The sequence below is a fragment of the Harpegnathos saltator genome, unplaced genomic scaffold (genome assembly GCF_003227715.2).
Source record: "Harpegnathos saltator strain DR-91 unplaced genomic scaffold, Hsal_v8.6 scaffold657, whole genome shotgun sequence".
Classification (NCBI taxonomy): Eukaryota; Metazoa; Arthropoda; class Insecta; order Hymenoptera; family Formicidae; genus Harpegnathos; species Harpegnathos saltator.
Window position 1 is genome coordinate 371,810 of NW_020230490.1, and position 50,813 is coordinate 422,622.

The window sequence follows — 50,813 nt, forward strand, 5'->3', positions numbered from 1 at the left end:
AATGCGATACAGATTACATGTGCGACGCGTTCGCCGCTACGGCGACGGCGACGGCGACGGCGACGATGAAATTACAGACGACGAATTAGACGGCCGAGGTCACCGCGACGGCGACGGAGGACGACCGCGAGGTGAAGGAACGTGCGAAAAGGAGGTGCGCCTCCTTTCGACATCGCCCCTCGCGGAATAAAATCGGAGATTTTCGATAGAATGCATTTTAATGCGATGACATTTGCATAATCGCCGGAATTCGCGCGCGCGCGCGCGAGCGCGTGCACGCGAATCGCACGTGATGCAGCTGAGTAAAGAAGAGAAGCCCTCCGAAAGCCTCCCTCCGGAACGCGCTCCCTCTTTCTCCCTCGCTCTCTATCTCTCTCGCTTCTGCTCCCGTTATTCTTTCATTTGTTGGAAAAATAGAGAAAATTCGCGGAGGAAATTGTAAAATCTCGCTGCAGATGTTGTTGGGATTCATCAGAGACAAATTGAAGTAAGTAAGTAAATAAGTAAGTAAGTAACGAAGTGTCACCAATACCAGAATAAAACTCCCCCGAAGCTACGCAATATACATCTTCCGCCTGCAGACTCGTAGATGAACCTCCTGTGATTTCTCTCTTTGAACGCAAAGAGCAAAATCATACAGTCGCTACTTTATGCGGGAATTTCGTGCGAAAGATATCCCGCACGTATCGGGTGAGACCGTTAATGATTAGGCAGTTCCCCATTCGAAATCCTCTATGCGATAATCCGCTTCGTCATACGGAAATATCGGCTAATCCGAAGCGCGACGGTTGTTTTTCCCGGTGCAGCTCGATGAGATTTGAAAATTGCAATAACAGTGCCTCGATTTAGCGTGTCATTGCCGCAGACGCCACGTTGAACTTTAATTTGTCGTCAGCTCAAAAATAGTTTCAACTCGGCGAGATAACGATTGAAATCATGATGAATAATGCAACAATCGTGATCCGATCATAAAGAATGAACTTCGCGATCGCCGAACAGAACCCAGTTCTGTTTATCCGACGGTTCACGGCTGCTCCTAAAATAAGCCCACGGTTTTTCCAACACGATTTATTTCGGACGCGCTTGACATTAAGTCGCGAGGTGAAGTAGCGGAGTTTTTTTATTTTTCACAATTTTGCAATATTTTCATAACCACTACCATGTATGAATACATTTTTTCACTTATAAATACTTAAATACAAATTAAAGTAGGATTGTTGCAATCCTCAAAAGTGATATACCCTCCGGTATTTTGTTGCTTTTGCCGACGAAAACGACAAATATCCCGACTCTCCCTTGTTATTCTTGCCGGCTGCTGTTGTCTCTTGACATTTATTCGCGCTTCGCGATTAGCGGTGTTCCCGAAAAGTTCCCTGTCCGGCATTGGGAACTTTCTCGAGTTGTGTGAAAGATTGCCGGCCGATTTTGTCGACTTAACTTGCTTCTCCCGGCTCTCGCGATTCTTGAAATTTGTTTACGGTGGAAAATCGCTGACAACTGTCTACGCTACGCTAGGAGCGCACAAAGTTCGCTTTTAGCACGACAGTTTAGAGACAGTTTTGATCTTTGTTTTCCTCTTTTTATTTATCTTTTCTTTTTTTTTCAAACGAAACGATGAATTTCCCGAGAAAAATTTCCAGAGTATATTATGGCAAATTATAGTAAAATTATTATTAGAGTACTACGAAACGACACAGGCAAATCCTTCTTATATTACTACTTCATAGAACTATTGTTTGCGCGAGGAGAAATGAAGGTATTTTTTCGGATAAATTAATATCGTGCGCACAGATAAAATTTTTTTCTCTTTGTTTCTTTTCTCCAGCAGTCTTTTCACCGAGTCACCATCGTCAATTTCGCGAGACTGCATCTTTTTCTCGACGAAAATATCCAAGTACGTACGGACGAAAGAATCGATAAGTACCGCGCGTCTTTATGAGGAGGAGGCAGTGAGCTTTCTTCCAAGAGACCGTCCATTCGATTCGTCTTGCAGACGACGGCAAGAAGAAAGTCGAGAGGATTTGCGAAAGGGACGAAGAGATCGCATTGAGAGCTGACATATGAACTGAAGAACTCTGCGCGCCGGAACAAACGCATATATCCTCGATTTTCCGACTCTACGATTTTTGTCCGCGTCTTTCGCACGCATGCGGCTATAATATAATGATTATTTCCGTGGTTAGACGCTGATAAAGTGCATTTTTTCGCTTGTTCTTCGTATACGTTCGTCCACTCGAGAAGAAAAAAGTTCTGATAAATATTCGAAGAAATAGAATGATGGCACAGGTAAAACAAATGGATCCATGAATTCTCGTTTCTTTTTTTTTTGCTGATATATTTTGTACAAAAATAGAATACGCTGCACAAAGTTATACCAAGTGTGTTTCAAATATATCTACCATGTTTACTTTTTCTATTCTTTGCTATAAAATATCATATCAAAAATGCTAAATTTTATTATCACCTATTTTTACTTAGACTCTGTTATTTTTATAATAATAACAAGAAAACTGTAATCCTATTTTCTAATATACCATTATTATCTGTCATTAGAATGACATTGTATATGAGGAGCGAATATTCATTTTTGCATAACATGTGAACACGGTATATATTATTTTTCTTGATAAATCACAGGATAAAGTCATCTGCCCTCAGTTTCTTCGCGGGGATCGGAATTAATACCTAAATAAAAAGAAGAGAAACAAGATGTACAGATATTGCACAAAACATACCAAATCACATATTGCTCTTACAAACCTTCGTGAATCTTTTGCCACACGGTGCGTCTTTGCGCAAGATCTTGTCCGTAAATTCAGCACTCAAATATTTATCGTACCAATCTGTACCCTAAATAAATAAGAAGAAAATAACAGTTATCGGTTTCCATGTCGCAAAAAGTAAATCGTCATAATATTGACATTATAAGAATTGAATTAATCACTCACTATTTTTCGTCGCTCCACCTCTCTCTTCTCGTCTTTTTCTTCTATTTTCAATTCTTTCATTTCCTGTGATGCATTTCATTAAATATAAAATATAGTAAGCATTATTATAGGTTACGAAATTATATATATATATATATATATATATATATATATATATTGATCACTCACCATTTTCCGCGATTTCTCTTTTCCTCGTTTATTTTCCTTCTCTATGTCAATTACTTCTACTTTCTCGTCATCGTACTTATCTCGCTGTTTCAACTGGGAGTCGAAAGACTCTTCAATTTCGAAACAATCTTTTCCCAATGATTTGTTCGCCATTCGGTCCGTTCGTATATTGCTTTTATCGCTATTATTGATCTTTTCTATCGATACGATACGCGGTCCCTTTGAGCTCTTCCAGCTTTCGCTCTCATCCTCGTCGTTTTGACCAGCCCAATTATCATTTTTGAGAGGACAACTCTTTTTAAACATCAAGTTCTTCCTTTTGAGTGTCAAGTTATCTTTATTAAATGTCGTGTCTTCAAGTAACAAATCATCTTCCTCGAACATTACATTACGTTTTTCTAGAGTCGAACCATGTTTTTTCTCCAAGATAACTTTTTCCTCTTGTGGAAATCCAATGTCTTCTGGCGATATATCTTTCGAGCATTGCTCATCTTGTATGCTGGGACTGCTGACACTGTTTTTGTCGCAAGATTCGGGAATAATTCGAGGCTTTTTTATGTCACTCCTAGAGAAATTATCACTTGCGATACTTTTGTCCAAGGAATCGCAAGTTTCCGGAATGATTTGGGGTTGTTTGTCGTTCTTGTTGGAAAAAACATCACTTTCACGTTTGCTGTTTTCGAGAATATCTTCTTGCTCATTTTTATCGCAGATACGTACTTTTTTCGAAGTACCACTATCACACTGCGAATCAAGGGTTTCGGGGATGATTCGCGGCTGCTCTGTACCTTCGATTTTTCTCTTATTGCTTGTCGACGACGCGTCCTGTGTATCTTCGACAATTACGAGATCAGAAGGGGAGAACATTTGAGTGCTGGATTTAAGAATTGTGCCAAAGTTAAACTTAGGATTACAATATTTCTCGGTAGAGCAGTGAAGAATGGCAAGTGGGATTTCTGAGTCGCAGATCATTCTGCGTTTAAGCGCACTTAGTTTTTGATCTACAAGATGAAAATATCGCATATTACGATGTATGTTAATAATTTTCGTGTTATGGTAACTGACATATGATTATTTTACTATCATTTCCGCCACTCACGAATAATCGGATAATCTGTTGCGATGACTTGAATTGTGAACTGAGAGGAATCATTAGTAGGCTGCTGTATGACAATAGCATTCTTGGCAGTCAGATCCCGAGGAGTTAAAGGTTTCTTCGTAGGATATACACAGGATTTTCCGCCTGAAACAAAATTCTATTGTAACTTATTAAAGAAAAGAAGAATTTGGGCTATAACACGAATGCAAATGTATTTCACGCCAGTTGTGCTTATCCCTTGTTTATTTCCCCTATTTTATCCCCTATTTTACAAATAAAAATCTGCATTGGAAATAATCACCTGCTGCAGTAATTATCGGAGCATATGCACTGTATTGTTTCGCGCAAAAGTGCACAAAAGATAAGCCACGAAATAGTGTCCTGCGCTCCTCCTTAGGCAGCAGTTGTGTATCAACACGTATCCATTCCTCCTTTGTTACAGTAGGTAAAAAATCTTCAATTTTAGGCAATTCTTTGTTTTCTCCAATAGCTTTCATTATTGCTTCCCAATATCCAGTGGTGACAATCATCTTGGAAGATGCTAGTGCACAAGCCAACTGTATAAAGTGTACATAAATACAGATCAATAAGAAAACATCTTTTATTAATTTTTTGAAATATATCGAACGCAGTACCATATATATATATATATATATATATATATATATATATATAATATGTTATATGATAAATATTTTATATATATATTACCATATAAGTATATACTACTATATATTAATATATACATTAATATATTAATATATATTATCATATAAGTATTAATACATTAATAAAATGGTATTATATACTATTATAGAATTAATTTTTTATTATCTCATAATTGCTCTTATTTTTCTATTTTCTTCGCTCATATATGAAATCTTACCTTTATAGTAAACAGGAATTCATTAGGCACTGTTAAGTACGTGCAAGAATTGTGCCAGTTATCGGATAGTACACCTCCAATATCCTTTACAATACTTCTCAGTTTCTCCATTTCTTCCTTGCACAAACTCGATGCCACAACCAGAAATGAGTGACGTAATACACTGCAATGATGTATTACACAGCAATGATTTTGTAGAAAAATAACAAAAAGTTAAATTATTTTAAGCTTACATAAAAATGCTGTGTTTCAGGCCAAACTGTACTTTGTCACCTGCTTTTAGAATAAATTTTTCATCTGTGAACAACTTCCTTTTCTCTCCATCTCGCAAAACATATGTTCCATACTTGGACCGGTCTTGGATGACACATTTATATTGCAACTGAAAAAAATTTAACATTTTAAGAAATATATGCAAAATAATATAAAATTATAATTGATAAAATTAGGTTTACTTCTTGCTCTTCGTAAGGTTCTGAAGAAACAATCGCATGAAGCCTGCTTACTGTGGCATCTCCCTCTATTTTGATATTGCTCAGAGATTTTCCAAAAGATACTTTATGTCCTGGCAGGATATAAATGCAACGACCTAGAATAAAACAACACAATTATATGAAATATACAACAATCAGACTCTATATAATGATGTTTTAGATTATTCACATTTGCTATTTGACATTTAATGCTCAGTAATACCTTCTTGTTCTTTGAAGCACCACATGTTGAATAATCAATTATAAATTAATAATAATTGTATCCAGTATGTTGTAATTTTAAAGAGCCGTTCCTGCTAAAACATTACATTTTCGTCTAACCTAAATGAATATAAATACATTCTCCATCATGTTATTATGCACACATTTCTATTTGTTAAATTATAAATAAACAATATAATGATGAATTGATGAATTAATTTAACTTTTTTCTAAATAATCAATTAGAAAAATATTTACTCAACTTTTGCTTGATAAAAATATTAATAATAATCAAGACTAATGTTCATAGAATTTTGAATTAAAAGATTAGATAAGATTCTTGACACATCATGCACCAGTATTTCACGCAAATAAGTTCCTGAAATAACTGTTTGGGCTTACAATTTGAAGATGAAAAGACCTTCTGGAGTTTCCTGTTCAACTATAAAAGTTGACAATAAAAGGGCGTTTCACTAATCATTAATCTTTACTATTTAAAATAAGAAGAGACTTTTCAAAATGTGTTTTGTAAAAACATAAAATACGAAAATATATGTTTGATTTGTCGTTAAGTTATACTACGAATCGATTCTTCGGTAAAGTGGCGACGCGGAGCGGAGACTTCTGAACTAATATTGAACGCCACACGTAGAATAACGGGTCTACGAATATGAACGGTTGTACGGTTTAGAATTCTCATAAATCATAGACACTGACTGATAAGTTAGACAGGATTAAACATAATCTTTTATTATTAATTAATACAATTCACGTACAAGGCAAGTAATTTTGTATTTTTCATTGGATTGATGCATAGAATCTAAGAATAATCTAGATTTTTTGAATCTAGAATTTTTAGTTATAAACATAAATTCCTATACTTATATACTTTCTGGTTACAAACAGTTAAGGCCTATCCAGACAAACTTGCATAAGCGCGTAACGCATATGCATAAAGAAATTGACCAATTATGATCCGTGTAGTAAAAAAATATTTTTTGTATTAAACATACAATTAGTTAATTTCTTTATGCATATGCGTTACGCGCTTATGCAAGTTTGTCTGGCCTTAAGGGCCAGAACACAGACTTCTGCATAACGCATAATACACAACGCATAAGAGAATCAACCAATCAGAGTTCTTCATTTCTGTCCTGAGGAGGGAAATGAAGAAAACTAATTGGTTTATTCTCTTACGCGTTATGTATTATGTGTTATGCAAAAGCCTGTGCTCTGGCCCTAATGTTCTCGTAGCAATTTACTAGGGCTGCGTTCCGATATTCACTGCCAGTATTGAAAATATATACTTTATGTCACATATATTATAGATTTTCAGTACTGGCAGTGAATATCGGAATGCAGCCTAGATAAGATGTTTCACGTACAATTCAGCTCGAGAAAAAGTGCGTTGTGTCTTATGAATTGCACTATTACGTATACTCAGTTTTTCTCGGATGAGCCTCCTTACATCTCGATTGACGTGAGACTAAACTTCTCTCTAACTGACTCAGCTATCATCACGACCACACAACTAAAGCACTCGTTTCACTTTGACTATAGATTCCGCCGCAATCAATCTGATCACCTCTGAATCAATAAGGTTCGTTGAAACATGAAATGAAATTCATACTGCGACCTTCAAGATTAGCCGTCCCGGGTTTGCGCTGTTATCAACGAAACTTCTCGGCACAAAAGGACGACGATAAACTGAAAGACGGAGAAGATGACGCGAAGGAAATTCCAGTTGACGATCTCGCAGAACCGACGAACTGCTGTATGTCAGGATGCGCGAACTGCGTATGGATTCAATACGCGGAGCGACTGAGCAGCAAGATCGACAACACGTCGGACGTGAACTTGCAAGCCGCTATCTTGGAACGAGTGCAAGACCCTAATATGAAGGCTTTCCTCAAGATGGAACTGCGTTGCCGGAAGTTGATAAAGTAGCGCTCCGAAATATTTCGTAATAACCAAGAGAGTGTACAACAGGAATATATAGAAATTAATTTTATACACATACTTGGTCTGTACTTTTTAGCTGCACCATTCAGCTGGTGCAATAAGTTCAAGTGAGAAAAAATATAGTCGTCTCATTCTAACTTATTGCACTAGTTCCGCAGTGTGCAGCTAAAAAGAACAGACCACATCGTCTCATTGGGAAATTTAGCAACGTGCTCGAAACAAACAGTTGCGTTAATATTTACTGCGCAGCGTAGCCGACGAAAATGAGCACTGATATTAAAATCCGCAAGACAAGATATACGACGATAATAAACTATGATATCGGCGCTGTAAAAATAAAATGATAGCAAAAAAGTTTTTAATTACGATATAGATTAGAATACGGAATATAAATAAAATTTAGTATGCGTACTAATACGTAGAATCTTGTACACATATGTACATAAAATGTAAATATACGTAATATAATATATAGTGTGTTAAATAATGCTGCATATCGTATATATGCGTGTGTTTTGTACGCGGACACCAACGTTGCGCACGTTTTGAATACCATCCAAACGAGAACGAAATAGATTCTCACAAGAATAGTCTCGCTCTCTCTCTCTCTCTCTCTCTCTCTCTCTCTTTCTCTCTCTCTCTCTCTCTCTGCTTCTCTCTTTGCATCGCTTCTTTCTCCGCCTCTCTCTCTCTCTCTTCTTCGCAGTTTAAATTTAATCCTTTGATTTTTTCACCCTCGCGCGATTGATCTGTGATCCGTAATACAGGAGCCTCGGGGTGTATTAAAATGGTTCAGAGAAAGCGAAGAGAACATATTTTTGTATTGAGAGAACTTTATGCAGAATACACGGAGAAAGAGAGAAACTGATACCGACTCGCAAGAGAAGAAGGATAGACACGGTAAGAATGAACGGATTACATTGTAGACGCTACATAGGCTCGATCAGCTGAATTTGAAATACAGATCGAAGTGATTGCGATTGCGATTCCGCGATGCTCGATCCATTGCCTTCAACACCACGAGAGATCGCGCGATTGTTCCCGCCGCGCCTCGACAACTCGAACCGTCCGTCGCTTCCAATTTGCAACTTTCGTCCGTTAATTGGCAGCTGCCTCTCTTAATATCCAGATATCCAAGTTTATCCAAGTCTCCGAACGTCCATCCGACGTGCATGGCAATCCTCTCTCGCAAGTGCATTCGTCGATCTGCTGACGAAATCGAGCGCAAATGAGGCCGCCGATAAAACGGAGCGGCAATCTTATCCGTGCCGCGCGCGCGTCACGTCCTTCCTTCGCGGCAACTTGCACGCATATGCTTGAACGCTTTCGCATTCGCCCACACTCACAATTTATTTCTCGCTCGTCGCGCGATATACACACTCGTGGCGCGTGTCGCCGCAATCTCGGCGGAGCATCGTGGCCGAACGCGTGAAATGCCGCCGTCGTTGCTGCCTGAGGATCGATAGATCCTCGCGGGATTTGATTCGTGCCGGTCGCGGAAGGGACGCGCGCGTACGTGGTGATTGAGATCTCTCGAGTGTAATTATCATCGCCGTTCGGTTCTTTCCTCCGCATATTCACCAGTCTCTTTCTCTCTCTCGCTCTCTCTCTCTCTCTCTCTCTCTCTGTCTCTCTCTCTCGCTCTCTCTCTCGCTCTCGCTCTCTCTCGCTCTTTCTCTTATCTGCATCGACTCGAGTGTCGAGTGAGTGACGAAAGAGCGACCTCGAAACCGCAATAACAGAAGATTGATAAGGTGACGTTTTGCTGCGAAGCGGAAGAGGAATTTTCAGTTGATGCAGTGTCGCGCACGATGCACAAAGTACGAAAATGTGAAGTAAATTAAGACTCGGTAATAACGAAGCTTCAATCGACCCGTGAGAAATTGGCCTATCTTTCGCGCGTATCATTATAACATATGTTATCTTGTCATTATTTAATACCATATCATTAATCCGTACTCGCATAACGTTCAAGTCACGCCTGTATTACCGCACGTGTTTATGTAAAACGCATAGATAAAAAATATAGCAAAGGAGACTATAGGCTTAATTAATATCAACTGTCGAGGCTGTTATTAAATTATCGGAGCTCTTATTAAATGAATCGGAGCGTACAAAGTCATGTCGTGGCAGAATGTTGTTACTCGATATTTCGAAAAGTCGATTGTCAAAAAATTTTTAACATTCGATTTATAATTGAATGATATTAATTTGCAAGAATACGTACCGTCTTCGGTAGGCGTAAAAATTGCCGGAAACCTCGGAGAAAAGAGAAGCGAAATGGAAAAATGCACCGAGTGGCCGCGTGTAAACACACACACACACACACACACACACACACGTTAAAAGCAACAGGTGTCCCGTGCGTGCGTATGTGCATGCGTGCAAAATTGCAGACGCGATTCGCAAAAACATTCTACAAATGGCACACGCTACGCTATAAATCTGCGGAGAGTTGTTTGTGTAATTCACCGCGTGAGTTCGGACGAACTCGCCGTTAATCTCACAGCTAGTCAAATAAATCGCGCCGCGAGAAGAGACGTCGCGTGTTCACTGGCGCGCTTCGTGCGCCCGCGCGCGCGCGCGCCTCGTGTTCACCTTCTGCTAAATCATCGACTCGTCTCCCAATGAATCACCTTTCATCGAATTGTAACCATTCTGTCGCGAGACTCCACAGTCGTCACGCGCGATTCTCGGTTGATCTCGTCGACGATAAATCATTGAACAACCTTGAAAAGAGCCAAGAAAGGAGAGAGAAAAACTTTTCAATTGTCTTAACAGCGACGACTGCCAGATTAATTATCATCGCCGTTAAACTGAAGCAAGACGAGAAAATGAGGATGACAGGACGAAACAGGACGGTGATCCACGAGGACATAGTGGGCGATCACTCGGCCACCGCGAATACATCTCTCGGTGAGTTATTGGTGCACTCGTCGATGCCAGCTGCTGCGGTCGCCGTGAAATTTTGCGGTGAAGATTCCGCGGAAGAAACCGGCGAGACTGTAAGTCGGAAGAGACGCGACATCTTCAGCACGTTCAAGAGAAGAGCCTTCAGCAGAATCAGCTTCAAGGGTGAATCTGGCCCGCTGCTGAGTAGGTGAGGATGAGCGAAATTGGAGTTACGATAGGAAAATTAAAATGTGAAAATTATACCCTACCTTCGGGGACACTCGTCAGGTCTGGAGGAAGAAACAATTAAAGTTTGTGGTCACCAAATCGTGAAAACATTGCAGTTTCTTTTTAGTTTTACGTTGCGATATCGAGATCATTTCTTTTCTTGCCCTTATCACACAGTTGCTTTCAGCTTTCAGTAATTTTTACATCAATCATTGTTAACTTAACTGATGTCGATCAATGACTGTTACAGTCTACATACAAAAAAAGTATAATAACAGCCGCAACTGCGTGCTGCAATTGTAATTTAAATTTCTGTCTTTACGTTCACTTATCCTGAAAATTCTTCAGCAACGAAAACCAACGACGCCGAGTCACTCGATTTATTTTATTCTCGTGTCGTTTGGAAGTGCGAAGAAATAGCTAAACAATTCGTCAAATGATGAACGATAATGGACAATCCACGTTAATGTCGTCATGACTCGGTTTTTTATTTTAGTGATGTCGGCGATGTGTTATTGTTTCTTACATTTTCTTATAAAATGGTTTGAACATTAACGGTAAATATGACTAAAGTTCGAAGTAAGAAGGCAGTTTGGATAGCCTTTTTTTTTTGTCTAATAAAAATCAGCGACGTTTCTCAAACAAACTTTCGTGTCAAAACAAGTCCAACAACGCGTTGGTGGTAACAGAATGTTCGAAGTTACAGAAAGCCAGAAATGAAATGACCAATTTAGACATTTATACTGGGCGTATCTTTTATCGTCGGGCGAGACGAGCGGCAAATTTATGCCTTGTCGCTTTGCATTTTATAGCTCGCGCACTTTGCGATGATGATACAGGCACACAGCGTCCACCACCAATGTCGACGAAGTTACAGGCGAACGAGAATTAATACAAATGCGTAACCATAACAATTATTATTTGTTTAATATTTATCTAATATTGAAATAACATTGGAAGAGAAAGTGAAAAAGATACAAAAAGAAAGGAAAAAGATATGTGTGAAAGAACATTTTTCATTTACACAATAAAAGAAGTATTAAACATATATTTTATAAAATTATATTTTTTATATTCCGTCATACGCCGTCAGAGGTCGTGAATAACGTCGTTGATCGCACTTTCCAAACGTCACTTTCTAAACGGTAAGTAAATGCGATGTTTGTAAGCGCATTTATGTAAATATCCACTTACGTGTTGCGTTGCATAAGCAAATTCCGATAGAAAGATGATAAGTTATCGCTTCCACGTACGCTAGCCGACAAGGACATCTCTCGAATAGCTCGAGTTAAGTCACTTGTTCACGCAATTTCTTCCACAACGAAGAACGTTAATACGCAGCAAGCGGAGAGGACAACAAATGTCATCTCAGCAGCATAAAATTGCACAGGAAACACACTATTAAAATATAAAAGAAGAACAATAAAACATTAACTGAAGAGATGCAGGACTAAATCAATGACACGCCTGTGCTTTCTTTCTCTCTAACTGAATAAATAAATAAATAGAAATAACAACGAATCGTATTATATTGCGCATCTATTTATCGACGGTGCTTCGAAAATAGTGCTCGGCGACGTAAAATTCGCATCACAATACGTGTTTTACGGGACCCGCCGAAAATAGCGGCGCGCGACTGCTATTTCCAAAGCAGCAATTGCCGGAAATCTTTATTCCTCTCCCTTCCCCGTACGAAAATAGAAGCACCTTAATCGCGAGAAGCGAATGGATGCGCTTTTTGCACGTCAGAGGTAATTTTGAGTTATTGAAATTTTTGCTCGGCCGGACTGGATATTATTCGAGTGTAATTAATTTCATCACCGAAGAAGTAATTGCGTTGTCTTACGCTCTTTGCATAATTTTCATTTATCGTTGTTTCACACTCTTCGCTTTACTATTTACGACATAGTATTATTACTTTCAGATCTACTTAATATTATTATTTAAATTTAGAGAAATTGTCTATTTTCTTTTATTCGATGATTAATCATATTATTGTCTGCTAGATTGCAACGACTTGCACAAGTTGCAGAAAAAGCAAGACGAATTTGAGAAATTTAATTCTGCGTCGTTTAAATTTCATTGATTTCATATATTAAAAGTCTCATCGACGAGGCTCCCTTCTTTGTGAAGCGGTTTATCGGCGGCTCGTGCCAAAGCGACACACGCGAACACAAAGGGGAATAATTGTTCTTGGCCGACCCACAGCTGAAATGTATCCTCAGTGCCCGATTAGCCTCGCTTACGTTAGTGAGCGACTCTAATTAGCTGCGTTTACTGCGTCTTACGGCAAAGTCGATTCGATCACGAGGAAATCGATAAGTAATCCATCAAATCGAACACCGGAATTTTTATTCCTTTCTTGTGATTAATGCATCGGATTAATTTCTTTGGCAAATTCCGAGTCGTGATTGGCTCGAGTAGTGCAACACAATAATAAATGATTTGCCATTAATAATAACTCAGCGGTCAAATAAATATCTTCACTTCGGTTTGATTTCTCTCTCTCTCTCTCTCTCTCTCTCTTTCTTCAAAATAACAGCTTCAAATATAATATATGTATTGGTTATACTTAAAAAAATACTATATACCGTATATTACCTAAAAACTACTTTCTCAATTGTCACTTCGGGAATTTTTGGACGCGACAGATAGAAGCGGCGACGTTGTCAAGACGACAACGCAGGTGTCTCGGATGCTGCGAGACGCCATCCTCTGGGCGAGATGATCGGTATAGATGGATTGTCGAGACTGCGACGAGCAAGCTCGCAAGTGTCCATGATGGTCATGAAGGCGATGACTTCCGGCGAGGCGGCTTGGCGCGAGAAGTTGTCCAAGTAATCGCTCTCTCGAGCGCTCCTCTTCTGTCTGAAAGAAATAATCACGGTCGGGGAACAATCGCGTTGACCATCCTTAGATTCGTCCCGATATTAATTTATCGATGTCTAATCGAAGTGTCGTCAGTGTTCGGTTTTTTACATAATAATTCGATGTATCTTGTTTTATCTTTTAAGTTTTTTTTCCTTAACGATTTAACGATTTTTCCATAACGATAAACGAGCGACGGAACACGTGACGGTTTTACCTGGCCTTGTGCAACCTTAATAGGTTTCGATTAGAATTTGTTATCGAAATATCGGACGTGACTACGTGCTTGAGAGGCGTGTTTTTCGTGTCGAAATAGCCACCCACACGTCGTCAAGACGGGAAAGTGTCCGCGATTATGGCAAGTAGCGGCGATGAACGTAATGGCATAAGCACAACGAATTACCGTCACTGGAAGATCGCACGGAAGGGCGGATCCAATTCGCCGTTCGTCGCCGTCCGCCGAGTAATCGCGCGACATTTCAGATCAAATCTCACACTGGTTTGTGACCAGCTCATTGCCAATTATTATCCGCAAATATTTACGGACCGTAAAGTGCGGGAATAAGACGGCAATAAATACCGCGAGAGATCGCATCTGTCTCGCCTGCAATTTCTAATGCACAGAGGTATCATCCGCGGTGTGCCTGAAACGATGCGAAATTATCCGGGGGGAGCTGCTCTCGCGATTATATCACCATCGCCGCGGCGACGATTTCGAGACCTCTCGAATTAGTCTCCGTCATTTAGTCGAACGCCAGTCGAACGAAACACCGTCGCCTCGGTGTCGTCGTGTACGGCGTTCTAAATTCGCACGGTTTCGCGACTTCCCAACCCTGACATATTGACCCACGGCGTAAAAATAGATTGAGCGGTGATGTTAAATAGCGTTCATGAGTATTTCGCCGAGATACACCACTGGAAAATCCATCATAGACGCCATGAATTTAAAATATTCTTCGTACGCGAAGTTATATTCTATGAAAAATGAATTAGCAAGATGCATCACGCATGTAACAATATATTATAGATCCACAAGAAAATATATATACACCAAAGAAAGTGTAAGAAAATGAAATAAAATTTTGATAGAAAAGAATAGACAGAGTAAAATTGGATCACACTTTATGTTTTACGTTCACTAATAATCGAGTTGATCTGAACTATCGAGAAATTTTCATATCTTTCACATCTTTCATATTTACGTAAAAGATGTGAATTTTTTTTAAATAAATAGGCTACCTGCTTGTGTATTCTCGTGAGTGAGTGAGTAACGGCGCATAAATATATAGAGTTCAAAGGGGTGGTGCTTTCGCTTTCGCTTTCGCAATCGTCTCGCCGAAAGCTCTGCCTTTGATCTAGGAATTTCGCGTCGAGACGGCGCGAAGAGATTGTGTAACCGTGTCTATAAACAATTCCAACAACTGTGATTATGTTCTAAAACTGTCGAAATTATTTTTAGCAACTTTCCCCAGCAGCCTAACGCGTTGTGTAAAAAATAATGTATACTTGGAATTTATACGTAATATACCTGAACTCTTCTCAGTGGGCTTAACAGCTCTACAGCGAACAATCAGTCGCGAATCCGAAGTTGAAATTAATTAAACGACCGATTCGTCTTTCAAGGTACCGTCAGACCAGATTCAGTTCCAGAAGGGTTCGCAAAAGGGTGGTCTTTAAGCACGGCGACTGCAACGTCGTGCAGGGAAACGTTGCCAAACGACGCCGGCGGTACCTTCAGGTGAGAGGTTTATTCTGCATATTGTATCAGACATGTGGAATAGAATATTAACCCATTAATGCCGGCTGGGACAGAAATTTCGCGTTGATTTCAACGTTATGAATTCTGATGAAAATGCTCGAAAATTTTTATCCAAAGCACATTACTAGGGGTTTTCGTTTCTTTCTCGAGGTCGCTCTTTTCGAATCCGCTGTCATAAAAAAATGAGTGTTTGTATTGATTTGTAACGGTTTTTTCCCAAAAAATGCAATTTTTTTCTAGATCATGGATTTCATCTTGATAAAAATGTTGAATATTACTGAAAAGTACTCCAATCGTGTCCTCGAGACTTGCACTTAAAATATATGTGGTTCTGAAATTTTTTGCAATTTAGTAATTTCAATATGGCGACCATATGGCATGTATCACCGTAGATATCGCCGGATCTTTGGGAACTCGGTCGAATAACTCGTTATGGGTGTATTTTTATGAAAAATTATCCAAAATAAAAGTTGTCCTGTTGATCGAATTCTTTCACTTCTTGGTAGGCCCCAAATTTGGATCGAATGTACTTTTTGGGCCTAACGGGGCCCAACGTTGATTTGTTGGGGCAAAACTTATATTTTTTGTTACAGATTTGGAAAGTACAGAAAATTTTACGTCCAGATATATATTTTTGAAATTACAAGTCTCGAGGATACGATGGGGGGATACTTTTCAGTAATATTGAACATTTTTATCAAGATGAAATCCATGATTTAAAAAAAAATTGCTGAGAAAGTATCACATTTTTTGGAAGAAAACCGTTACAAATCAATACAAACATTCATTTTTTTATAATTTTTGCAGCGAATTCGGAAAGAGCGACTTCGAAAACCCTTAGTAATGTACTTTGGATTAAAATTTTCGAGCATTTTCATGAAAATTCATAACATTGAAATCAACGCGAAATTTCTGTCCCAGCCGGCATTAACGGATTAATCTCAGAAATTGAAATATCTTCTCTGTCTCTCCCTCTCTCTCTCTCTCTCTCTCTCTCTCTCTCTCGCTTCTCGCCGTGATATTTATCACGGGCGGAATGACAGATCGACTTTCTCGCAGGACATCTTCACGACGTTGGTGGACGCGCAATGGCGGTGGACACTGCTGGTGTTCTCCATGAATTTCCTACTGTCTTGGCTGGGCTTCGCGCTTATATGGTGGCTGATCGCCTACAGCCACGGCGATTTGGAGCCTCAGAATATCAACAATCAGACCTTCGTGCCCTGCGTCCAAGATATCCGTAGTTTCACCAGCTGCTTCTTATTCTCCGTCGAGACGCAGCACACAATCGGGTAACTACGTTGTCATACGTTGCATTGTCATTTTACCATCGCACCGGTGTCGTGTTAGAAGTTCTTAGAAGCTGGATATACCGCGATTACGCAGATACGGGGCCAAGCACACGACAGATGAATGCCCGGAGGCGATATTCACGCTGTGCATCCAGTCGATGACGGGCGTGATTTTACAAGCGTTTATGGTCGGCATCGTGTTCGCCAAGTTGTCCCGGCCCAAAAAGCGTACGCAGACCCTTCTCTTTTCGCGCAATGCCGTCATCTGCCAACGGGACGGTCAGCCTTGCCTGATGTTTCGCGTTGGCGACATGCGCAAGAGCCACATCATCGAGGCCCACGTACGCGCCCAGATGATCAAGAGAAAGGTAGAGAGATAGATTTTAGACAGGCTTATCCGGCTCGATACATACGGTATGCTAGCGGCGGTAATATAAAATACGAGGCGTCGTAAAATAATCACTGGCACGTTTTCGGCAGGTGACGAAGGAGGGCGAGTTGCTGCCGTTCTTCCAGACGGAGCTGAAGGTTGGCGGCGACGGCGAGGAAGACAAGATCTTCTTCATCTGGCCCACCACGATCGTGCACAAGATCGACCGAAACTCGCCGCTCTACCGGATATCAGCCAGCGACATGCTGCGAGAGCGATTCGAGATCGTCGTGATACTAGAAGGTAAAGAACTCCTCAAGGAGAACGACGCGCGCTCCAACGCGCGCGCGCGCGCCGCTCGTGTGATCGGAAGCCTGCGAATATACACGGCTAGGGCAGTCACAGCGAACTTTGTGACGGGCTATCGTGATTATTAACAGGGGTGATCGAGTCGACCGGCATGACGACGCAGGCGAGAAGTTCCTATTTACCGTCTGAGATCCTATGGGGTCACCGATTCGAACCCATCATCACGTTCCGCAAGGAGACCGGCGAGTACGAGGTCAACTACACTCTCTTCAACAACACGTACGAGGTGGACACGCCGCTCTGCAGCGCCGCCGATCTCGATCGCATCCGCGCGATGCATCATCGCTCGAAAGCAGGTGCGCGCAGGAAAAAGGACCCGCCGGGAAAAACCGAATTCTTATCCGAATCTTATTGACTAGAATGAAGAACCGTGATGAAACGTGAATGAAAAATTGCGCGCGGGAGTGCGAGTATCGGTCCCGGATGGTCATACTTTGTAGAAACGGACACGAACGACATTTCTGTTCTCCAGAACGCACCGGCCTAGGTGCATTCTCGGGCTACAACGACGTCTCCAGCAGTAGTTCCTTGACCACCAGCTCCAGAGGGTCGAGTCTGAGGTCTTCCACGGGCGGGCTTCATCTGCGGACATCGTCGATGCCGACGGCGATGCCAACGGCGACACCTCCACACCCTATCCCGGTGATAATCACCAGCCCAGACGGCTCCTGCAGACAAGAGAGCACCAACGCGAAAGCACCATCGTCCTTCTACGCGCAAGAAGAGGCGAGTCATTAATTAATGTTGAATGAATTGGAACAAGTGGGAATATATGCAGATTTCGAGTACGATGATACAATTATGCCAATTGCGCTCTTACAGCACAACAGTACGGCAAAGTTCAGATGCGACAGCGAGGACTCGAAGAATCAGGAGGATTACGAGCGTGTCCTCGAGGATATCAACGCGTGTCTGAGGAAGAGCAGGAAGCAGAACGGCACGGAGGCTAAGTCACAACGACGGAACGAATCCGCGGCCACGTTAGACTCGAGGAAGAGCGAAGCTAGATCGAATTCCAGATCGATCGCTGAGGAGGCTCCAAGAAACGACTTCAAGATGCCATCTTCCGGGAGCAACGCGAGCAACGAAGTTGCAACCGAGTGAGCAACGAAAACATTCTTCATAATGGCTCTTCTTCTTCACGAGTTTCACTGATGCTTCGTGTCTCTCTCTCTCTCTCTCTCTCTCTCTCTCTCTCTCTCTCTCTCTCTCGTCGACGTGTTAACTCGCGCCACATAACGAGCCATTGAGACAAATGCCGAAATATCTCATAATTACATCTTACGCTCTCCGTTTCTGCTTCCGCGTAGGTGTCGCGCGAGTTCCTCGGAGACGCAGAGTCCTCCCGCGGTGCTCGCAAGGTCCAGCCTGTGCGACGGGCAGAACATCCAGGATGTCGCCAAGAAGACGAGCTTCCTTCTCGAGGAAGAAGCGAATCGCGAACATTCCCAGAACGCATCTTGCCCCACTCATTAAGCACAGGTGAATGATGATGAAGTTCCTCTTAAGCTTCCGCCAGACACGAGCGTAGGATGGGCTTGCAAGCGAGCGAGCTAGCGATCACTCGTCGTACGTGTACGATACACGCTTCAACAACGTGTTAAATAAGCAGCGAGATTAAGCGATTGACTGGCGTGATAATGAGGCCACTTCCCGGTACTAAGCTAATTCCGCCTATCTCTCCCATGACCCTCAGCACTCGATTATCAGTCCACCGTCCACCGTCCACCGTCTCTCTCTCTCTCTCTCTCTCTCTCTCTCTCTCTCTCTCTCTCTCTCTCTCTCTCTGTTTTTTCCCCCGTGCCCTTCAATCGCTCGCTCGCTGACGCTGACATCACGGTCGGTCGAAGGCGGGCAAACCTCCGTCGTTCGTACATACGTGCGCTCAGTTTCGAAAGCCGCTGCCGAATCTCGGTGTTTATCATCTGCAAAACGGCCGAGCGGAGTCGCACGCGAATCGGGTTTCATTAATTATGCAGGCACGAGACTCGCGTCTCTCCCTCTCTCTCTCTCTCTCTCTCTCTCGAAGGCGGACGCCGGGAGCGACATTGACGTCTCACGGGAGTGACAATGGCCGTCGTCTAGAATGTCAGCGCGCGGTCACACTGTTAAGAATGGAAAAAGCGTATCACCTTGCCGAGATTAATCGCGGACACTCCGTGTCTGTCCTCGGTCTGATGTGCTGATTATTCAGCGCGAGTCGCATCGTGAATGATAATTCTCGCGGATAAATGCGCGGAGATTCGTCCGTCCAGTTTCGCTTGCGCTTTTTCGGGGAGATTTTTTCTCCTCGATTTTTTCTTGTCGTCATAAACGAAGAGACGAAGAGGAAGAAGAAGAAAGGACGACTTCGCGTTCACCGCGCTCCTTGCGGCTTTGTAGCTGTTACTAAGATCTTTGTCTCCGATTACGAGCACATTAGCATAACTTGCGGACAAGTTTTCGGACAGCGTGTTATATTTTTGACTAGTCGTCGTCTGACGTTTCGGTCTCGGTGTTCCTCGTATATATATTCCACCTTGTATTCGCAAAATACGACTCTAGAAGAGTACAGCGGTACGGTACCTAGTCACCGTGTAATTCTGCCTGTCTTCGAATAAATACGCAATGATGGATTGTGCGACACCTAAGAAAGCCGCAACCAGTCATGAGACGAGAGGTAGACGGACGAATCATCGTTACGCGAGCCAGGAAGTGGGGTAGGATACGTTACACGCTGAGCACACACAAGGACGCACTGCGAATACGGTGCGCTCTTTAATCGTTAAGGCCCGGATGCTGCGCAATTAGAGGGACTTGAGTCGTACCGAGTGCACTGCGTGACATCTTTGTGGCCCACTTACTGACAATCTAGACTGCCTCTACCTGGACTCGTTCACGTCGCGACCGCGTCGTGACTGCGTGAATAGAACGCGCGAATTTACGAAACTTGGACTTTCTTGGGGTGAAAGTGGGCTTTTCGCGCGAACATTGACGAAACGGATGCGCATGTCAGTAATTCCTGAAGATATAATACGGGCTTTACCGAAGAAGAAGCTGATTCGAGCTTATCCGTGAAATAAATTTCAATCAAATAAATAAGCCTTCGACACACACGTGGACTCGGCTTCTCGGCAACGGTATTTTCGCGTCCATTCTTCATCTCGCGAACGTGTAGGAGGTGGTTGGAAGGTTACTGGAAAGGAAGAGAGAGAGAGAGAGAGAGAGAGGGAGAGAGAGGGAGAGAGAGAATGAAAGACAGTGAGAGGGGAAGGGGAAATGAGAGAGATGAAGAGGAGAGATCAAACGGGTGACGTCACCGAAAAAGCCCGTTGATGCGCCTCTTCTCGCGTCGCGAGAGCGAGGAGCTGACTCCTCGCAGTTCCGCGACGTCGACGTATCTCACATGTATATTCCCGTCGTGAAGTTTACAGGCAGACATACTTCACGCGTTTGTGGTAGTGCGTGTTCAAGCGGAGATTGGTGAACGTAGCGAAAAATTCGGAAATCTTGACAACGAGTTGTCTCGGCGTCGAGCGCTCTTGCGGAGAGAGACGGACATCGTGGTCATGCGCCACGAAATCCACGAAGGTGTGTGTCAATATATACAGGATGTTTCAAAGTGAGATAAACGCGCGAGAGAGAAGAGTGCGGTGATAGAGAGGATGAAGGGAGAGAAGAGTCTTTTTTCGCGCGAGTCCCAATCTCACCGAATATATCTGATCTCGGCTCACGCTTTCACATTTGGCGGCGATCACCATCGCGCTTGGAAAAGCGCGGGACTTCCTCGTTTTCCACGTATTTTATTTTTAGAAAGAATTTGTTTGGACACGCGAATGCGCGGAGGATCTATGGGTCCATAAATCTATACAGAGGGTTAATCACGTGTGCCTTCGCGTGCCCGTCGAGGTACGTTTCCGGCACGAGAGGAAACGCGCGCGCGCGCGCGCGCGCGCAAGCGTTACGCCGCGTTAGATTCCGCAACGCGACGTTGCGTCCATTTCACGCATTTATTCATTCGTCCTTCGTCCAATTTTTTATAACAACGTTCTAATTTCCAGTAACAACGCAAAATTTACCACAGGATCGTAGATCCTGCGCTTTCGGTCGGATCGGCGCCGACAATTTTGTTGTTGATTTTTCTAGCCGACAATTCCTCCGGTCGCGAGAGATTTGCATGAAAGAAAAAAAAAGACCAAATACTTAACATTTCGCGAAACTCTCTAAAAATGTTCAGTCCGAACTCGAGAGATAAAACCGACATCCATTTTCTCTTTCGCGTACTCTTCGCCACCTCTGAGTTTTCTCGAGTTTGAATTTTCCCGCCTCTGGCGCGCGCTTATCACGTGACGCCTCCTCGCCTTTGAATTCAAATTTCGGCCCGATTCGAATTCTCCTCGACCGTGGAGAATCGCCAGTGGAGAAATCCCAAATAGACCTCCGTCCTGAATTACGGCTCGCCTGAAACGGGCTTGATGTACTTGCACACGTCAACGTATGATTACAGCCTGCGTATTATCCCCGCCTGCGCGCACTAAAGAGGTAAACGCGCTCCATGATGAGATCTCGTGTGCGAATAGAACGTGAATCCGAAACAGTTGCGAGTGCGACGCGCGTGCGGTGCGCTGCCGCAAAGCGTGTCGGAAAAGCGCGGAAGAGCGTCGCTCTTCGTTGCCGAAGGTGACGCATACGCGACACTGCTGGATCACGAAGTGATCGCAGCGCGGACACATCTCGGGCGCGTTTACTCACTGTTTACTTAACCCGAGACTTCATCCGCATGCAATTGATCTTGCAGGCTCGAGGGGGAACCGGGACCTGGGAAGATCGAACGATGTCGGATGAGCGGCGGCCGGCCTCGAGGATCAGTCGTAGATCACGACGTCTAAAGAACTCTGAGTAGAAAGAAAAGCGCTGATAACGAGCGATAAGCGAAACTAGCCGAGTAAACGACCGATCAAAGCGGAGGATTCACTGCGGACGGAGAGGAGAGACGATGACCGAGAGGCTCAAGATGGGGCGATCCGCGTGAGGCTCGATCTTGACATCCATCTGCTCGGGACAGAAATTTAATAGAGAAAACAGACAGGAGAAAGAGAAGAAGCGAGTTGGCAGAATGGACTCTGGAGCGGCAGGGTTCTTCTCCTGTTGAGACGGGGCGGACGAGGAGGATGGAGGAACCATCGCAGAAACTCTTCCAGCTGCCGGGAACTATCGAAGAGGAGGAGGAGGAGGAGGAGGAGAGAACGGAGGGTCGAGCGCGGAGGGAAGTCTTGGAGAACGCGGCGGGAACGGAATCGCCTCTGCTGGGGCAAAAGGTCGTCGCAGCCACACTCTCCTCGGCCCTGCCCAGGAATGTCACCCTCGTCCGGGTGAGCACGCAGAGCAGCAGCATCGCCGGCGGGGTCTGTCGGCAGGATTCGACCAGGTGAGTGACTCTCTCCGAGATACCGAGGCGCGACAGCGAGCGACTGATCGTCCGATAAATATTCGGAAATATCCCTTCGACGCATTTACGATAGCGAGTAACGAGACGAGACGAGACGAGACGAGACGGCGAAGCACGAAGCACGAGGTATCGTCGAGAGCACAATTCGGAGGATATGAAGCTCTCCTGCGCGGACGAGCGAGTAACGGCTCGCTGTTAGACGCAATTAACGCTCACCCATGCGTTTGATTAACATAACGTTTCGTGCGTCGCGTGCGCGCGAACGAGGTTACCGCGCGCGCGCGCGCGCGTATGTTTACCCTTCGACCGCTATTCTCATTCCTAACGAGTTCGCTCGTTTATCAGAGTCGAGCGACGCGTGTTATTATTATCGTGACGTTGTACCTGCACGTCGCGCACTTGATATATACGTATATACGTACCTGATGTTTCACCTCCGTGACTCTCAGTGGCGTCTTTCGCATTTTAAGACATTTCGCTCGTCGTGACATCTCGCGCGCAGACGCTTCTTTTTTTTTCTTCATTAAAGTCTAAATCACTGAAGATCCCTGACGATCGTGACGTGACGTGAATTTTAATATGTTGCAAGTTGATCGTGCGACAGAGCAAGAAATAAACAAGTGCGATATCGAAGCAGAAGCGGTGGTTTCTCTTGCAACTCGTTGCGGGGAAAATTCCTCCCGGCTCCCGGAAGGATCGGAAGAATCCCCCCCCCCCCCAGTCCGAGTGGCCGAGTCAATAAAAAGATGCGATTTTTTTTTTAAATCGCCTAAAACTCTCCTCACTTGCTTCCTCGAGACTACAGCACCGCGCTCGCTCTTGATTTTGCGCGCTCTGCTGACGTTACGGACAAATCCCGCGACATCGCGAATCACGAGTACTGCGCGAGATTTTGTACTTGTGCGTGAAGGCGCCGTCCTAAGATACACACTCGCTAAAATCGTCGCGTTTGCCCGCGCGATTATCGGCGCCTTCGCGCCACGACAGATGTTCTCCGTGTGGACCTTCAAACAGGTAGACAGAGAAATCGATGTGGGAGATATTAGCCGATTGCTAATTTCGCTGATCGAATTGCTAAATTTAGCAAAGCGCACTCGCGATCGTGACGGCAAGTCCGAGAGGAGAGGTCGTCTGTCTCGATTCTCGTTTCAGGCAGGTTACTGTATGTGAAATTCGCACTCCGTTTATCCGAAGATCAATTTTAAAGATCGCAAGATCGACCACGATGACCCTGCTCTATTCAAGGATTCAAGTGTACATTCGAACGAAGGCTCAAGGCACGGAAATTTGGGGAAATCTAGTCGAGAGCGCTCGAGGATCGTTTTCGCAATCGCGGGTCCAGAAGCGGCTCTGTCGCACGCAGCCTCCGTCTCAGACCGGGCCGCTCGTTAATTTAATTGAAAGCCTCGTTATCGCCACGTGATAACGGTCAATTGAGCGGCCGTACCAGCCGCAAACGAGAACGTACAGCCTCGGCGAATCGAGCCGAGGATGAGCAGCTTTCCGCCGTTGATGTGATTCGCACGGATCGAAATTTCGAATCATGACCGTGCGTCGATCATGATCGCGGCCCGAAGTGCGGAGATCGTGCGAAATCGACGTCATCGCGGAATATCGAGCATTTCAACGTCGAGGAAGTCGATTTGCACAAAGCGGAGCAGTTGGTTGGTGCAACAAGACGATTTACCTTCTTTGCTGTCTCGACAGCAACTCGTTTAGCGAGCTCGCAAGCTTAAGCGTAACCATTAGACTTCTTGCCAGAGCTGTAAGCTGAGTGAATCTGAAAATTTACAACCGCGTGTGGATCAACTTGCGAGATATATACTTTAGTTTGTTAGCTGAACTTTCTAGACTCTTCTACATCTAGGTTCCACATACCCATTCTGTCTGTACATACCCATTATAACTCATTTTGTCACCACTTTTATTGTCACAGGTGCACAGTGAGTGAGTGAGTGGAGTGAGTGAAATATTTCTTGAAATTCTCATCCACGTGTGTGCTAGCTTTTCTTTAATACTCTTTGGACAGTATTAAAGTCCAAGGAAATTTATAGTACCTACCGACGGTTACACGTCTCTTCTTCTCCTCGGCCGAGAAAACGGGAGATAATCTTTTGTCACGTCATGTGTTTCACGTGCATCAGCGATTTTAGCAGCCGGTCAGGTGCCGATAACAAGATGCCAAGACGTTGATAAGAAGTACGCGACATCAGTCAGTCAGCCAGTCAGTCAGCCAGTCAACGAGATGTGCGAGTCGCAAAGTCGCATCTACGTTCGCTCCATTCTGAGCTCTCGCGATGGTCGCGGCGGTTAAACGGCTCTTTCCTCGATTCTTTCCTGATCGATTGATTTGACTCGATGAGAAGCGATTATCGATATTTTCCGCGAGCAAGGAAATATTGAAAAGAAATCGAGCGAATTTCTCGCTGTTTGCCGCGAGTGCGCGACCACGAGTGACGCAACCGTCCGCGACTGTCAATGATCACCTTTTCTTCGCGAATAGGAAGAACAAACGGCGGTTCGTTAGCGGCCGATAAACGGCAGCCGGTAGTCACTGTGTGCGCATTATAAAACGTCCTGGATCAGCAGAGTGCATGCCAGTAGATTTGCCACTACCATCCGCCTTCGCGGATCGATCTATCCGAGCGCGTCATCCGTCGATCCGACTTGGTCTGGAAAGACTCATTTCACTCATTGATCCAAGTGTGTCGCAAATTACAAGGCTTCACGAGGGAGGGAGGCTGTTTCCGCAGAAAGACAGATTTTGCAGTCGCAGACAACTCGGAAGAGCAAGACTGAAAGGACGGACGGTCTGAGGCCGATTTACGGGGAAACAGCGATTCGGCGGAAGGAGGAGAAATGCGGGAAGACTGACGATATGTTTCTCGATGATCCCAGGTGTGTCGTCAGATCAGAGAAGATCTGATTCCTGATGGAACTTCACAGTTGAGAACACAGAGAATAAGAGCAAAGTTCTTCGTCCGTATAATGAGTGAAACACAAAGTGAAAAAACGCAAACGCACGAGAACGAGTTTGCAATCGCTCGTCAAATGTGAAAAATGAAACACTCGAAATCCTCGCAAACACGAAGAAAATCAACAGGTGAGAAAGTACAATACACCGATTGCCTATTTATCAGTTCCAACTACGTCATTGGATTGTAAGAGGCTGAAGAGATCTCTGGATCGAATCTTGGGAGAGATTGCGATAACGCGGTATAGTAAAACCTCATTGAATCGCGCGTCTTCGCGAAAAGCGAAAAGATCTTCGATCGAATACAAAGGATCGGGAACAAAGGGAGAAGGGAGAAGGGAGAAGAAACCAGGAATTTTTTTGGCAATCTGCGGATACACCCACTTGGAATGCTAACAGCTGTAATATCGCACGTTGCGTCGATCCGTCTTCGGAATTTGTCAAGTGAGCCGCATTCGACCTCGGAACATTTCGAATCGGAGATTGAGATCGCGTGAGGAGATCGAGTAAGTGAATGAGAACGGAATGAACGGAATGAACGGGATAAACGGTAACGTGCCGAAAATGAGCGACAAATCGTCGTCGTCGCCTGACTGCGGGGAAGAGCAGAAGCTGCTGCCGACCACGCCGACGACGCCGATGATTCTACAAGTGACGAAGAATCCATACTCGTACTCGTCTTTCAGGTACAGGTAAATGGAGAACGATCCTCCCGAAATTCTCGGATGATCACGCACAATCGGCTCCTGTTTCGTAACGTTCCTTTTTCTTCTTTCTTCCTCTTCGATCGATATGATGAATCGGAGCGCTGAAAAACATACAATTGGATATCAAGTCACGCGATGTGAGTTTCGAAAAACACCGAAGCGAGGATAATTCGAGGAAAATCGACGCAAAGATTATTACGCGGTAAAATTATTGTTTCCTGCATACATAATTTACAATTTACCGGGACTACCGGCCTGCACTCCTCGCACTCTCAACGCTTCGATTATTCGCGTCGTCAAAAGTTGAGAAGCGTGAAAAATTGCACGTCGCCGCTCAATCATTGTTGCAGATTCTCGTGACTGCGATGACGTTTGCAACGGCATGAGCGATAACATTGTGGTTCTCTCGTGTGTAATGTGACACTTTTGCTGAGAGAGAGAGAGAGAGAGAGAGAGAGAGAGAGAGAGAGAGAGAGAGAGATATATAAAATATGTATAATATTGACGATGTATAAATTTGACGATCTTTTTTTGCTTTTTCTGACGTTAGATATTATCATTGCACGATACACGGTACGATGTGTTAATATTTGTGATATTTTCGTCGTCACGTGATGTGCGCGCGCGCGCGCGCGCGCGCGTGAGAGAAAATAAATGCCGTACGTCACGCGGCTGTAGAACTTAGATTCGGTGCAAACGAGATTGCACAAGTGCGGATTCAACTATTCTCTCCGGCTCTTATCAATGTCTCGCGACGTTTGATAAGCGTCTTAGAGATCCGAGACGGTATCTTAATGACGGACTGCTCGAGGCCGTGCTAAATCGCTCGCGAAAGACCAAATATTTGGACAGCTAGTGGAATTTTGTTATGTGCGTTGACGAGAGTCGAGAGAGCGCGTAGCGCTAGAAAAATTTACAGAGGCCGTAATAAATGATTTTTCTATTTGGCGAGATGTCATGAGAAACGAACGAAGACTTCGTTTCCGTGTCATTTCTTCGTCTCGGCGCGCGAAGTAAAAAAAAAAAAAAATACGCGCTGAACACGGGATAGAAACGTGAAAGCAGAAGACAGACACTTTTCGCGGTGGCGCAGCAGTGATAGAAAAAGCGGCTACATTTTCGTGCGCGAGCGATCTCCGTCCGATCAGCCGATCGCGGTACCGACCCGACCCGGAGACGGAGGCTGCCACTGGCTCACTGACTGATTAACGCGTAGCAATAAGTAAATTGGTAGATAACGGCTGCTCTCGGTTATCGTTCAAAGTCAAAATGGCGACTTCCTTTTTGTGTACGCCCAGAGGAATGGGAGACCGGGGGAGGCTTCCCCGCGAGAGTCTTCTCGGCGACGTCGGGCAGCGGACAATGACGTAGCTTCTCGTATAATGCGAGTCTCCGGTTCATAGTTCGCCCGTAGCTCTGACATCGGAGCCAACTCGAACGCGTTCGCGAAAATCGACGTGCGATATACACGTAGGAGAACACACAGCATAATTGCACGTTGTACTTGCTAGCCTATCGAGGTCGAGAGCAGCCAGTGCCAGTGAGATCCTCGAGCTCCCATATGGAAATCGGTTCGCATCGAAGCTAATACGCAGTTCGCGGAAGCGGATTGAATCGTGAACTTTCAAGTTGAGGATTCAGCTTGATCGCCATGTTCCGCTGTGTTGGAGTTAATACGTGCATTCATTTGTATAATTGAACGTGATAACGCGAGTGGGGGGAGGGGGAGGGGGGCAGGGCAGTGAAGAAAACACGATGACGTTCCATTCGATGACGAATAAAATACTCGCGATACTTCTCGCGATTGCGAATTGATCAGCCCGGGGGGTCATCGCCTTTGTGGGTGTCGCGTTTGCATTACCTCGGCTGATTGTCACGCTAGAGTTTGGGAACAATGACGCACGATGCGCAGAGATCCGTGGTGAGTGAGAGTGAATCGACCTCTGGCGTCGTACGCCCCAATCCAAAATCCACGAGATCTTGATTCCATCGTGCTTGATTCTTCGCGCGAAATTCTTCTCCCGCGTGATGACTTCGGCAAGTCCCCCCCTCCCCCCCCTACCCCCCGATCTGTCCTCGAGGTGTACATTGTTATTTTATGGCGCGAGTAACACTCTGCTCGCGCGTTCAGCATTTTTATTATGCAAATTTCGCGACGACGAAGATCACGTTTCGCGTAGGTCTTCGGGATTTGTTATTCAAATCCTGCTCTCCCATCGCATTATGCATCTAACGTAACGCAATGATCCGCTACACGTCTACAAAAGCCGCGATGCAACGTGACCTTGGTGACAATGCGTCACGTCGTTGGTTGTTGGCATGTTGCATTTAAAAACCCACGTCCCGACGATAATTCCTCTCGCGGAGACGAAATAGCAAAGACGCTGCAAGAGCATATCGACTCTCCTCCTATTTTTCTTCGGGTCCCACCTACGAGACTTTGTGCCCGAGAAACTGAATGCTCAGACATCAGACATGCTCCCCTAGCCCCTAGTGAATTCACGTTAAAATTGCGCAAAGGTGTCTAACGTATTCTTTTATCTATGTAACGTGTAAACCTGTGATGTTTCTTCAGGAGCCGATACCGGGCTGGACCGACGCGGAAGCTGCGTCGTCGCGCCGTCCTGAAGAACGGCGACTGCAACGTACTACAATCGCGCATCTCCAGGCGATCGCTGCGCTTCTTGCAGGATATTTTCACGACCCTGGTAGACACGCAATGGCGTTGGACGCTGATGTGCTTCATCTTGAGCTTCTTTTTGTCCTGGCTGGGCTTCGCGGTGATCTGGTGAGTGGCGGTGTTGAGTTTTAAGGAACAAGCTAGAAGCTACGATACACACGATACACATATGCGAGAAAACGGCTTTTCTGCAGTCTTATCTGTAGACCCAAGAGACTATAAGCCTCGAACTGTCAATGCGTCCAGGTGGCTAATCGCCTTCACTCACGGTGACTTCGAGGAACGTCATCTGCCGCCTTACCAGGTGGAAAACAACTGGACGCCCTGCGTTTACAACATCTTCAGTTTCACCAGTTGCTTCCTCTTCAGCATCGAGACCCAACACACCATCGGATACGGCAGTCGCTCCACCACCGAGGAATGCCCCGAGGCGATCTTCGTCATGTGCATTCAGAGCATCGCCGGCGTCATGATCCAGGCGTTCATGGTAAAGCTCGTCGACCGACGCGGGCTTCAGTCGAAGGGAATCGACGATGAAGCCGATCGAATAGCATCGATCGAAGCATCATGATGATTGCAGGTGGGCATCGTGTTCGCCAAAATGACACGCCCGAAACAACGCACCCAGACCCTGCTGTTCTCGCGGAACGCAGTGATCTGTCAACGGGACGGTGAGCTCTGCCTCATGTTCCGCGTGGGCGACATGCGGAAGAGTCACATCATCGGCGCGACCGTTCGCGCTCAGCTGATCCGTAACAGAACCACGAAGGAGGGCGAGATCTTGTCGCAGAACCAGCAAGAACTGATAGTGGGCACCGACGGCCAGAACGGCGACCTGTTCTTCATCTGGCCAACCACCATCATCCATCGGATCAACGAGGAGTCACCCTTTTACAACATGTCGGCCGAGGACATGCTGACCGATCGTTTCGAGGTCGTGCTGATCCTCGAAGGTACCATCGAGTCCACGGGACAAACCACACAGGCCAGGTCCAGCTATCTTCCGCAGGAGATCCTCTGGGGCCATCGATTCGACCCCATGGTGAGCTACTCGAAGGAACGGCAGGGCTACGAGGTGGATTACTCGCTGTTCGACAGCACCACTCAGGTCGACACTCCGTTATGCTCCGGCAAGGAACTCGCCGAATTCTACAGGGTGCAGGACGATCTTCGTCATGGAACCGGTGAGCAGTCGTGAGCAGGTGTTTTCTTCTTTTTTTTTACTCTCAAACAGACTGCAAAATCGCGTGCGATCGCTTTCGTTCAATGAACTGTTGAGATATCGATCGGACGAGCTGGCACGAATATATATATATATATATATATATATATCTATATATATATATTCAAAGTAATTTCACCGGACAAGTGCCGCCGTCAAGACAAATAACGGTTCTAGAGATAGAAAATTTTTTCAGCATCGAAGCAAATGCTATTGTGATCTACATTCCTAATCTAGTCGATGTTATCTCATTGATAGACGACGTGTTTGTGTCGCTACAACAAGCTGATAAAACCTTGTTCACCCGAAGTTATCTCTAGAATATTTATTGCTAAAGAATTTCCTGCTTCACTTCACTCGCCTTTCTTTCCCTTCAAGTATCATTCACGCTATCACCTTTTTGTTGACTTGTGCGCATCCTGCACATAGCTCCGTATCTTAGTATCGCTTAGAATGTTGAGCTTAGCTTTCCGCTTCTTCCTTTCAACTGCGAGTCTGTCGAGCGTCTCACACGTCTCAGACGATTCTTCTGTCGCGCAAACAGCCGTGAGCTAATAATCTGTGGACAAAATATCTTAAAAGTTGAGTGCTTCACGCAGCTTGCTATGTAGCTCATAATCGTCCTTGTCTGACTGCCCGATACCGGCTGTACCACAGATGGAGGACTAAGGCGAGTACCTAGCGAGCCGAAAAGCGCCCCGACCGTGCTCGACACGCTCTCCCGGGCTGCCGACAGCACAGGCTTCCACCTCGTCCATCAGGGTCATTCCTCTTCGCAAGAGCCACCTAAACTGCACATCGACATTCCGTCTATCGACGACTGCTCGGGCGTGTGACGTCGGTTTCTGTAGACTGGGAGAAAAGAGAGAAAGCAAATGCGTGCATGCTTGTACATGTGTGTGAGAGAGGGAGAGCGAGAAAGGGAATCCCTGTCACTTGTACGACGATCAAAACACGCCAGCGACAATTTTTTCACATCCGCTTTTCTACATCACGGAGTACTCACCCATCGTCGTCGAAGGGAAAATGTTACAATAAAGGAGAGAAAGATCAAGCAAAATAAAGACCAAGAAGAAATACAGTCGAAGTGACAATAAAGCAAAAAAGACGAGAGAAAGAAGAAGGCACCTGAGAGAACAAGCTACCTCGGCGATAAGCTAGAATTCAAATTCCACTTTTCATGAGATTGAGGCTCTGAACGGGGCATGACGCTCAAACCCTTCGACATATTTCGAGATGATTCGAAACGGAGAGGAACTTCTCTGGATTTCTGTTTGTGACTTCAATCTGTTTGTTGATCGTCTGTAAATGTCGTGCGAAGCTACGCTAATGAAGATCGAAGTTGTGTGTGACGAGATCGCTCGTTGTGGATCAATAGTCGATCGAAACTGCAAAACATAAAATAATCTTCGCGGTCTTAACTATCTTAACTTCGATCTTCAGTGCGCAGTCTATATGTGTTGTACAAAGAGAACAAAATGTCACGAACCGTCATCACCGTCTCACGTTCTTGTAATGGTCCTGCTCTTGTAAATATTGGAACTTTCGGGTGTCTGGGCAAGCTATTTCTGAAGCCTAATTTCTGAAAATCTAATTCAACCTGAGCGCAGAAAATGCGCTCATGATACGTCATTACGCTGAAAACGTGTCACACTATTCGCAATCTATTCGCAAAATTTCTATTCGTCAAATAGATCACTTTAAGGGATGCAATTGTCTGTTTCTCGCTTTTTCTGCGCTCTAATAATAGAACAGATTGATACTTTCGCTTCCGAAGAGAGAAAAATACTTCCGATATTTCCGATTTCATGTGGCATCATATTTTGTCTGCATGACGAGAACAAAGAATCAATAACTACGCATTAATCGACTACAAATTTCGATTCATTTGATCTCTGAGTTGAATCTGAGGAGTGAATTTAAGCCGCAGACTGTCTTCCAGGTGTCCTGATCGGCGAGAACTCGCTGGAGCGACTGTGTTGCTGTCAACCGACCATCCAGATCAACCGACGTTTAAAAGCGTCCCTCGCACCCTTGGACACACCAAAGAGTCATGAGGACAGCGCAGAGGACGAGCAGAGTTCGCGAAATGCCAAAGTTCAACCAAGCTCGAACTATAACTCGCCTGGGCCTCAAATCGCAAATATCGAATCGCCGAGGGTGTTTGATTTCGACCCCAACGCTATTCAAGTGATGGACGATGTGGAATTTGAACATCTGCCGGAAGCAGTGAACCGAGAAATCTTGAAAAACAGCCGAGAGATCATCTTCGAGAATGAAGAAGATGGAGTTTCACGGAGGGCCCCGATAAAACTGTACCAAGAAAAAAACAAGACTCCGAGAAGCAGCCGAGAGATTATTCATGAAGAGGAGAGAAGAAACGTCCCAATGCAGAGATCCTTGGGGAGAAATATAATGAGATTAAACGCGAGAGATGCCTCCAAAATTTACAAGGAAGAGATATTACCTCTCGTGAAAATTGAGGAAAATCACGAAGGCATTGGAAATGCTTTACAAGAACCCGGCAGAAGATATAAGATAAAGAGTAAGAAGGATTACAATATGTACTTTGAGAGGAAGTTAGGAATGCAAAATCGGCGATGTCACATTGCACCGCTAAATCGAGATCAGAAGGTGTCGCAGACAGATTTCTTCTTAAACGTAGAAAAAAAGTCTATGAGAAGACTCAATAGAAATCGCAGGGACGATGCCTTTGTAATAAATGATGAAAGATTCTTGAAGGAATCCGACAGAAACGCGATCGATCAGCTCGCCGTTTCACCAAATCGCGATCAAAAGATCCACCTTTTCTCAAACAAGGAGCAAGAGTCTTCTATCGAGTTTAATAGACACTTAATCGACGATCCTTTCGCGACGAATAACGGAGGACCCTTCAGGGGACCCAAACGAAATGCAATCGACATGCAGAATTACGAAATGTGTCTCGAGGAGAGATCGGAAATGTACGATCCCTTCTTAAACAAGAAACAGGATTCTTCGAACAACGAACGAGCCTTCGAGCAGCCAGAAACAATCGCGATCAACAACATGAAATATATCAAGATGCTAGAGGAAGGTGAAGAATCCTCGGAAAGGTCATTGACGTTGAATCGACGATTGAACTACGATTCTCCTCAGCGGGAAAATGACCATCGGCTGAAACTATACGACAAGATCAGAATCGAAAACGAGAAGAGGAGACCTGCCAGCCATCTCGCCAAGATAATAATACAGCGCAAATTTCATCCTGCTGGTCATCCTCGATCATTGGGATCTCCGTTCTCCGATCTCTCGCCAGAATCGGGCTTTTGCGAAGGGAATTTATCGAACTTGAGCCCGGAGTGCGACCGAAGGGAACCTCGCTTGACTTCAAGGAACAGGTTCGAAGACGTCGATGTGATAAAAGGAGACAGCAGTTCATCGGAAAACAACTTGTCGCAAAAGAATGGGCTTGGTATTCCGGAAGAGTGTGTTCAAGTGCCAATCGTTGAAGTATCTAGCTACCTATGTGACAATATTCAGATCGTTGACGAGAGTAGGACTTCTTCACACAGCAATCTCTCTCAAAAGCGCTTCGTCGAAGATGAAGATGACATTTCAGTGAAGTGTGTGAAAAGTCGGATTGTCGAAATGTCTTCTCGTATATGCGACAGTGTCGAAAATATCGATGAAAACAGGGCTTCTTCGGACAGTAGCTTATCTTATAAACATTTCTTCGACGAAGATAACAGTACAATAAAGCGTATTGAAGTTCCGTTTAATTGCATGGCCAATAATACGCATGATGTTGAGTATACGGAATCTTCGGCTAACGATTTCTCTTCCAAATATTTCGTCGATGACAATAACGATCCAGAAGAGCATGCTGAAAATCTGGATGTTCATTTGAGCAAAACCAACCAATGTTTTGTAGAGAACCACAGTGATGTAATAAAATGTGCCAATGCTTCGTCCGTGAAAGCAAAAATTATGCGTACAGGTAACGAGGTGCAGGACGTTAATGATGAAATGATGAAGAAACGTAGTTTTCCAAATGCATCCGGAAGATTGTTTGATGATTTTGACAACTCGGAGGAATTGAATTGTTGCTTGATGTTAGCTAAAACGAGTAATGAATTGTAGACGAGCGAAGAAATACTTGGATGTTTTTTTCTTTTTTTTTTTTGTTTTTTGAGAGAGATGTTAAGTTTTCATAAATTATACGTATATATGATTATATGTAAACGATGTGAATGTACGACTTTCGGGACGTTTATCGGTGAAAACACGTCCACTTTCCTTTATTGAAATTATTCAGTCGTGTATGCATTGCGGAGTATTTATTACTATTGTTGCAGCATTGAGTATTATATTTGAATGATGTATTGCATTAATAATACAATTAAATTAATGATCTATTATATTAATGATATATTATAACGAGAAAGTTATAGAAGTGAAAGAACTTGGACGCGTGTACAAAATCCAGCATAATCGATCGCGCGTGTGCGCGCGTGACAATTGTTTGTACAATAAAAGTGACGAGAAAAATTACCTTCATCAAAAAGCGTCATTCTTTAAAGTATCCTGTTAACCTAGTTGCTAACCAATAACACTAATCATTGAGCCGTCTGTACTGTATAACAAACGAATCCCGCGACATTAAAGGAATATAACGCCGCGAGTCTCCGTCGTGCAAATGGACGATGTGACACATTCTCGATTGCACAACATAGACACCTCGCCAAATTCTCAAACGCTCAGTTTAATTTCGCTCGGCCGTGATGAAACGTTGACTCGGCAAATTGTACCGAAACTTTGTGGCGTCGTCGGCCAGATCGAAGAAGAGGAGAGTGCGAAGAAATCGCCTTCAGAAATGCTGAACGTCAAACGTGAGTGCCCGATAACGCTATGTAAAACTGTGCAAGTGAGAGAGAAAAATAGTGATATCAAAGTATTCACTCTCTTTAAAATGAACATTGTTAAATAATAACACGTGATGTGAAGGTAAAATATCCAGTAGCCGACATTCTGCCAGCTCTCGGCATCTTTGCGCGAATTTCGTCGAATATTAAAGCACCGGCAGGAATACAACTTGATATTTGATGAAATCCATTCAAGAGTGTCGAGAATGGCAGAGTGCCGACTATTGGATATTTTATCTTATATAATGAGAGAGAAAGAGAACTCGGAAATTTTTCAGACCTGAACGAGGACAAGCTCCCTTTTATCTCGGACGAAAGCCAGGCTGAGACTAAAGTAAAGTTCCCATACGTGCACATCAGAAGGCCAATCTCGAAGGGCGTCGCAAATCACTTGAGTAGATGGCCGAACGAGTTGTCCAGCTTGTTCGTAGTAGCGTGTCTTATCATGAGCCTGATTCTCGTCACGTTCGTCACGCTTGTCATGATGATAATTTGCTCACCTGCGGCGAAGTACAAGTGGTAATATTCGTCTCCGATGACTTTTCGTAGAAAAGAAAGAGAACAGATTAATAAAAGCCAATTTCGGAACGAATACAGTTGCAGAATTGAAGATAGCTAAGAGTACGAATGGGTTTCAGCGATTTGGGAAGCTTTGTGGACGAGCGAGCTTTTAATGTCTACTTCGTGAAGGAAACAACGCAGACCTGGTCGAGAGAGGAGTTTTGCTATATCGAGACCGCAGCAAGAAAATATCCTGCATTGAATGTACGTGTTGCAAGATTATAATATCAATGTGAAACACTCCGGCGATAGATAGATAATCTTACTAAAGAGTTATTTCTCTTAGATATATTTAGTCAACTTGATACGGACTAGCGGCGTGCGTCTGAACACGCCGGAAGTTCATTTGAGAACGGCGTTAATTACCCACAACGCTAATATCTGCGATGGTGATTTCTCTATCGATGAACTCTTCAGCAGGTGAGACACCGCGTGTGATAATTTAAGTGCAATGTTAGATTTACACTTAAGTCCTGGCTGATTTTTCTTTCTCTTTAGGTCAAAACTGTCGAACATTGCGGGAGGTTTCAGCAACGAATTGCTATTACTGGCGGCGAAAGCATACCTACTGTGGAATTCCCCTGGGATCGCTATGCATCCCAGTGCCTATTGCAATTTGGCAACCATCAACAGGCCTTTGTGCAAGTAAATACACTCAGATACAGATAAGTTGGTGGACGAGAATTAAAATTATTAGATAAATAAAAGGCAATATGAAATCTTAAACGATGCTGTTTCATGTTTACTTTATTGTTTTTTTTTCTTTTTCTTTTTTTTGCGAAGCAGAGAAGGGGTACAGGATTGTGTTACACCAAACATATCGGTCGCGATCGATCTAACACTTGATTTGCAAGCAACGGAAGTGCATTGTCAAGCATTCCTGGGATTTTTGCTACAGGAGTTATCGAAGAATGTCACGCGAATCTACAGTATGAAAGACGCATTGGACAAATTCTGTCTGAGGTATATGTGTGTAATTAACATCTTTATTTCCGTACTTCCTTGTTCAATTGGTTCCGCTCGTTTTAGTCTCTTGCGTGTTGTCCCATTATTTTTAGAATCTCACGATTCTCGAAGAATATGTCACACGATTGTAAATTATTTCACAGGATCGACAAGTGTCCTGAAGTGCGAATGCTTGATTTAAGATCGGCTTGCTCGGTCAACGATCTCAATTGTCCTACCGTTTATGCGGCAGACAATGCGATGTAATTGAGAGATTTTATCATGCATAATAAAGAAACAACTTTCTACGAAGGATTGCTCAAAAATTTTATATAAAAAAACAACAAAAAGAGTACAAATTATGCATAAAGATATAGAATCATAAACTATATATAAAGATATTGAAAATCAATTGTGTATCAATTTGTATTAATTCCGCTGTCGCGTTGAGAGAAGTAAATGTGCATGTTGAGTCATTTATTATGATTCGTAGCTTCGATACTCGTAGAGCTGCACAACACCCAGCCACATCCATACTTCCGCCACTAAACGTGCAAATAGAAATAGGTAGGAAACTTCCTTTAGCATCCTTTAGATTAGACTAAGTAAACTTGAACTTTTATCGAGCGAAACGAAAGATTGTCCTTCCTTACGAATCATTAAAAGTAGCATCGCACTGTAAGGCAATGCGGTTTGTAGCTGAAGGTTCTTCAAAACCAACCATATCATCACGACAATATTGCAGAAATCGTACATCATCTCGGCCAAGAAGAACCCCATGAGAGGCAAACTAAATTGTGGTCGCTTCTGAAAGGATTATCACAAATGTACCGCGCGTTTGTGCTCTCAGAGTAAAAAAATAAGTTCAATTTATCCTCCTCTCCTCACCGAGACGATTGAATAGATCAGCATAATAGCTGTAACAGCAGATACTAGAGAATTCCAGGTGGAATAACCATAGGAAAATGTTATAACAGCCTTCTTCGAGAATACAAAGCCAGTCAGAACCTGCTCGTTTTCCAAAACAGTGAACATCCTTGGTCCATATTGTAGGCTGTAACAGCACCAATAGAATATCGACAACGCCAGCAATATTGCTCTGCTTATTGCGTAAGCCTGATTGCAAGAAGCTGTTTTCCAAAACGACGATATTGTTTTCGTCCGATATTTCTCGTGAGTTTCCATCGTTCCCGAGGAGCATTCTTTGTAATTACTGCAAATAACAGTCGGCGAGAGTCTCATCCTTCAGTGTACGTCATATAAAATAATATTCTGGTCTAGTTAGAAATCCAAATTGACAAATTTTGCTCGGTGGTAACTTATTATATTCGCTTTATGCACATACTTCACGTGGCTGATCTCGACGGAATCTCGATGGAGATTGATATCGAACGAGATTCGTATCTCTAAACCACCTATTTCATTCAATTATCAAACTTTGTGGGGTGTGAAGTTGAAGGATAGTAGTTTGCGATTATTATGTTTATAGTTGATTTGGGATGGTGCAGATGACCCTTCCTCGTTTAATTTCACCATCATAATTTGCCCTGGCAAATTATTCGCATTGAGACTGTTAATACGTGTACAATGAGATTAGATTCGTCGGATTTCGTTTGCTAACTGTTTCACGAATCTCGACAATTTGAGAAGACCACACACGCACACACACATGGTGCTGACGACATGTTCCTCGTTTAAGTGAAGTTAATCAATGCATTTAGGTTTCCTGCTTGATGCAACTGGCGGAAGAATATCTGGATGTGAAGCGAAGTTATGGCTTTTCGCAATCGACGTCACGTCAAAGCCTGTGGCGGACATTTTGTAATTAAATACGTCTCTCCGATTAATCAAATATGCCTCGAATACAGTTGAGTGCCGCGATGATAATTGGATCTTTGACAAATCGAACGAGATATTTGTACTTTTCCAGAAGATTGGACGCGCGGGACGAATAGCCTGCTCCTTATGCGATCACTATGTCATGGGCAGTTCGTCATACGTAATCGTTCTAGGCCTCATTGGGACCGTTAGTCCATCGTAATACTCTTATTACTTATTTTTGTTCATTCGTTAAACGTAACCTTATTGTCGTGACTTTATCCCAAAGAAGTCCACCAAAAGTTGCCATCGAGTCAAAATGGTGGTATTATTTATTAGTGTAAAACTTTGACAGGTAATCACAATTCTGGATGTAGCGCGTACTACAATGAATTATAAAATCGCCAGAATATCCTCGCGCCATCGAAACGGCAATCGAGAAGGTAATATTTTTCTTTACCATCTTATTGTCCGAAATTTCATCTTTCCATCTGCTGTAACACGAGTAAGATCGGTTCGCATTTCGATGAGATCGATCTCCGAAACGAAGGACTATGCAAAAGAGTATGCAGCAAGGACGATAACTGGCGGCGTGATTTGCATATATAAAGAGGGATAACACCTCGTGCATCAACAGTAAAATCAATAATGATTCAATTAATCGCAGCGCCCGTCAACATCGAGAGGGACTTGAAGCTGATGACGTCAATATTGGGAATCGAGCATTATACGTTGATCATACTAGGCGCTATCACAGTGAGTATAAGCGAATTAGAAGAAGAAAATAACGATAATTTAGAATTGTTATTCACAAATCCTTTCTCACCGAAGGATCTCTCGCTTTCGCAGGAATACCCTGTATTGCACACGCCTTGGCTGCTGATGCAATTCTGTGTCATCGCCGTGGAGGTCGTTGTTGTCTTTGTGAGATTCTTCTTCGACGGTTTACACGTTAAACACAACGAAATACTGCAGGCGTTATTCACCGTCTACAATTGGCTGCAAGTCTTCTGTCTCTTTTATCGACAAGCTCGAGGAGCGAATTAACGAACAATTTACTTTTAATAATTTGTACATCTCCTTTCCCCCGTTACTCCTTTATTATCTTTGTAAGAGTATTCCCTCTTCTTCCTTCCTCGTCTCGCTGATAAAATCAACACTCCACACTTTTAAATAAATCCAGAACTTCTTGCCTTTATTAAATATTATTATTATAAAACAATCGCTAAGGTACAATTTGGAAATCTAACCTTATTATATATATTACATACGCAATTTACGCAAAGAGACGTCTGGTTGATTCTCTTTATATATATACTCGTAAAATTACCCTTTCCCATTCCCGAATCAATCCTTCTTGAATTTGAGCAGCAGTATCGCCAGGGTCATGAAGATGCTGATCCAAATGAACGTGGCGATAAAACCATAATAGACGACCGGTTCCGAAATCGGCCAGCCTCTAGCCAATATCGCCCTCATCGACTCCGTGCTCTTTGTTAACGGTAATAGGAAGCTAATGTATTTGAGAACGGGGTGTATGCCCTCGATTGGCCAGATGATGCCGCAGAGCATCACGATGGGAAGAAAGGATCCCATCGCCAAGTATGTAGCGTTTCTCTCGTTGTCGCAGAAGCAGGCGATAACGAATCCTGAAAATTAGTCAAATCTTATGCGTTTAATATTGCAACATTTATAAAAGAAGCAAGAAACAATGACCATTATCTGTTGAGAAAACGGGTTGTAGTCCCGAGAGATCCCGACTCGATCGAGGATCGCGATATTAAGATGACAAAGAAATTACCGAAGCACATGCCGCAAAGTCCTGTAAGGACGGTTAACGTGATGATCCAACCGATATCACCCTCGCAGGTGACCTTAAAGATCAGAAAGCAGACGATGAGAGATACCACTGTCTGCCCAAACATCACCATGAACTGCGTAATCACTTGGCCGAAAAGAATCTCCGTGCCAGTGAGGCCTGAATAAACATGTTGAATAGTATATTATATATATACGTACAAACAGTGTTCGTCCCCCTCATTCTCTCAGAGTCATATCTTCTTCGAATCGTGAATTCGTCGATCAATTTCAAGTCAATTTCTTCCTTAGCAAAATGTTCAAGTACTTATTTTTCCCTTCGCATTATTTACTTTTATACACACCTGATACGAGACTTCTTTCTAATAGACCCTCGTTCCTTTCCAGCAACATGGAACCTGATGTCAAGGCGACCGAAAGAAAGAAGATAATTCTGTAAAAGTATTCAAAAGCAAAGTGTTATTATTTAGCATCGAATGCTGAGTGTAATTAAATACTTTTCCTAACTTGTCTTATAGGAGAAATATACATCTAATATATAAATACAATATATTATGTAAAAGTAGGTACTTTTAAAATAGGCACGTTAAGCACTTACGTTAGAACTATTCCAGGGGCTGCAAAATCCGTGAAATTAGGGTTTAGGGGTCCATAGATCGGTGTCTCAAACTAATTTAACAATTCAATTATATTTGTAAAAATGTATAAGCATATCTTCCATCTGTCTAGAAAATTGTGATGATACATTTTAATTTTTTCTCTTACATTTATGGGTATGCTTGTCAATTTCTCGCTGTAATTGCAAGCCACAGTGATGTCTCTTGCAAAGTTTTGATATGCGTAAAGCAAGTCTCTTTGTAGTAACTGGCCTATCTGTTGGTCTATATTGAAGGGAAAGCTTTTTAGTAATAATAAAATAATATTAAAATAAGAATATTTAAATAAGAATAGTCGGAATGATATCATAGAATATAAAATTATACGCTGTCACATGTTACATATTACAATCTTTAATCTCTACTGTTTGCTTGATCGACCGAAATTAAAAATAAATCGAACAGGTAGCTGATTGAAAATCGGTCCTAAAATTTCGGAAGAATATCTTCACCAAGGGAATTCACTAAGGGGAATATGTTTGAGCATACTGGACATGTCCATGACGACTTTCATTTCAGAAGATTCCAAATCCCAGTCTGCTACATTCCTGCCATCGTCTACCCTAGCCATGAGAGAACTTGAGTAATTCGAGGAGAATGTTAAAGTGGCCCACGCTAAACCTTTCTCCACGGCAACTCTGGCTTCTTCATCGTTGTTATAAGGTAACAACACTAAAGTTCTTTCCTTCAGATACTGAAGGTATCGACAACTCAGTAGCGACCAGTCGCATCCGGTCGTGGGTATGCACGATTCCATGATCCCACTCTTGTTTAACTCATTATTGACCACGGCCAATCGAAGGCCTACTGGGTCTCTACCGATGGACAAACAGAAGAGGATAATTTGAGCCACCGGTAGACCGACGATAAACGCCATCATTCTACGAGAAGAAGAAAATAAAAGTAGAGATGCAGGAAATGTGTATTAATGTTGGCGAAAGTAACATCATCAAGGATGAGGTGATACAAATAGAAGGTAAGCCGCAAGAAAAGAAAATACAGAAAATAAATTCTGGCGAAATAAGACATCAGGTCGTGTTACCCGAAATTTCGCCACATCCACAGGAAATTCTTCCAGATAAGAGCTTTCATGTGCATCGGGTTGAGCATAAAGTTGGAAGAACCTTCCTCCTCCGGCGGCAATTCTGGCATCTGTCGTGGAACAATCACGGGAATTATTGAATCAAATGAGGATTCAAATATTATAACACGGGAAACCGAGTAACACTCAACAAGGATTATATCATACATTGCCGTCATCCGTAATGGCCACACTTCTTCTTCGACTAGAAATGCTCACGTTGTCGCCAAATTCACCACTCATCTCATCGTCCACGTCCTGCAATCCAAGAAGCGATAACAGTAAAGTGAACGATGCTCAAACGAATCAGCAAATAGGCTTGTTTAAGCGAACGTTTCTTGCTCAAACCGTATTTGAACGTAGAGAGAGGCGCTCACAGAGGAAACGAAAACACCGATTACCGTTTCAAACTACTGCACTTCAATTAATTCATCGCGCGTTATAACACTCACATTTTCTGGCGGTACGCCTGTTATACTGCTCAGAATACTGCTTCTTCGACGCAAGCCCAGATTCTGCTTCCTGCTCAGTTTCAGAAAAACGTCCTCCAGCGTATCGAGACGATGCATTTCCATCAGCTTCGTCGGCGATTCTTCCGCGAGAAACTTGCCGCTTCTCATCAGACCGATTATTCCGGCTTGCCTAGAAGAAAAAAATTTTTTAATCATCTCTCGCTGTTCAATCGCTGGACGTGACTGGAGAATTACTTCCAAGCAGCTTCTCACCTTGTTTCCTCGATGTAGTGAGTGGTAATAATAATGGTCTTGTTGCCATCCTTGGTGATGTGCACCAAGTGATCCCAGATGCTCTGCCGTAGAACGGGGTCCACACCGACGGTCGGTTCGTCCAAAATCAAAAGCTCGGGATCGGCTAAGAGAGCCGCAGCAAAGGACACTCGCCTTTGCTGGCCGCCCGACAGATTCTTGACGAAACGATTTTCGGAGGGCAGTTGCAAAAACTGTGATCAAGGTAGACGCAGTCATTACATTTCGCCGGTGGATCTAATTCTAATTATATGGATATAATCTGTTTTAATACATGTGGAATTTGTATTCGTGTGAATTCAATAATATTTTGTTACTTCCAGTTCGGTCAATTTCTTCTCGAGGAGATACTTTTGTGCCATTCATAATCGATCTGGATAAAACCGATCTTGACAAAAGATTGCAAATACATTTGAGCGATCGCGTGTAGAATCTGCACGTGTCATATCTGTGTTACATAAGATCAAGGACATATGACCAATTTCTTCAGGGCTTTTTCTTTGTGCACGATAAAAAGACGCATATACAATGAAAAACTAACATAAGATTTGTAACATTACTGCGACGTTCAGCAAAGTTATAACGAGCAGAGTGATATTGAACGCACATGCTGGAGGCAACACACACCTTGATAAGAAACTCCAGTTTCTCGTCCACCTGGTCGGTCGTCATGCCGGCGCACCAGCCAAAGTAGATGAATGTCTCCCTGATGGAGAACTCGCCGTACAGGGCGATCTCCTGCGGCATGTAGCCAACTCGGGGTCCAGGCACGCCGGATCCCTTGGACCCCGGCCGGCCACCCAGGACCCAGATTTCGCCGGAATTTAATCGTCTGCGGCCGACGATGCATGACAATAAAGTGGTCTTGCCGCAACCGCTCGCACCGAGCAGTCCATAACTGTTTAACGAAGCGATCGTTTCATCGTCGCGTTATTCCTTACATCACGTAATCACATCACCTAGGATCGTTATATAGGATCGTTAGAAACAAAAACTTAATTGCACCGATTACTCACATCGTGCCTTTCGGTACAGTCATATTCAAGCCATCGAGAATGACGTTCGGATTGTTCTTGGAGCCGTACTTCTTGAAAGCACGCCTCACGCAAACCGCCTGCCTTCTTCGCGTATCCAAGGTGGATGTTTGCGTTTGGAACTGCTGTCGTCGGGTCTTCAGCTCCATCAGGATATTCGATGAGTTCGCGCTTTCCATCTTTACGTTGGGGAAAACAGAGGGAGAGAATAAAATCACCTGTTGCTCTTTCTGTCACCTGTTGTTGTGATATGGAATGTATCGAAAAGGAAAAAAAGAAATGCATATAACCTTCGATACTTCGATACTTCATTACCATAGCTGTTTGAACGCGTAAAATCATCGTACGAAAACAATCGTGAAGTGATTCCATTGACGTCATTTGACTCAAGAGGTTGCGAATCGAGAATTTTTGTCTTTCTTAATATTTTGCACTCAATAGCGGATAAATGAATCTACCAAAGAGAGATCCTGATGCGTTACTTTATTCACTTATTGTACTCGTACATTATTCCAGCTACTACTGAATATTCTTCTGAATATAATTTTCATTTATGTGAGAGAGTTATACGGGCAACAGTGTTTGGATTTCAGAAATTCGAAGAACTTTTTCTTTCAAAATTCAACTTGATGATCCCGTCGAATTTTCAGATCAACAAGCTTTCATTGAGAAATCGAATGTCTTGTGTTCGATTAATTGGGTCACGTTGCGAAAATTGTATCGTCATGATATATTTGTTATTTTCAAGTTGAGCCGTCGTAATCCATTGGACCTTAAACAATTTCTTATTTTTGACAATGAAAAGAATGTATCACTGTGAAATATGCATCTTCCATTGAAGCGCGTCTAATTCTGAAGCATTCTGGCAACTTGAGATTAGTAATCAAATTCTAAATACATCGAGAGGAAGCATGAATTTTTCAGCGATGAAATCAATTTGTTGTGCAAATTGCATATTTTCGTCATATCACGATATGACGTTAACAAAATACTGGCTGTCGCGTTATTATGTCAATGGGTAACTAAGAAATGTGCGCGATGAGCGAGCAATACGTATATATCGCCACGCAACGCTGCTTTCACGTAATTCGCTCATTTCTTTACTCATATTATGAAACAGCGAGAGAGAAAGAGAAAGAGGGAAAGAGAGAGGCTGACCGCCTAAGGTTACGTCCGATCACTTTCCTTTCTTTCGACTCTCCTCTTTTCGTTTCTTCTCGATGAACTTGCTTACGTCGTCGTCGGACGTAATCACTCGTCGGACAAGTTCGACGATACCGCGCAAAATACTTTTACCTTCTAAGTGTTCAAATACAAAATATTACTCATTTGATTTGAAATATTACTCATTTCACTCGTCGGGGCTGCTGTACAATTTTTATATTTATACGGGCAGAAACAAAAATACGAAACAAAAATTAAAAAAAAAATAAAGACGGTCGTATCAACTGGGACAAGATTATATATATATATATATATATATATATACATATACATATATATCACCGCGCTTCCATGTCGAACGTCATTGTCGACGTAAAATCTATTTGATTGCTTTGGCCATTTGACAAATTGTGCCCTTGTAAAATCGCAAGTCAACGATGAGAGCGAGAGCAATTTTCAACTTCCGCGATCATTATCGAAAGAATAACGTCAAAATTTTGTTTAATGTCAACGTAACTCGCTTTTGGTTCCCGAATTTTGTATGTTTATATAGGATATGTTTTATCTACTATTCCATCTACATTCAGTTTCTCTCAATATTACTTGCAATATTGTAGAAAGAGAAATACTCGGTTCTATTTAAGAATATTCAAGATCACAGCTTCAAAGAAACTCTTCCACGAAAGAAAAAAAAGGAAAAATACAAGAAGTATATATTCTATTAATTCTGGTTATACTACATTTCTTCTGTCAATTCTTTTGTAGCATTTTATCATAAGAGGCTGACCTTTGCAATATCGACGTCGACGTGATTTCTTGCTTCCTTGAGCAGAATATAGTCTAAGAATAAGACTGTATAATTGGGATCACTTCGATCACTATCGAGCACTTATCTCTGCGTAATATTTCTTCCTCTTTATTCAAATCAGCCGCATCGTTGTTCTTTGGTTATGTCACTCATATCCGTGTTTATTCACATATACTTAGATTTTTCTTTGTGTGCACATAAATTAATTCATATATTTCACTTGTGTCAATGTTTCCGAACATATCTTCTTGGAAGATACTTCTTGTGGAAATTTTTCCGACGATTATGCTTTTCAGTAATTTGCTCTTGAATAGTATGGCTGAATGGTTCAACAGATTATTTTTCGTTTATCGTCTATTTTGCAACTGCTTACTTTACAGTGGTCTATTCTTGTATGTGTGCTTGTTTGCTCAGCTTTTTAAACATTCCAGTCTACTTTTTAATAATACTTTATTCGGTCGAAGCATAAAATTATAAAATCAATTACAATTACGAATGAATTGTTGAATCAACTTTGTGCAGCTCGTGATCACTGATAAAGCTGCTTGTAACACACGGTCCTCTTCTTTGTTCCTCACGGATTCTCAGCTGTTCTTAAAAGATACACATCTTGATTCCGATATGACATGATTGACCTTCGGTCAGTACTCAAAGTGTCATAAAAGCTTCGATAAAAAAGGAAACAGAAATATATAAGGAATATGAGGAATCAAAGAGACGAAAAATAGAAAAAGAAAAGTTCGTTCGTTAGGTTTCTTCAAAAAGAAAATTAGAAACTAATGAAAAATCTTAAAACGTTAAAATCATTCTAAAGCATTCTACGTCTAAATTGAGAGATTAAAATTTTACACACTTTGTTTATTATATATTCTCCAAACTCTCTAAGTTTCGAAAATTTTGAGAAGCACCGCATCGATTGGCGAATTACGCCAATCACAAGCAGTTAAATCTCAGAATTTGTGAATTTGAGAGCGAAGCCTTGAGAAACAATGTCGCGGTGGATTTAGAGCAATTCACAGTTCTAACGCAAAATTTGTGTCGACAAGTGTCGACGGACGAATAATGAAGTAATATTTGATAGCGCAATGACGCGTAATGACGCACAAGCACAAGTTTTGACGATTTATAAGGATCTACGATGTCAAAGTTAGACTTTAGATTCCTATGGCACTTCTGACTGGCGCACACTGATGCACCTAATGTTTGTACAACTTCACGTCACTATTACCAGACGTCGCAGACGTGTTAATCTTCCGCGTCGCACGGAAAGACTGACGGAAAAACGAAGGCGAGAGTGCAAACGGGGAAAACCGAGAGTAAGAGTGACCTAGCCAAGACAAGGCCCAGTAAGAACTGGCTCGACTTGAGTCCCCTGCGGACCCTGCGGAGAATCGGTCGCTTGTGCAATCGTCTGGCTTGAGCGAAAGACGAATATTTAGAGGGGAGCCTTGTGCGCATCCAATGGCTTTTATTGTATACAAAAAATAATTATTTCAACATTTTAATGATACTCGGAACTTGTTTATTTATACAGCAAATTAAAATTTATATTACTCTTGGAATTAACCGCGAAACGACCACGTGAGATCAATTGAAGCTAGACATTTTCTCGTTGCCAAGCATATCCCACCGCACTTCTCCCGCATCTTCTTCTCTTAGATGAGAAGCCCAGAAATTCCCTTTTCGTTTCGCCAAACCGGTCACATTCCGTTCTCGTATAAAACAACAATTTGGTAAGATTGAACGAGCAGTCCCTTATGGCGCAGTAGATAGACTGAGAAGAACTGTACGAATATTTCGGACAAATAGATTTCACAACAACAGCCCTTGGCGAAAAAAGACCAGTGATATAAATTTAACATTTAAATAATATAGATTTTGCAGAAAACATGACAGCATTATTTTGTAATTTCGGTAAGCAGGTAATTCTCGTTCGGTTGCAGGATGCAAAAGTCATATCATCATCGTCTTTGTGATATGTATGAATCTTATAAATTTTGTTTAGAATTAACGACGTCGAATCTACGAAATCTTATTACGTCTTTACGTGATATTCCTTTCGTTGTCATTTTCAATCCTTACATATATTCATTTAATATATATTTTAATTTAATATATTATATACAAGATATTTTTCCCTTATATACTTCTCGAAATCTATCGAAATATATTCTTAGATGTATATTATAATTTTGCTTCGTTATTTTTCAAATAGAGATGTCTGTTATCGCGTCCAAGCCATATTACCGGTTCCATATATATTTTTCTGTGGAAAGAACTTTACGTGTGTATGTGTGTGTGTGTGTGTATGTGTGTGTGTGTGTGTGGAAGTGCACAGTCGCCGTCTGTCCCAAGAAAAAAGATAAAGATGTCGTGAGTGCGAAAAAGAGGATCTCCTTGACGAACTTTCAAAGTCCATGGTTGCTAGTTTCATTGGTAGATTGAAGTTATAGTCTTTAATAAAAAATCTGTTTGTCGTTTTCATATATGTTACAAAATTAATTGTCGAATCTCATATAATTAGTAGGATATTCAAATTAATAAAATTACACGATATTAATAAATGATATATAAAATGGAGCTGTTTCCTGTCTCGCGCAGCAATTATTTTAATCAGAAGTTTTCAGAAACTACACAAAAACGAGAAAATGTTGCAAATATCATAATTCGCGCGAAATGCGTGGCTGCTACCAATACCAGTATTAAGTAATAAAGATTGCATGAGCGCCGACCGTCTCGATTTCCAGTCGAATTTCACTTGTGTTTGGCAATATTACAAAAGAGGATCATATTACGTACATACTTGTTCTTTCGCTAACCTACTCGCGGCGATTAATTAATCGAAAGTTACTAACGAATACTTTCGATGCGTCAGAAAAGATACGCGCGATTCGCTAGGTGACGTAAGAACCGTCGAGGAGATACATACATTTTTATTCAAATAACCACCTTAATCGTCTATTCGACGTAATTCGTGAATTCGTAAGATTATCGCAAAATTCATCAGTGATTTCGGCGTCGGCAGACCGTTGAGTTTCCGGCATGAAGTAATCCGCACGCGGACCACTTGCACGAAAGGTGATGCAAGATTGGAGCGACCCTGCAGAATGAAGAAAACAACGATATGTGTAAGTCCGTTGACGTATATCACTGATACAATGCCTACAGCTTAGCCTTGACCGTCGACCTCAATCGTCTAACATTCGATTCCAAAGCATGTACATATAATTAAGTAAAATATAGAACGCGTTGAATTGCCCTCGCTACGAGGAGTTTGCTTCATTAGAGATTCAAGCACACTTCAGGTAGTGGAATCGATAAAGCGACTATTGATTCGAGATACCTCCTCCTCGTCCTCGATCTTCGAAAGTTTTCTGCTTGTTATATACGATATACTATATTATATCTCACGAAGCTCGAGGTCGACCACCAATGCGATATCCTGCGTTGAAATCACCTTGATGGTAAAGCGCTCCGCGAAACGACCGCATGTAGTCGAAGGTAACGCGATATCTATATTTAAAGCTCTGGCAACGATAATAAGCTGCGTTTAATATTTGATGATATCGTCTCTGTGTATAGTCTCCTTGGAGAAATATATACATATACCGTGATCTGCTTTGCGAACCAAAGTGCTTTCAATGCGCTTACGATTAACGATTAGCAAGCATTCTCAAAAACGCGATAAATAAAATAACGATAAGAATTGTGATTAGCGTAATTATTTTAATATTTTGCAGTATTAAGTCGTTATCAATAAATTAAGTCGTTGCCTTTATATTTCATCATTTAGTAATTTCATCAGTAATGTAGCCTGCGTAGCTACGTGGCTTTCTTTAAAATGAAATAACTTTAATGCAAAATATTTGTTCTCAACGACCATTAGTTGAGACAGTCGCTTTAAAAGCTCAACGTGCAACGTCTTGTATAATTGCTGTACTGGTCGTTAAAATGAAAAGATGGTTTCTTTCATGGTTCCTTTTGAAATGTGTCAGTATGCTCGTGTCTAAGAATGATCATTTTGATGCTAATTAAGTAAGAATTATCGCCGCGTCAACGTGACGTATGTTCCCTAGAATGTCGTTAATGATCTCAAAGTTTCACCTAGAAATTTCCTGTATCCTGCAAGGGAAAGAAACGAAAAACGAGACACGTTGGCATTTGATTAGAATTAAAATTAGAATTAAATTAATAACCACGATCGAAATATTTTCCTTTTATGTCCTATCGCGGAAAACCGTGTCTAACTTTATGACATATACATGAGCATTCGACGTTACAACTGCACCGTTTGTGATCTGCATTTCTCTCTCGGCAGTTAGCCAGTTACGCAACTTAATAGTTCGGACTTTCTTCCGCGACGTACGGAAACGGCGTACAAAGAGAACTCGACGGGCTGAAATCATCCCGAATCATCGTCAGCAGCGCTTTCGTTTTCTCTCTCGTGAATGCGCCCGATAGAAGAAATCGACGATTTAGAAAGACAAAAACATATTAAACTCCTGGCGCGAAATTATACAGATAAAAAATATTTAATAGATTGCAGACTGTACGCTTTTTATTATTTCATCAGTCCATGCAATTGAATATAAACGTATATGCAGCTCTTGAAAATCTATTTCTCATGTCCATCATCTGTTTTCCTTTTGAATAGCCGCCCTAAGCTCACGTGACTGCAACGTGTCAGCAGGTAAAATACATCGCACATCGCGA

The 50,813-nt window shown here is 42.7% G+C and overlaps 8 protein-coding genes across 22 annotated transcripts; 5 read left to right on the forward strand and 3 right to left on the reverse strand.

Moving 5' to 3' along the window:
* Positions 1–2,308: 2,308 nt before the first annotated feature.
* On the reverse strand, positions 2,309–7,336 carry nbs (nibrin). 3 transcript variants are annotated; one of them, XM_011140544.3, is made up of 11 exons: positions 7,182–7,336; positions 5,798–5,916; positions 5,557–5,690; positions 5,335–5,483; positions 5,102–5,264; positions 4,517–4,772; positions 4,216–4,359; positions 3,117–4,117; positions 2,949–3,011; positions 2,761–2,850; positions 2,309–2,685 (listed from the first exon to the last, which is right to left on the reverse strand). In XM_011140544.3, exons 2-11 carry the CDS (start codon positions 5,820–5,822, stop codon positions 2,632–2,634), a joined length of 2,079 nt encoding a protein of 692 aa, XP_011138846.2. In that variant the 5' UTR covers positions 5,823–5,916; positions 7,182–7,336; the 3' UTR covers positions 2,309–2,631. The 3 variants fall into 3 exon arrangements, with proteins under 3 accessions (XP_011138846.2, XP_011138847.2, XP_011138845.2); XM_011140545.3 differs by lacking the exon at positions 7,182–7,336 and adding an exon at positions 6,199–6,460 and having other exon boundaries at positions 5,798–5,891; XM_011140543.3 differs by lacking the exon at positions 7,182–7,336 and adding an exon at positions 6,199–6,460.
* Positions 7,159–8,252, forward strand: LOC105182827 (oxidoreductase-like domain-containing protein 1). Its single transcript, XM_011140542.3, has 2 exons — positions 7,159–7,276; positions 7,357–8,252. Exon 2 carries the CDS (start codon positions 7,414–7,416, stop codon positions 7,741–7,743), a length of 330 nt encoding a protein of 109 aa, XP_011138844.2. The 5' UTR covers positions 7,159–7,276; positions 7,357–7,413; the 3' UTR covers positions 7,744–8,252.
* Positions 8,253–8,439: 187 nt separating this feature from the next.
* LOC105182831 (ATP-sensitive inward rectifier potassium channel 8) lies at positions 8,440–22,464 on the forward strand. 4 transcript variants are annotated; one of them, XM_011140550.2, is made up of 11 exons: positions 8,440–8,658; positions 10,540–10,858; positions 15,370–15,484; positions 16,565–16,797; positions 16,892–17,165; positions 17,278–17,470; positions 17,608–17,832; positions 18,009–18,262; positions 18,359–18,636; positions 18,847–19,018; positions 22,314–22,464. In XM_011140550.2, the coding sequence occupies exons 1-10, from the start codon at positions 8,595–8,597 to the stop codon at positions 19,010–19,012; spliced, it is 2,121 nt and encodes a 706-aa protein (XP_011138852.2). In that variant the 5' UTR covers positions 8,440–8,594; the 3' UTR covers positions 19,013–19,018; positions 22,314–22,464. The 4 variants fall into 4 exon arrangements, with proteins under 4 accessions (XP_011138852.2, XP_011138853.2, XP_011138855.2 ...); XM_011140551.3 differs by lacking the exon at positions 8,440–8,658 and adding an exon at positions 9,390–9,578; XM_011140553.3 differs by lacking the exon at positions 8,440–8,658 and adding an exon at positions 9,401–9,608.
* Positions 22,465–22,673: 209 nt separating this feature from the next.
* On the forward strand, positions 22,674–35,080 carry LOC105182829 (uncharacterized). 3 transcript variants are annotated; one of them, XM_011140547.3, is made up of 5 exons: positions 22,674–22,943; positions 29,221–29,433; positions 29,572–29,812; positions 29,906–30,509; positions 32,490–35,080. In XM_011140547.3, the coding sequence occupies exons 1-5, from the start codon at positions 22,687–22,689 to the stop codon at positions 34,667–34,669; spliced, it is 3,495 nt and encodes a 1,164-aa protein (XP_011138849.1). In that variant the 5' UTR covers positions 22,674–22,686; the 3' UTR covers positions 34,670–35,080. The 3 variants fall into 3 exon arrangements, with proteins under 3 accessions (XP_011138849.1, XP_011138850.1, XP_011138851.1); XM_011140548.3 differs by lacking the exon at positions 22,674–22,943 and adding an exon at positions 25,908–26,624; XM_011140549.3 differs by lacking the exon at positions 22,674–22,943 and adding an exon at positions 28,374–28,566.
* Positions 35,081–35,151: 71 nt separating this feature from the next.
* LOC105182833 (uncharacterized) lies at positions 35,152–37,269 on the forward strand. 3 transcript variants are annotated; one of them, XM_011140561.3, is made up of 7 exons: positions 35,152–35,418; positions 35,730–35,970; positions 36,090–36,216; positions 36,299–36,432; positions 36,511–36,657; positions 36,796–36,975; positions 37,122–37,269. In XM_011140561.3, exons 1-7 carry the CDS (start codon positions 35,226–35,228, stop codon positions 37,222–37,224), a joined length of 1,125 nt encoding a protein of 374 aa, XP_011138863.2. In that variant the 5' UTR covers positions 35,152–35,225; the 3' UTR covers positions 37,225–37,269. The 3 variants fall into 3 exon arrangements, with proteins under 3 accessions (XP_011138863.2, XP_019696825.1, XP_025160698.1); XM_019841266.2 differs by having other exon boundaries at positions 36,799–36,975; XM_025304913.1 differs by having other exon boundaries at positions 36,796–37,225.
* Positions 37,270–37,437: 168 nt separating this feature from the next.
* Positions 37,438–38,211, reverse strand: LOC109503802 (uncharacterized). Its single transcript, XM_019841269.2, has 3 exons — positions 37,846–38,211; positions 37,611–37,764; positions 37,438–37,502 (listed from the first exon to the last, which is right to left on the reverse strand). Exons 1-3 carry the CDS (start codon positions 38,197–38,199, stop codon positions 37,438–37,440), a joined length of 573 nt encoding a protein of 190 aa, XP_019696828.1. The 5' UTR covers positions 38,200–38,211.
* Positions 38,212–39,211: 1,000 nt separating this feature from the next.
* On the forward strand, positions 39,212–39,857 carry LOC105182846 (uncharacterized). The gene is made up of 2 exons (XM_011140582.3): positions 39,212–39,531; positions 39,625–39,857. The coding sequence occupies exons 1-2, from the start codon at positions 39,424–39,426 to the stop codon at positions 39,820–39,822; spliced, it is 306 nt and encodes a 101-aa protein (XP_011138884.1). The 5' UTR covers positions 39,212–39,423; the 3' UTR covers positions 39,823–39,857.
* Positions 39,858–39,949: 92 nt separating this feature from the next.
* LOC105182832 (ABC transporter G family member 23) lies at positions 39,950–47,458 on the reverse strand. Of its 6 annotated transcripts, none has more exons than XM_011140559.3 (14): positions 47,329–47,458; positions 46,080–46,688; positions 44,111–44,307; positions 43,722–43,992; positions 43,056–43,288; positions 42,783–42,972; positions 42,499–42,588; positions 42,292–42,401; positions 41,739–42,130; positions 41,359–41,474; positions 41,192–41,262; positions 40,938–41,026; positions 40,577–40,753; positions 39,950–40,424 (listed from the first exon to the last, which is right to left on the reverse strand). In XM_011140559.3, the coding sequence occupies exons 3-14, from the start codon at positions 44,305–44,307 to the stop codon at positions 40,123–40,125; spliced, it is 2,238 nt and encodes a 745-aa protein (XP_011138861.1). In that variant the 5' UTR covers positions 46,080–46,688; positions 47,329–47,458; the 3' UTR covers positions 39,950–40,122. The 6 variants fall into 6 exon arrangements, with proteins under 6 accessions (XP_011138861.1, XP_011138862.1, XP_011138859.1 ...); XM_011140560.3 differs by having other exon boundaries at positions 46,080–46,693; XM_011140557.3 differs by having other exon boundaries at positions 47,205–47,458.
* Between the last annotated feature and the right edge of the window lie 3,355 nt (positions 47,459–50,813).

Bases quoted from the DNA above. Each gene is read 5' to 3' on its own strand.
- LOC105182831 (XM_019841265.2), top strand. From the start codon at position 10,386: ATGAATCACCTTTCATCGAATTGTAACCATTCTGTCGCGAGACTCCAC. The intron at 17,471-17,607 runs GTAAAGAACTCC...GATTATTAACAG, and splicing joins GATCGTCGTGATACTAGAAG to GGGTGATCGAGTCGACCGGC. The intron at 17,833-18,008 runs GTGCGCGCAGGA...TCTGTTCTCCAG, and splicing joins GCATCATCGCTCGAAAGCAG to AACGCACCGGCCTAGGTGCA.
- nbs (XM_011140544.3), bottom strand. From the start codon at position 5,822: ATGTGGTGCTTCAAAGAACAAGAAG. The intron at 4,118-4,215 runs GTGAGTGGCGGA...TTCATCTTGTAG, and splicing joins AACAGATTATCCGATTATTC to ATCAAAAACTAAGTGCGCTT. The intron at 2,686-2,760 runs GTTTGTAAGAGC...CTTTTTATTTAG, and splicing joins GTGGCAAAAGATTCACGAAG to GTATTAATTCCGATCCCCGC.
- LOC105182846 (XM_011140582.3), top strand. From the start codon at position 39,424: ATGATTCAATTAATCGCAGCGCCCGTCAACATCGAGAGGGACTTGAAG. The intron at 39,532-39,624 runs GTGAGTATAAGC...TCGCTTTCGCAG, and splicing joins TCATACTAGGCGCTATCACA to GAATACCCTGTATTGCACAC.
- LOC105182833 (XM_025304913.1), top strand. From the start codon at position 35,226: ATGGACGATGTGACACATTCTCGATTGCACAACATAGACACCTCGCCA. The intron at 36,433-36,510 runs GTGAGACACCGC...CTTTCTCTTTAG, and splicing joins ATCGATGAACTCTTCAGCAG to GTCAAAACTGTCGAACATTG. The intron at 36,658-36,795 runs GTAAATACACTC...TTTTTTGCGAAG, and splicing joins ATCAACAGGCCTTTGTGCAA to CAGAGAAGGGGTACAGGATT.
- LOC105182832 (XM_011140559.3), bottom strand. From the start codon at position 44,307: ATGGAAAGCGCGAACTCATCGAATATCCTGATGGAGCTGAAGACCCGA. The intron at 42,402-42,498 runs GTATGATATAAT...GTTCCACGACAG, and splicing joins CCATTACGGATGACGGCAAT to ATGCCAGAATTGCCGCCGGA. The intron at 41,027-41,191 runs GTAAGTGCTTAA...ATACTTTTACAG, and splicing joins GCCCCTGGAATAGTTCTAAC to AATTATCTTCTTTCTTTCGG.
- LOC105182827 (XM_011140542.3), top strand. From the start codon at position 7,414: ATGAAATTCATACTGCGACCTTCAAGATTAGCCGTCCCGGGTTTGCGC.
- LOC109503802 (XM_019841269.2), bottom strand. From the start codon at position 38,199: ATGAGACTCTCGCCGACTGTTATTTGCAGTAATTACAAAGAATGCTCC. The intron at 37,765-37,845 runs GTGAGGAGAGGA...TAATCCTTTCAG, and splicing joins TGATCTATTCAATCGTCTCG to AAGCGACCACAATTTAGTTT. The intron at 37,503-37,610 runs GTAAGGAAGGAC...TTGCACGTTTAG, and splicing joins GATGCTACTTTTAATGATTC to TGGCGGAAGTATGGATGTGG.
- LOC105182829 (XM_011140547.3), top strand. From the start codon at position 22,687: ATGGAGGAACCATCGCAGAAACTCTTCCAGCTGCCGGGAACTATCGAA. The intron at 22,944-29,220 runs GTGAGTGACTCT...ATGTTTCTTCAG, and splicing joins TGTCGGCAGGATTCGACCAG to GAGCCGATACCGGGCTGGAC. The intron at 29,813-29,905 runs GTAAAGCTCGTC...TGATGATTGCAG, and splicing joins TCATGATCCAGGCGTTCATG to GTGGGCATCGTGTTCGCCAA.